The sequence below is a fragment of the Miscanthus floridulus genome, chromosome 2 (assembly GCF_019320115.1).
Source record: "Miscanthus floridulus cultivar M001 chromosome 2, ASM1932011v1, whole genome shotgun sequence".
In the NCBI taxonomy this organism is placed as follows: domain Eukaryota; kingdom Viridiplantae; phylum Streptophyta; class Magnoliopsida; order Poales; family Poaceae; genus Miscanthus; species Miscanthus floridulus.
Genome location: NC_089581.1, coordinates 1,887,164 through 1,957,990, shown reverse-complemented (window position 1 = coordinate 1,957,990; position 70,827 = coordinate 1,887,164). Strand labels below are relative to the sequence as shown.

Here is a 70,827-nt window from a genome sequence, read left to right as displayed (position 1 = left end):
CTGTACTCATGTGCTGGAGCTCTACTTTTCATTGTCTCCATTCTTTTGTGTAAAATCTCTCACCCTCCCTCTCCAACTGTATTTTCATTCACGACAAACATTATGCTTCAGTAGACACTTTCAATATCACATTTTAATCATTAGGCATATTTGAGTAACGAGCTACAATTTTTTGCCTGTGTAGTGTCTGTGCAGACTTCCAGTGTCACACCCTAGTCATATGCATCTTTGATTAATGAATATTGTTTACCGTCCAATAAACAAACAAACAAAGATTCATAATTCAATTAAAAACTGCACAGCATGCTAGGTGGATAGGTACTATTTCCCTCCAGCCTCCACCAAACTTTCTGAGTTTGGTTGTTGTTGAAGTGATGTTTGCACAGCACTTTTAGTGTGGAACTCACACTTCAGTGCATCAATGTGAATGTTTAAAGAAAAAGAAAAACTGGGGGGAAGGATTCAGACTCAAGACTTTTGGTGTGTGGGAACCATGGGCTCAACACTAGAGTAGCATTCACTTGTTTCATTACAATAAATTATCTGTTTTTTAACCCTTCCAATTGAAGCACATCCTAACTTTTCTTTTTTTTGACCGTATGATTTTTTTTACAACCAGAGCTGCCAGTGGTAACTAGCTGCAATGTAGATTCCCTGCTTGCGTTTGTTAATTTGTTTTCACAACACAATTGGTAGCTGTGGTGTATCACAGAAGAATTGCTTAGAACTTGTGCAATTGATATTTCATATTTGGTTTGGATCACTATTCTGAAGCCAGGGGAAGAAATCATAAGTTTGTGAGCTTACTGTGGTATGCATTGTTGATAGGAAATATTGCCCATGATAGTAATAATATTGTTCTTGCAATAAACTAGTTACCAAGACATGGGGTGTTGAGGATTTATCATATTTTCTCCTGGTTTATAGTCCTAGTTACCAAGACATAGGGTGTTGAGGATTTACCAAATTTTCTCGTGGTTTAGTTCCATTTGCCATGAAACATAGGGTGTTGAGGATTTACCAAATTTTCTTGAATTTAAGCTGACCTGAAATCAGGTATCAATTTTTTTGGTAAACACTGATTCAGTATTCTTCTTTAGAATTTCTTAGTTTTGTATGTATATCATAAACAAGTTTGAAATTCTTCATATTTGGTGTATGTTGGTGCTACATGTTGATTTTATATATCCTTGTAGAGAGCACTACAGATTACCAGTGATATTATTTTGCATTTGTTATGATGCCACAGTTTTACCATTTGAATTTTTGTTGTTCTTTCTTTCTGTTTGTTTATGCTGTAGTGGTTAATGGTTCTCTTTTGTCCATTTTTTTACTTGATAATAATGATATATTCCATCATTTAGTTTTTTAGCTTTGCTGTTTTATGTATCCAGGGTTCATCTCTCTTCTTGCTGGGCTTAGCATTTATTTTTTAAATCTCTATAGTAATCCCTGTTTGTCTAATATTTCCAATGTAATTGCAGTAAGAGCTGCTATCTTTGGAATCTTATGGGTTCTCCTTGGAAAACGCGTGTGGTTCTTCCCCAATATAAATGCAGAGGAGACAACATTTGGAGAACTCGTTCGTTTTTGGCCTGAAAAGGATGAAGGAGAGCGGCCAAAGTGGACATCAAGACTTTTCTATGCTCTTGTTGCTCTATTGGTGATATTACTGCTTAGGCACCATGCTCCTGACGAAGCAGCTAGAGCCAGGTAATTTGTTTTCTGCGATCAGTATCTCGACCCTTGCTTTTATTTTTTGGAAGAACAGTGGCAGGAGCTCTGCTTTGCATTAAAGTAGGGAAAGAAAGAACACAATTTTTGTCCAATGGACTAGCGATGTCTCCAGAAAGTTAATGGGACAAACAAAGAAAGCACACACAGGATACAGTCAAAGGTCTAGGCCCTCGTACATGTTTCGGGAAATACGCTGCTGCTGCTCGTCTAGGCCCACATTACATGTTTCGGGAAACACGCTGCAACTGCGAAATACGCTGCTACAGCTGTCTTCATTTGCGTGTAGTGTTACCATGAGTCGTGGAGCTTTCATTTTGGAACATTCACTGGTTACTTTCTTTCCAGAAATTCCACACAAAACAATATGATAGTCATCAAAATACTTGTTGCCGATTGCTCTATCTGCCTGGAAAAGTTCAATCCATTAGGTTTAATAACTACCAAAAATTAAAACTATGCCATTTACTTAAAAAATTGCTATAGGCCTTGTCCAATTTTTCAGCAAATCATATAGCTATCGACAAGATGGTGTTTCTCTTGCTACAATCTAATTTATAGATCTGTCACATGATTTTAGATGGTAACTCATGCCGCGTGAGTATCCTTAACATGGTTAATGATGTTAGTGACCTCTGTAAATTGTCACCAGCAATGAAGTTCGATTGAATGTTCTGAATCGCTTTATTAACCTTTTTCTCTCTCTCTTGTTAGGTACCAAAAGAAGGTTTCTAACATAATTGATGATGTTCTTGAATGGTCTCCGAAGTTAGCTATTTCTGGGATGATTGAAAAACACACTGGGGCTAACATTACAGAAGAAAGCAATTACACCAGCAGGGCTGCGAGTAGTCATGTGCCGCCTCCTTCCACCAAAGGCAAAGCTTCAGAAGCCGGCCCAGATATGGATGTTGATGGGGATACTGAGGCTAACTTAGATGAAACCCAAGATAATGAATATGCTGATGATACAAGATCAAGCGAAGCTTAAAATCAGCTTGTAGCATTTTTTGAGTAATCTTTGTTATTGTTAATCTGCAGAATTATATAGATAGCTTACTGCTAACAAAAAAAAAAAATTAGGGTGTCATGTTTTGATGTTACATACATATATTGCTTGCGATGGTAAGCTCCCAAAGAATATTTTCATAGACGGCGGCAAATCTTCACTGTTTCTCTTTGTTCGTGTCCTATTGCCCTTATTTCTTTTCCTTTGACCGGTCACCCCTTCACCTATATCAAGGCGTACCGAGGCCGAGGGGGCGGCGAGTTTACCCCCCACCTTTGATTCTCCTCTGTGGATGTCAGCGGCACCTGCACTGACAAATGCCCAACCCCAGATTCATGTTCAGCTTGGAGCCCTTGATTGAGGACTGGGGACTGGGGAGGGAATGCTAGGGAGTGGCCAGCGGCCGTCTCCTCCAGCCCTCCTGCCGCAGGCGACCGGTCCCGGCCATCCCGGTGCGGCCGTGATGGCTCCGGCCACCCCGGAGCCATCCCGGCGCGGGTGGGGGCCCCAGCGGCCGCGACGACCCTGGCGTAGACAAGGTGCGGGCGCGGCGGCCTCTCTGCTCCCTTCCTTACCCTCCTCGCCGACACTTGCGGGCGGCGCGCTGGGAGGCGAGGGCGGCAGCATCTCTGTTCGCCGTGGCGGGAACCAGGCCTTGAGCGCTGGGTGTTCGACCGACGGAATCCCGCGCAGGAGGGCTGTCCCCTGCAACTCATTCGTCAGGCTGGGCCAAGGTATTTGAGTTGCTCAGAGAAATGGCGAGGCACAACGATGGGGCTTATTAATGGTACATTCTTCAGAATGTAATTGAGGATGCGTTTGTTTTCTTCTCTGTTTAATCGTCATGCTTGAGCCTTGAGGTGCACGAGTGTGAAACGCTCGGGTCATGCATTGAGGTGCACTGCAGTAACCTGGATCTACACATCCCATAGAAAAATCCTCCTCACCCTGATCCATTCCTTAACAAGCTACAACTAGTAGAGATATATATTCTTTTCTTCATGATGATGAATCTGTAGGATCAGTAGTTTGTTGTCAGGTTGTATAATTCATTGTAAACTGGTGGTCGAACAAAACGTTAACTAATGTGGATCCTAAAATGACTTTTAGTTTCGGGTTCGAAGAAAACAAGAGCACAGTTATGAACCTTTTTTAATCAAATAATTTAGGATCAATATTAATTTAAAATTTTTATAAAAGATGAAAATGAAAATAGAAAATATATTATTTTTTCAGAATTTCCAGCAAGTTTTTAGTCGTTTGTGAATTTCCTTCTTGCTTACACTATGATGTATTACCAGTATGATTATATTATTTCCCTAATGCTCCTACTCGATTTGTTGATATTATATGCAGCAATTGATTGTTCAAAGTGTGATTAAACTATTGAACAAGCATGGTGATGGTATTTTCTTCTTTTTTTGTTCGTTCATGTGTTTGAAACGATTTTACATGATTAAATCATATTAGCTGCCTTATTTGCATTTGGGTGGCATTGTTCTGTATTGTACTATAGAGAACATTACTGCAACTTGTGTGAATTTCTTCATTAGTTAAAATCATCCATTTTGGGCTCAGCAAAATATATATAAGTAAGTTAAAATCATGTTCTAACAAAAATGTTTCCATAGAAACCTTATGTGATCTAATTATGTAAACCGATCTCTGAATTGTAGGAAGTTTTGCTGCCTGTACTCATTAGGTTGGCTTGGCATACCCTGTAAATCATTGTCAAGGTCAGAGGCCACGACCTTAGTAAGGGCCTGTTTAGATTCCAAAAAATTTTGCGCAGTACCCGTCACATTGAATCTTGCGGCACATGCATGGAGTACTAAATGTAGACGAAAAAAAAACTAATTGCACAGTTGGGTGAGAAATCGCAAGACGAAACTTTTGAACCTAATTAGTCCATAATTAGACACTAATTGCCAAATACAAACGAAAGTGCTACAGTAACCAAAATCTAAAAATTTTTGGATCTAAACGGTGCCTAAGCCAAATGGCATCATCCATTGTGGTTTGACCCAAGGAGTTCAAGGACAGATCATTGACACCCATTCTAGGGTGTGCTCCTCAGTGCAATACGAGGTTTATTATGGTTGAAATGCAGCCTCCATCAGTGCTATTTGCCAACACACCTTCCTGACTGGGCTATATATCACTTGACCAGTTGAGCTGTTATCCATGATATAGGAGACAAGTGTATAGTGCACACTGTTGTAGATCTTCAAACTTACTTAGCACCACAATATGTGGAACACTTTTGGCTGGGAAATAATTGTGTCAATAGTTGTGGGATTGCAGCTTTCAGAAATGTAGAGCTTGCAGCAGATAAATTTGGAGCGCTTCATGCTTGGCTTTGTTGTTTCCTGTGGAGCAAGTGAACAGGATAGCAATCAGGTTAGCATATTTAAGGCTTTGTAAGTAGCTATGAGACTGGTTAATAGGAAAGTGATACAATCAGGGAAAACATTTTGTGGCATAAACTATTCACAAATGGCTTTGTTGTTGTTGTTGTTGTTGAAACTATTCACAAATGGCAGCCTCTGAAAAACAAATTAGAAATAAAGAAAAGGAAAGGAAAATTTGACGAAATTGTGCTATCAAAGTCAGTTTAATACGACAAAACATATTCATAAGTAATAAGTTACAGTGAAGTGGTAAAAGGTATTACTGAGTTACTGCCCCTAATCTATTGATTACCTGGCCAGACAAGAGTGAAAGCTTCAGGTTAATTCTTCAGTTTTGACTCAATGTTTCTACAGAGCTAATGTATGTGGGCTAAAGATAAATTACTCTGTTTTTGTGATCTACAGCCTGAATAATTTGGATTGCATTTGAAGATGATAATGCAGGCAGCACAGAAACAGGAAATTTACGACCAGGTGAGCATATATCAGCAGATTTTCTTCAGGTGGGTCTAGGATCAGGAAGTCGAGGTGGGCTTCGAATGCTGTATCATTTTTTCTGTTGACCAGCAGCATCCATCCATCAATCTCTTGCATCATATTCAGCAACCTTTGCCTCTTACACAATGAGGCATAAAAGACGAAGCCATTGTCATATAACAATAAAATAAATTTTATCTTCATATCCACAAACTCATGCCAACTAATACGATTTTCCATTTTACAAAGTTCTCATCCCAGTACTGTTTGTTGAGCCTCATCAATTCCAAGAATCGATATACATTTGTCCTTATTGTGCTAGTAACTATCATAGTACAATCTATATCCAGTTTGTCCTTATCAGTTAACTGCAGGCCATCAATAGATTGAGATTATTTGGATTTGCTTGTTTCGCTTATAATATTAGAAAATAACAGCTTCCTATAGTTTGATTTGGTAATCTGTATATGACACCTCACTTACATTTAAGAGAAAACTTAACGTGTTTCCCTACTGGAGTCAAACACCACGGTTAATCTTTTTGCCTTTACTAAAATTGCAATACTTTTAACATGCCTTTTGCAATTGGCACATCGATCTCATAGAATAAAGCGCAGTAGTTAATGTTTTCTTAAGGTACTAGCAGTACTTTTAACATCCCTTCAGTTACAAATCTTTGATGGACATCGAGCAGGACTATGTTGATCTCTTCGCACCAAGCTCTACCAACCGTCCACGCTGACAATTCATAGGTTCCACCTTGATACAAGATCTCCACTGGGTTACCTCAAACAATCAAATTGGTGCCGCGTTAACATAATATGGGCTCGCCTCTCCACTGGGCAAGCTCAAGGTGGCGCGGCAACGCCGCGCTAGTTTTCTAGTCCATCTCTATCTGTCCCTAGGACCTGTCCACATGCCTCAGAACGTCAGCAGCTAACAATAACAAGCTGCATCAATATCATGCGTGGTTTTATTTTCCACAGGCCTCTGATGGAGTCTACACAAAACTGACTGCACCCCAAAGAAAACCAGGTTCATTTACATGATGTTAGCATACTCCTGATGCACTTCTCCATCTTCTCGTAATGGTCTTAACTTAGCTCTTCACTCCGCTGTCAGTGGATCCACTCTCCAGTGTTAGTTGATGTCCGCGCACACATGCACTTATGTACAGCTGCTCTCTTCCTCTTCACTTGTCAACCATGGTCCAGTAGTTAGTGGCCACTTCTTTCTCCGCTCTTGTTCTTCGAGCTTATTCCTAAGACCTTTTAGTGCGTGTACTACTTTTGGGTTCAGCTTGTGCTGCAGGAGTTTTCCTTGCAACGACGTCGACCTGTCAATTTTTTAGTAATATAGAATGGATCAGAACGAAATTCAGTGCAGGCATTTTTTGCAGCTCCATAGGTGGATAGGTAAAGTTGTCTCTCTTTGATGCACAAAGCAAATCTTCTAAATAAAATGATGCACCATCGTTGCAAAGATGTAACTGCAGACCTGGTTTCTTTCAGCTCTAGATCGAGTTCCTTTTCCGATAAGAGCACCCTACAGAATATACAATACGAACTACCTTTTAGATCATCATCACGAATGCAACATGTGAATATGTGGTGAAAAAGAAAGTAGCAACACAAACACCATCTTGTATGCTGCAAGTATAAAGTTTCAAGTGCTCTCCACCATTCATCTTGTTCTGGATGATAATTTCCTCACAAATGTAAACATAGTTACTGTATTTTCATATATTCAGATCATCTTCCCTTGACCCCTGTCATTTCCTATTCCTTTCCATGTCTATCAATGGTTTTGAAATATGACAACCAGATTCATGTTTCCAAGAAAAGAACCAACGAGCATTTCTCGCAAAACTTGTTCCATGACACTACCGTAAGATTTGTGGCAGAACTTAATAACCAAAGTACAAGACTACACACAGAAACTAATGAATAAATGTCTATTGGCTGGTAGAGATAAATAAAACAGCTTATCCTAGAAATGAAGAAAACATACTTCTCCATGTGCTAATTGTTGCTCCAGCACATCGGATGTTACTACCCACACTTTCGGGCAACCATCAGCCACCAAAACTTCAACCTGCATATAGGTGAAAGAACCAGCATAGCGCTCAGTAACTACATATTATGCATTTCATTTGTGTCCAGATGTGAATTCATTTCAAGAATATTTGCTTAAAAAATCATGTGGCAGCGTCCAAATAAAAATTGTAGTGCCAAAATTAATATATAGCAAAAATGCCTCTTGATGTAATGGGAACAAAATGCATTACTTTGGACTAGCAAAATGCTCCTATTGATTGTACTACTTTTCCAAACCCCTTTCCATAGAATCTCTAAAGACTCAAACAGTTGGTTATGGCAGCTAGGATTAAGATGTACCACTATGGCCTCCCTGGTCCCTGCATGCTGGAACTGGCTTAATTATTTTCTAATATTTCTATTTTTGGTCATGTATGATTCATACAATAGGGCTTTTTTTGCCATACACTGATGAGTAGTATCATAATTCTATACAAGGAACTCTAACCAATGCTTCTGATGTGCAATTCCGAAATGTACCTCCTCAATCCAAGAATCAGCAGATAAATCAGCAGAATATACAACATCGACCCTGTTCGATGAGGCAAAATCTGTTTGTTAGGTTTTCAATAATGACAACCAATAAAAACCTGACTGGAATATTGAACCTTCATTTATTTTATCAAGTCAGATTTCTTTGCAGGATCAGTATTGTAGTGAAGGGTAAAAAAAGCTAGCACCAAAAGTCATTTTTTTTATAGTTTCTTACCCTTTATATGTTTCCTTATGTCTGGAAAGCCCTGAGTTAGCAGCATCAAACACCACTACAACTTTTACCTCTGCAATATAATTGTGACAAATGGTACGTATAAAATAGCCAGTGTAAGATTTGACACAGGCACACGGCAATTAAGGAAATTAAAAATTGCTGAGAAAATCAAGGGGAAATGGTATTGTAATCAGATAAAGAAAACCTGATTGAGTTATGTTCCACGCTTGGTTAGTTACATTCATTTGTAACCTTTGGCCCTGTTCGCTTTGTTGAAAAGACAAGCTGAAAAATATTGTTGGTTGATTTATTGTTAGAGAAAAACATGGTTCCTTTATTGAAAAAGTACGGCTCATAAGACAAGTGAATAGAGCCTTTGACTAAATTTACTATAAATCGTAGTACACTAAGTAGTTCAACTTCGTATCAGCTATAAGTTATTGCGTAAGTAGGAAGCATAATTAGGAGCCTTTTTCTTTTGAGAAACCACAACTGAGACATTTTCGTTATTATAATTGGTTTAATCCTTTGGTCTAGACCTCTTACTGCACTGAAAGATACCAGCTCATCAATGAGCGTTTGTCTAGCAATTTCTTGTCTCCCATTCATGAAATCCTTCTTAAGCTTTCCCCAGTAGCCACATACATTGTAGCCATCCACGAGAGTAAATAACTGGTAAAGCAATTTCCAAACCCTCATTTGTCCTATATTAAATGAAAAGGCAAAGTCAGCAACTATATGGGGCGTCCTTCTGGGATTCCGTCACATCTTTAGGGATGATAAGCTTGTTCGGACAATCTGGATCCTGACTTTCGACCCATGTGGCACACCTAGGAAATTCAGCTTCGAATGAGGCGTGCTACAAAGTTAAAAAAAATACTAAATGTCAAATGTTTTATGTAAGAGCAAACTGACATTTACAATCACTCTATATAAGAACACGAGTAAATTACATCAAAAGAAACGTGCCTGTGCGGCTGACTGAGCAACTGGCTTCACCCTCCCCCCAATGCTCCCTGCGTGAGCTCCACCGGAGACTGGTGCCCTGTTTCCGGAAAGCACAGGTTAAACAGCTGATGACGTATTAGTATAATATCGTGGAGCTGCTAGACATGGGGTTATGTGGTCTGTTATAAGATGATGAAGGGCTGTGGCACCGATACAAGTTACGCAGCTGCGTGGTAAGCACACAGCGGACTATTCTTTGGCCTTGGGTGTTCTTAAAATAGAAGAGCCCCAAGAATATGACGTCAATTCAATTTGTTTTCAAAATTTATTGCCAGAATCTAAATAAGAGTTAAACTGTTATTTGAAATTTAGTTTTTGGAGGGTGTTCTAATTTTTAAATAGAAGGGCCCAAACAATATGAATTCAATTTGTTTTTTTTTAAATTTGATGCCAAAATCTTAATAAGAGTTAAGTGTTATTTCAAATTATGTTCAGTATCTGTCGTTTCATTTATACCTGTCTTGTATCAATGGCCCATAACAGTGGCATCAGTACATAATTGAGAGCAAATATGTCTCTGAATTGATAGATTGATTATCAAGAGTACACATATAGGCAAGGATCCGGAGGGTTTATAGAAACACCCAATCAACGGTGATCCTTGCCTTATCAATCTAACTTAACCCCTAAGGCACTAGCCGCATGGGCCTTAACACCAGGCCCATAACAGCCCCATCAGGCGCCTATGCTAACACGCCCTCACAGTCGAATCGTCAGTCACTCTGCACGTTTAGACTGGACCTAAACTCCGTGAACACTGAGGTAGGCAGCCCCTTGGTGAAGATGTCTACATATTGTGAAGAGGTGGGAACATGCAGAACACGAAGGTCACCAATGGCGACTCGCTCCCGGACGAAGTGAAGATCAATCTCGATGTGCTTGGTGCGCTGATGTTGCACCGGGTTGGAGGTCATGTAGACGACACTGATGTTGTCGCAGTACACCAGTGTGGCGTGCCGAAGAGGGGCATGCAACTCTAGGAGAAGCTGGCGTAGCCAAGTTGCCTCTGCAACTCCGTTAGCCACCGCGCGATATTCAGCTTCAGCACTTGATCTTGATACTGTGTTCTGGCGCTTGGAGGACCAAGAAACAAGATTGTCACCAAGGAACACTGCATAGCCTGAGGTGGACTTGCGAGTGTCCGGACAGCCAGCCCAATCAGTGTCGGTGTAGACGACAAGATCAGTCGAAGTGGAAGGTCGCAGCAGGAGACCGAGGTGGAGTGTGCCCCGAACATAGCGAAGAATCCGCTTCAGAGCAGCGAGGTGAGGCTCTCGAGGGTCGTGCATGTGAAGACAGACCTGCTGAACGGCATATGCAATGTCTAGGCGGGTGAATGTCAAGTACTGAAGGGCTCCAGCAAGACTGCGGAAGTTGGTAGCATCAGACACAGGGGCCCCCTCAGCGGCAGCAACCTTAGGATTGGTGTCCACTGGAGTAGAGCATGGCTTGCACTCAGCCATTCCGGCGCGATCGAGGATATCCAGCATGTACTGTCGCTGTGAGAGCAGGAGTCCATTACCACTTCGTTGAACATGCATGCCGAGGAAGTGATGTAGTTCACCAAGATCTTTCATGGCGAATTCTCGCTGGAGTGCTGAGATGATCCGCCGAAGAAGGTCTGATGATGAAGCTGTGAGGACAATGTCGTCAACATATAGCAACAAGTAGGCTGTGTCGGAACCACGCTGGTAGACGAAGAGTGAGGTGTCTGACTTGGCTTCAACAAACCCAATAGACAGCAAGAAAGTAGCCATTCAACTGTACCAAGCACGAGGAGCCTGCTTCAGGCCATAGAGTGATTTCTTCAGAAGGCAGACAAAATCCGAATGAACTGGATCTTCAAACCCGGATGGCTGCTGGCAATACACCGTCTCAGTCAAATTGCCATGAAGAAAGGCGTTCTTCACGTCCAGCTGGTGGATGGGCCAGCGACGGGAGAGCGCCAAGGACAGCACCGTGCGAACGGTAGCCGACTTCACCACAGGGCTGAAGGTTTCATCAAAGTCCACACCGGGCCGCTGGGTGAAACCACGGAGGACCCAACGTGCCTTGTACCGCTCGAGGGAGCCATTAGACTGAAGCTTGTGCTTGAAGATCCACTTCCCAGTGACAACATTGGCCCAGGGCAGACGGGGCACAAGATCCTAGGTGTGGTTCTGCAGGAGAGCACCGTGTTCTTCCTCCATAGCCGCTCGCCAATTGGGATCAGCAAGAGCGCTACGGAAGGTCTTCGGCACCGGAGAGAGTGGCACAGCATGGTAGGCAGCAGGCATCCGGAAGCCGCTCTTCGAATGGGTGCCCATAGAGTGCTGGTTGGCCACCGGAGGGACAGCAACCGTGCCCTTGGGCAGCGGGGCGGCTGCTGCAAGGACCGATGAAGAGGCCGCTGGCAGCGGGGCTGCTGCTGCAGGAACCGGTGCAGGAGCCGCTAGGACGACCGGTGGAGGTTGCGGGCGACGCGAGTAATGGTACGTGAAGTCGCGGGCCGAGCGAAGCGGTGGAAATCCCGGTGGAGGCCCGTGGGGTGCCTGAGGAGGCGTGGGAAACCCTGCGGACTACGTAGGGGACGTCGAGCCAGCGTGCAGCACGGGCGGGACGTACATCAGTCGCGGGGATGTGCTACCAGACGCGCTGGCCGGTGGGGAGCCGCTGGGGACCACGCGTGGCCCGGGAGGGCTTCCTGGTGCCTGCACCATGGCCGCGCGTGGCGCGGGGGGGGGGGGTCGCCGGTGACCGGAGCGCAAGCGGGATGTAGAGCGCCGGCACCGAGACGTGATCAGTAGCCTCGGGCGCCCCAGGCACAGTCACAGAAGGACTGGCAGGGGTACTGGTGTCACCAGGGAGGGCCCCAAGCTCAGCCACACGAGGACCGGCAGGGGCAGCAGGAACATCGAAGGTGCTGGGAGACATGCCTGCAGGAAACAACGTGTGCAAGGGTCCAATAGGAGCTGGCACAACATCATCAGTAAAGTCAAGAAACTCGAGTTCCACTGGATTGCTGGGACCATGACGCTCAGCAAAGGGAAAGGCCGTTTCATCGAAGATGACGTACCTGGAGATGATAACTCTATTGCTGGAGAGGTCAAGGCAGCGGTATCCTTTATGGTGGGTGGAGTAGCCTAAAAAGACACATAGAGCAGACCTAGGAGCGAGTTTATGAGGAGCGGTGGCAGACAGGTTGGGGTAACACTTACAACCAAAGACCCAGAGATGATCATATGTAGGCAGCTTTGCGAATAGTGCAAAGTGAGGCATAGAGAACTGGAGAGTCTTGGTAGGCAATATGTTGAGGAGGACAGTGGCAGTGGAGAGGGCCTCCACCCAATAGGAGGGAGGCATGGATGTCTGAAAGAGCAGTGAGTGAACAACATTATTAATGGTACGAATAATGCGTTCAGCTTTACCGTTCTGAGGTGAGGTGTAGGGGCAGGACATGCGAAGATGAATGCCCTGAGCGAGGAAGAAGTGGCGAGTGCTCGAATTGTCGAACTCTTTCCCATTGTTGCACTGGACAGATTTGACACGTGTGTCAAATTGAGTGGAGACATGGGCGAGGAACTAGGCCAGTGTGCTGAAAGTGTCAGATTTGAGTCGCAGAGGAAACGTCCACAAGTAATGAGTGCAGTCATCAAGTATAACCAAGTAATATTTATAACCAGAAATACTGACAACCGGGGAGGTCCACAGATCACAGTGAATAAGATCAAACTTGCTAGACACACGAGAGGTGGACGAATGAAAGGGCAATCAAACATGACGCCCTAACTGACAAGCATGACACAAATCTGAACAATCACTAATATGACGCGAGGTGCTGGATGCAAGTTTTGACAACGCCTCATGGCCGGGGTGGCCAAGTCGCCGGTGCCACAGCGGGGAGGAGTCCTGGGCGACAAGGGAATGAGCTGGAGGTAGGCGCAGGGGGTATAGCGGCCCGGAGCTATTGCACCTGACGATCTCGGTCCGGGAGGGAAGAACCTTCACAGAACAACCAGCGGGGTCAAACTCCACAGAACAATTATTGTCGATAGTAAATTGGCGAACAGAGATGAGATTCTTAATAAGTTGCGGTGACACAAGAACATTATTAAGACGTAAAGAGGAGGACAACTCTATGGAGCCAGTGGCGGTGATAGGCATGATAGACCCATTACCCACGACAATAGATGAAGGAGTAGGATACCGCAAAGGAAGAATATGTGAAAGAGAGGAGGACTGAGAGGTCATGTAGGAGGTAGCACCTGAGTCGAAGTACCAGTCACTGGACGGAGGTGGAGTCAGGGACGTGGTACTGAAAGCGGAGGCAAGCGCCGTCGGATCCCAGGAGGGAAGGCCGGCCACGGGGTTGTAGTACCCGGGGGCAGCCCAGTGTGCGGCGCCGTCGGGTGCAGCGGCAGCAGCCGGGCTGTGGGTGACGAGCGCCTGCTGCTGCTGCTGCGCGAGGAGCGCCTGCTGCTGCTTAGATGAGGGGGCACCGGGATCGGCGCCAGCGGAGGGCGGGGGCCTCCGGGCCACATCTGGATGGTGCCCGTCTAGGGATTGTAGTAGCTGGGCCAGCGTCCACCGGGAGTAGGCTGCTGCTGCTGGCCGGTGGGCTGCTGCTGGTTGTGACCAGCATAGGGGCGCGGCCCCTAGCCACCGCCACCACCTCCAGTGCTGCTACCGCCTTTGCCGCCGCTGCGCTTGTTGCGGCGATTGTTGGAGGACTTGGAGCCACCCCCAGTGCTACCGGAGCCGGAGCCAGAAGACGTAGGGGCGGTGCTGTTCGTCGTAGAGGTAGCAGCGAGAGCGGTGGCGGAAGCATCCTTCCTATTCTCCAAGGTGAGTTCCTCAAGGATGAGGTCGTCGCGTGCCTCTAGGAAGGAGGGGAAGGGACATGTGCGACGGAGGAGGGTGCTGACGTGGCTGAAACGCTCGTTAAGACCACGAATGACGTTGAGGACAAGGGTTCGGTCAGTCACGGCCTCGCCGAGGGCGGTGAGATCGTCCGCCATCTTCTTCAACCGGCGACAGTAATCGGTGACGGAGAGGTCGCCCTGGACGAAGTTCCAAAAGAGCGTCTCCAGGTGGATGGAGCGAGCCTTCCGATTGCCGAGGAACTGAGACTCGACGGCAAACCAAGCATGGCGTGCGGTGGAGCCTTGGGCAGAGATGATCTCCGCCAAGTCGTCGGTGAGGGTGGCGATGATCCAGGCCTTGACGACGCAGTCCATCCGATCCCAGGTAGGAGAGATAGGGACTGGAGGCTCCGCGTGGACATGATCCCGAAGGGAGAACTTGCCAAGGATGAGCAAGAACTGATCACGCCAGCGGTTGAAGTTGCCGGAGTCGACGTCAAGGACCGTGGTGACGTGATTGCGGATGTTGTTCACGGCGACGGCCTGGGAGTGGAGCTGCAGCAGAGCCACGACCTCATGATAGAGGAGGGCGGCGCGCAGATCGGTAGGAGGTGGAGGAGGGCCGCCAGGGTTTGCGCCAGAAGATTCTGGTGGCGCCATGGCGGCAGCAGCGGCCGCGTGCGCCTGGGCCGCGCGAGCCAGGGCGGAGCTGGCGCGCTGAGCGGCCTCGTCGCGGGCCTTCGGGGCGGCGGCGGCTTCCTCGTCGGCCTCCTGAGCGCGGGCAAGGGCTGCGTCCCGGGCGGCCACGCGTTTGCGCTCGATGCGCTAGGCAGCGGCGGCGGCAGCGTTGGCGCGCTCCTCTGCGGTGCGCTGGGCGATGGCGTCGTCCTGGATGGTGGCAGAGGAGGCGTCGGTGACCCTGGGAGAGGAGGGAGGGGTAGGCGACATGGTGCAGGGGAGGGTGCAGAACGGCAAAGAGAAGCCGGTGCGGGGGAGAGTGGACGCGCGCGACGGAGTGTCGGCGGCACGGAGGCAACGGAAGAGAGGTCCCCTGACCTAGGCGTCTGATACCATGAGAGCAAATATATCTCTGGATTGATAGATTGATTATCAAGAGTACATGGTACATATAGGCAAGGATCCGAAGGGTTTATAGAAACACCCAATCAACGGTGATCCTTGCCTTATCGATCTAACTTAACCCCTAAGGCACTAGCCGCATGGGCCTTAACACCAGGCCCATAACAGCCCTATCAGACGCCTATGCTAACAATAATAACATTTACTGAAACAACAAAAGCTCCTTCCATTGTGCAAAATTAGAAGATATACCGGCATAACATTGCCATGACAAATCTGTAGTGGAATTGGCCACCAAATCTTTCTCATTCTGTCGATATGAAGCAAGTAGTGGAATTGCCCACAGTAGAAAAGGTGGACATCCTCTGGTTAGAGGTCTGAGAGATGGGAGTATACATAAATCTGGTAGAAGGCCATCTTCATCTTACAACAAACTGATTGCCTCAGCCTGGGTGGAATGAATCTTGTACAGCAACCACTGTGGCCTCTAACTCTTCCCTGTCAGAAAAGACAACCTTCAGGTGCCTCTCTCGTCCCTTCACAAAATCTGAGGACGCTATCACTGTCACAGCCCCGTCCTTAATCATCACACAACCACTACAGTAGGCATCTTCATCCTTCTTGTCAGCAATGATAACCACTGACTTTCTTGCTATCTTAGAAAAATTGTTGACGTCATGTCTGATATCCTTTCCTGCACAAAATTAGAATGGTTTAGTCAAAAAAAAAGAAGACATTGTCAACCAAGTTACAGACCAGGTAACATGCTCCTAAAATTTGTGAGTTCGACATGGGTGAACCAGTGGTCAGGTTTATGGGATTTGTGCTCATCCGAAATGTGCGTCAAAATCAAACCAGACCAGGTACTACTTGATGGTTAAAACTGGAAGTAAGCGCAACTGCGCAGAGATCTTAAACAAAATTGCACGGGCGCTAATCCAATGACCAATGCTATGCTATCAACCTTTATAAACTTTATAAGAAATGATCATACTACCAAGTCCACTATTTCACTTTCTGCACTCACGCATACGGTGCTTTTACATTCCTTGACTTTCGTCCGGTTTTTCCATCAGGAATTGTTCATTTTCAACTGGATTTAGATAAAAGACAGGAAACTTCCACTTGAAAGAAGACGTAAACTAGTCGATCTTAAAATAAGCAGGGGCTCTGCTTCTTTGTTAGACGGGTCAGTGAAGCTATGTTTTGCATAAACAAGGCTTACGGAAGACGTAAGTTGGCAACAAGTGATGGTTAGGTTGAGATCCAAAGTAAATATGACAAGACAGTGCCAGAAAACTAGAGTTTCTGAGCATACAGAGAAATATGGGAGGCAATACAAAACCAAACGGACAAATTTGAATCTAAACACTACATTCAAAGAACAGCCACTGTAGCAACCATTGGACGATCTAAACTTCAAGAAAGGCACCAGATTCTGTCAAGGGGAAAATCTACTCAAAACACATTATCATACTAAATTAAAATCCAATGCTGCATTATCAAACTTTCACCAAAAATATCCCTGAAAGCATTCATGCTTCAGAACGACACAAAAAGAAAACGGGCGTGCAAAAATTGTACACAAGGAAACAGATTATGGGGCTTTGCCTAAACAGTTCGACAGTATCTAGTTTCTTCTAACAAAACTAGCTGCAAAACCAAGAAATCAACAGCAAGGCAAATATTAGCAGCAAGTAGCTCTATGTCTCAATAAACTAGTCAGATAGCAGCTCCCTTCGCCATTAAAAGGAAAAAAAAAACAGATAGCTCCAAACTATGCTATGTCTCTGATTCTCAAAAACAGAGTGTACTATTTTCAGTAGAACCTGCTAGCAGGACACAATACTTATAATATGTGAAACAAGCAACCAAACTCGAACCAGTACTAAGTAAATTCACAACCACAACCAAGCTGGACTGCTAGACTTAAGATAACCACAACATCAACGAGGCATTGTAGAATTTATTGCAGCACTAAACCACATATAGATCAGACAACAGGCACATTCAACAAGAGATCATCACAATCACAATAACGATAGAATATTCTGGCAATAAAATGAAGCAATTGTTGGATAAATTCTCCATCTGCCGAACTTTATGAGCAGTGCATATCACCATCTTTACCCAGCATCGAATCGTACCACAAAACCTAATTAGTCCGGCATTAGTACCGCATTGTCAAAACATGGCCTACTTAGGCTTAAAAAATTCGTCTCGCAAAGTAGTCGCAATCTGTGCAATTAGTTATTTTCTTAATCTTTTTAATACTCGATAGGGACTAAACTTTAGAGGAAGGGACCTCGTGAATTGGACCTGCCACTGCTAGTTGTGGTGCTGTGAACCAGTCAGTACATCATATATACACACAAAAAAAAGTAATATACAAGGATTCATTGATTGGGATTTGCAATCCATCTCTATCTGTCCCCAAGAGCTGTCCACATGCCTCAAAACGTCAGCAGCTAACAACAAGAAGCTGCATCAATATCATGCGTGGTTTTATTTTCCACAGGCCTCCGATGGTGTCTACACAAAACTGACTGCACCCCAAAGGAAACCAGGTTCATTTACATGATGTTAGCATGCTCCTCTTCTCCGTCTTCTCGTAATGGTCTTTGTGCTCGCATCGAACTTAGCTCCTCTCTCCGCTGTCAATGGATCCAGTCTCTAGTGTTAGTTGATGTCTGCGCACAAACACACTTATGTACACCTCTTCACTTGTCAACCATGGTCACCAGTAGTTAGTGGTCACTTCTTTCTCCGCTCTTGTTCTTCAAGCTTATTCCTAAGACCTTTTAGTGCGTGTACTACTTTTGGGTTCAGCTTGTGCTGCAGGAGTTTTCCTTGCAACGACGTGGACCTGTCAATTTTAGATTCATATAGAATGGATCAGAACGAAATTGTGCAGGCATTTTTGCAACTCCACAGGTGGATAGGTGAAGTTGTCTCTTTGATGCACAGAGCAAATCTTTGCAAAGATGTAACTTAAGACCTGGTTTCCTTCAGCTCTAGATCGAGTTCCTTTTCCGATTCTTTTATCTGCAGAGCCACAAGAAAATATTCTGTTATTATAATGTTTGACAAATTTGAATCCATGAAATGCAAACAAATTCAGGACTAACCTCTTTGACCAATCTTTTAGAGCTCCAGATAAGAGCACCCTACAAAATATACAATACAAACTACTTTAAATCATCACGAATGCAACATGTGAATATGTGGTGAAAAAGAAAGTAGCAACAAACACCATTATGTATGCTATAAGTATAAACTTTCAACTGCTCTCCATCATTCATCTTGTTCTGGATGATAATTTCCTCACAAATGTAAGCATAGTTACCATATTTCATATATTCAGATGAATAGATCATCATCCGTTGATCCCTATCATTTCCTATTCCTTTCTATGTTCTGAAATATAACAATCAGATTCATGTTTCCAAGAAAAGAACCAGCGAACATTTCTGGCAAAATTTATTCCATGACACTGATAAAATTTGTGGCAGAACTTAATAACAAAAGTACAATATTTTTTTTTTGCGAGAAAAATACTGAAAAAATGTCTATTGCCTGGTAGAGATAAATAAAGCAGCTTATCCTAGAAAGGAAGAAAACATACTTCTCCATGCGCTAATTGTTGCTCCAGTGCATCGGATGTCACTACCCACACTTTCGGGCAGCCATCTGCCACCAAAGCTTCGACCTGCATAGGTGAAAGAACCAGCAAAACACTCAGTACCTACATACTATGTATTTCATCTGTGTTCAGATATGAACTCATTTCAAGAGCATTTGCTCCAAAAATCATGTGCCCAAGTCCAGAGAAATATTGTAGTGCCAAAATTAACATTATAGTAAATGCCTCTTGATGAAATGGGAACAAACTGCATTACATTGGAGCAGCAAAATGCTCCTATATATTGTACTTCTATTGCAAATCCCTTTCTGTAGAATCTCTAAAGATTCAAACAGCTGGTTATGACACAGCTAGGATTAAGATGTACTGGCCTCCCTGCATGCTGTAACTGGCTCAATTACTTTTCTTTTCTTTTTAGGGTGGGGGGGGGGGGGGGGGGGGGGGGGGCGGGGTCATGTATCTTCATACAATAGGGCACTTTTGCCATAGACTGGTGAGTTTTTTAGAGTTCCAGGGAGAACCCCTGGCCCATTAGCATTGCTACCAGGACCAAATTCAGGTTCAAATGTTTACGGCATCAACCATCTGTCCCAAGAACAGAGCACAAACATGGCTCATGAGCCTTCAGTTCAGATATGAGGAAAAGGAAACTACCACCTCCAATGATCACTCAAGGACTACAGAAACAGCACTGGACTGCACCAAAAACATAGCCCAGATAACAAATTCGATCATCAACCATACACTGGTGAGTAGCGTCATAATTCTACACAAGGAACTCTAGCCAATGCTTCTGATGTGCAATTCCAACATGTACCTCCTTCTCAATCCAAGAATCAGCAGATAAGTCGGCAGAATATACAACATCGACCCTGTTCGATGAGGCAAAATCTGTATGTTAGGTTTTCTCTAATAAGTGCCTGTAAAGACCAAACAGAAATATTGAACTTCCACTTGGGGGGGGGGGTGGGGGGGGGGGGGGGGGGGGGGGGGGGGGGGGGGGAGACCTAGCACCGAAAGTCAATTTATAGCTTCTTACCCTTTATATGTTTCCTTATGTGTGGAAAGCCCTGAATTGGCAGCATCAAATACCACTACAACTTTTACCTCTGCAATATAATTGGGTAAAAAGATATAAAAGCCGCCATAAGATTGTACATGGCTATCAAGGAAATTAAAAATTGCTGAGAAAATGAAGGGGAAATGGTATTGTCATCAGGTAAAGAAAACCTGATTGAGTTATGTTCCACACTTGATTAGTCACATTCATCTGTAAGCTGTGACTAAATTTACTATAAATCGTAGTACACTAAGTAGTTCAACTTCGTATCAGCTCTAAGTTATTGCTGAAGTAGACAGCATGATTGGGACCCTTTTTCTTTTGAGAAACCACAGCTGAGACATTTTCACTATTATAACTGGTTTAATCCTTTAGAGCAGACCTCTTACTGCACTGAAAGATACCAGTTCATCAATGAGCGTTTGTCTAGCAATTTCTTGTCTCCCATTCATGAAATCCTTCTTAAGCTTTCCCCAGTAGCCACATACATTGTAGCCATCCACAAGAATAACTGGTGAAGCAATTTCCAAACCCTCATTTGTCCTATATTAAATGAAAAGGCAAAGTCAGCAACTCAGAATGACCAATTTGAATCGCCACTAATTTTAAGAGAATTGGATTTGAAAGGAAGGGCAAGCCTGACAAGTGAAGAGTGGAAGAAGGGTCCTCGTAGAAGTCTGTGTCATCAGGAAGCACTTCTTTTATTACTTTCTTTTTGCGGTACCTAGTAGCAGGCTGAGGTCCACTTGTTTGCCTCCTTTCCAATTCCTGAGAACAAAGGTTTAGGTAATTGTAACAACTAATGTGTTTTACTCTGAAAATGACGCACCGCATAACAAAGTAGAACTACTGTGAGTCCCAATGTTGGAGCTCGGGTTATGGCGTAGGTTGTAGGGAAAGGAGGTGGCTGGCTGAGGTCTGAATCCCCGGCGGCGAGGCTGCGACGCCATGCTGGCACCCGGCGTCGAGAGCGAGAGAGACACGGGAGCAGGAGAGATTGATCTCAATATCCAGCTAACCTTATTATTTCCCAACTAATGAGTACATATAGTTCAAACGATTAACACTCAACCACTCACACTGAACTGACAAAAGCTAAACATAGAAAGGCTATTCCTGCGGGCGATCCATGGTGACCGAGCATGGCGAGTAGTGGTGACCGCACCTGCTGGCTTGGTCTCAGCTGATCGCGAGAGCTGGCATGCGCATTGGCTGGCATGCAGCGCGCCTAGCCACGAGTGTGCTTCCTCCTTTCGTACACTTGACCCACCATAACACCCAACCATTTCTAACTACAAAAGCATTACATGCATCTGATAATCTGACCCCATGCCGGTCTTTTTTCTTTCTCGAAAACGCAGGAGAGCTGCGCATCATTATATTAAGAAGATAATAAAATGGGATAAGAACCCATACAACACACGCACACAAAACCACACACAACTCTACACACACACTCCGCTGCTGCTGCTGCTGTAAAGTTAACCTTGCATGCACTCAATGCATTTTTTGAAACAAGAATAAATGAATGCATCAAAGAAACACTTGATGCAGTTACAAACTTACAATATGCGATTGCAGAAATTTTATAAGGTGTTTAGCATGACATGAATTTAAGCACCGGAGGCAGATAGGCAATGGCAATGTTGGAATGGAAGTTTTAAAACTGAATGCAGGAAAAGTTACCTTCCAAAATTTTAGAATGCTCAAGTTCTGCTTAACATTAGATGTAATCCTAGGAGGCCGCGTCACCTACAAATAAGAGACATCTTTGTTAGGATGCTCCAACCGTACTGCTGATCTGTCTCAAATTGCAGAAATCCCACCTCCTAGGTTCAAGATAAGTGATCCCAGTGGAAAATAGTCAGCTTTAGCATAAACATGAATCTTTTTAATTTGATCTTAGGTGTGATGACATTGACAAGCTAGTTCTCTAGTACTATGATGCAATAGACGAACTTGCTAGGCCTTGAATTTCCAAAAATCCTGGATTCTGATGGAAGATAGACACTAGAGTAGTTAAAAATAATCCATTTTGAAGATTTGCAGTTTCTCCATGGATCACATATACTGAAAAGCTTAGTCAACTTTGGCCTCATTATTTGTAACTACTTGTCTGAAGTTGTTATGCTAGAAGTTCTAAAATATGTAATACAGTCATACAGATATTGAATGCATGCTGACATATATATACCATGTTTTTGGACTGCTCAAAATGTTCAGACCCGACAGTTTGACTGAAGTAAGAGATCTACTTTTGATGGGCTTAGATTGTGTCGTCATTCTATTTCAGATATATTGAACAAAACATACAAGAAAAGTATATGGTGCAGGCAGTACATATGGCAACTTTGGGTTTGCAATCTGCAAGAAGTAGGATTTTTTTATAAGGTGCAAGAACTAGGTTGGGGTAGCTTTGCAAAATCATTCATAATAGTATCCTGAAAACTTGCTGAAATCTGTTTATTGCTGCAGGACCGAAGTGCTGCCGCTACCTTTCACAAAAACACAGTTAAGCAGAGAAGGATGCTCCAACAGTCCAACTGTACTCCTGATCTGTCATAAATTGCAGAATTCCTATCTCCTAGGTTAAAGATAAGTGATCCCAATGTGTTCATAATCCTAAAATGCAATGCCTTAATAACTGTTGTGATGGTATCCCATTAGCATTCATTTTTCCTGGAAGATCTATTCTTAATAGAAGGAAGCCAGGAACCAATATACTTGGCCCTGTTCGCTTGTCTTATAATCCATACTTTTCAACTTGTTTTTTCGGCCAGAACAGTGTTTTCCTATGGCAACGAATCAGTGGAAACAGTGTTTCGGCTCAGTTTTTTCAGCTAAGCGAACGAGGTCATCTTTTTTTCCCCTGGCTATTCAATTGATTGAACCTTATACACCCATCAAATTTCCTTTCTTTCTTTTTCATCTCGTTTTCCATGTTCCCACTTCCAGTAAGAAGCAACAAAAATCCTGCCTGCGAACACCGTCTTCCCTGCATTACTCCATCCCGGGCGACTATCCCGCCCAAATCCGAGGCCACGGAATCGGAATTCAGTAGGAAGGGGACTGGGCCGAGCGGAGCCTGACCTTGTTGGTGCCCGCGGAGCCGCCGCCTCTGACGCCCTTGCTGTTGCCGTTGCCCTTGGCCATCGCCACCACGGTGGTAGCGGACGCGGAGTACGTGGCCGAGCTCGCCATCCGTGTTCGCCGGCCACGCTTGCCGCTGCCCTGGCCTCCCTCTACGCTACGAGAGCACTTGTGGTGGAGACTGAACTGCAGCTTCGCGGGCAGGAAGCGAGACAGCGAGAGTGTCGGCCGTGCGGGCAGGTCCGCCGCCGCCACTAGAACGGTGGTCCGTCACTCCTGCGCCGAGGGCGTATTCCCAGAAAACCGCCTCCGTGCCAAGACCTGCTAAAAAATGGAAACAACGCCAAAACCTTTGCTGTTATTTTTGTTTGAAAAATATAAGTGAAAATTACAAATACAAGTATTGGCCGAGTTAGAGTAGAAAAATATTTCAAAATTTTTGGTGGTGCCAATTTAGGGTGCGTTTGAATTTCAGCCACACCTCAACACATCACCGTTGTGACCCGCCATAGTTTCCTACACTGGTGTTTGGTTGACACGAAAGCTTAGGCTGCCATAAAAGCTTCGGACTCATTTTGTGCCATAGATTGTGGCATTCGATTTCTCCACTACGGCTGCGGCAGTGCCACAACTTGCCCGAACTTAATTATGGCAGAGTGTGACGTATAACCAAGCAGGCCCTACTCCATGAAGACACACACTATTATGCTTGCATATCTAGACATCTGAACTTATTATCTACTCCATATTCAGAACTGTAAGTCATTTTTTATATATATATATTTTACTACACGTCTAGATATAACGTACATGTAGGTGTGTAATAACAATTTAGAAATATTAGAATAACTTATAATTTAGAACGAAGGAAGCATTTGACGTCTGTTAATTCATGCCACTGAATTGTTTCATTTTTGGGTTGCACGCGGTAACCAATGAAAAAATGTAACACATCCATATAGCCACGAGAATCATATGCTAGTTATTTGGACCTCCAGTACGTGATATAGTAATTAACAAGTTAGGACCTATATGTTGCAAATTGATAATTTGAGGACTTAGATAGCACCATCAAACTCAAGTTCAGTGACCACTCATCATGAACGTCGTTATAAGTCGTCCTACGATGATCCAACCGTGAGGGAAATTCCGTTGACTTTTCTCAGTGCATGAGTGATAGATAGCTCTGCCGATTTTTTGTGCGCGTTTCAGTGGACACGTAGAGCCGGCCAACTCGCGTTGGGTGGCTCTGGTCGAAACCGTGTCCGTTGAACTCTTCTCTTCTCTTCTCAGCTTCCATTGGTGCGTCCTTCCTAAACAAGTAAACATCATTTGTTCTTGTTCATGAGATGATGACAGGGAGTTTCCGAGCTGCAACAACCTGCAATCATACAACGGCCGGGGCAAGAGAGGTTTGTTTGGGGTCAGATCATAATTGAGCCGAGGATTAAGTTATAGATGATGATGACTATCACCCTGTTCGCTTGATCGTTTCTTTGCCTTATAAGCCGTCTGATGCTATTTTGTTATCAGAGAAAAACATTGTATCATGACTGATAAGCATGGCAAACAGAGCCTAAATAAAGCTTGTTTGGATCTCATGAATAAACCAATATTTTCACATTTCATTGTTAGATTACTTTCCAATTCCTCTAAATTCCTAATAACCAAACAGAGCCTAAGGTAGTGTTTGGATGTAGATATTGGGACCCTGGATTTGGCTTTGGCATTGGCTACCCCTGTAATCCCATTGTTTGGATGGTTCTGGAATTGGCCGGAGGAATTGGCACCCAATATCGCGCACCTCTCCCGCACGAAGGAAAGACCCGACTCGAAAAAAAGAAGCGCAAGCGAGCGACTCCAGAGAGAGACGGCGGCGATGGCGGAGGCGACGGGAGGTTGATCCCACTGCGGATGCGCTATCTGCCGGCGAGCTCTCCCTCGCGCCCTCATTCTCGTACATCTTCGACCAACCTCCATCGTTATCCCTCCCTGTAGGTCCGTCTTCTTGCTAGTATCATCTACTTCCCCTTCCTGCTCAAATCCTCCTCCTTCGATCTGCGCCTACCCTCGCCGATTCATCCTTGCTCCTTTTCCCAATTCCCTTTCGGCATCTAGATCGATAGAGGCCTTCTTTCCTTCTCCCTCCATCGATTCACTCTTTCGAAACCCTAACCCTTTTTCTCTGTTTTTTGCAAGTTACTTCTGTCAAGTGTTCGTTGTTCTTCAGTTCGATTGAAGGTATGTGAAAGGACCTAGGATGCCGCCTAGAGGGGGGGGGGGGTGAATAGGCGTTTCTGAAAATTAACACCTTTAAATGCGGAAACGATAAGTAAAGAGAGTTTCCAAAATGGAAACTCCAAATAACGAGTAGTACCACCCCTCACAAGTTAGCCACAGAGTATATAAAAGATACTAAAAGAATCTAGGAGCCAAACACCTGCAACCAAAAAGTTAGAATACAATACAATTCAGTTTGGCGCAGGGGCTAATACCGGACGTGTCCGGTATGTATACCGGACGTGTCCGGTATTCACGACTTCAGTGGAACAGCCCCGATTTTGCTCCTTTTGATTTCTATCTTCAATCCAAACTGTAGGAAACTATTAGAGATAGTAATACACACAGAGTATCTGCAGAATAGCTAAAGCAACACAAATATCAAATGAAATGCGAATTGAGACACGATATTTGTTTTACCGAAGTTCGGACTCGTTTGAGTCCTACTCTCCGTTGAGGGGGCTGCGGGCGACCCAGCGAAGGTCAGCCCTAGAGGATACCACGAAGGTCACTCTAGCCGGAGTCTTTTCCAACTCCTTTTCCTCCTTCCACTAAATGATTCCGAGGCGGCGGAATCGACCGTTACAAACTTTCCAAAGCAACCACAATCTCTCGGTTGCTCTCTGGCGACGCCTAGCCGTCTAGGACCGAAGAGTCCAAGAGTAACAAATGCGAATCACGAGATTGACAATATGCACAAGTGCTCAAGTGGTGGCTTGCTCTCTTTTTCAAATTCTCTCTTAACCCATAAATTGATTTTGCAATTTGGATCACACACTCACTAAGAGAGGGTTTAGGAGAGTTGGCAAGGCTCAAAAACGTGTGTCTATCTCAGCAGAATCAGCAGCCTCCAAAGGTGGAGGCTTGGGGGTATTTATAGCCCCCTTGAAAAACTAGCCATTTTATAGCCGTTGCAATACCGGACACGTTCGGTATGCATACCGGACACGTCCGGTATGCATACCGGACATGTCCGGTATGACTCACACTGCGCCAACGGTAACTAAGTTACAGTGAAGTTGTGAGCGTCGGAACTCCCGAAGAACGCCGGGACTTCCGACCGTCGGAACTCCCGACTCAAGTCGAAACCCCCGACCCTCAGTAATTTTTGAAAAACATGTAACTGAGTTAAAGTTAGTGAGGTGTCGGAACTCCCGACATATGTCGGAACTCCCGACCGTCGGAACTCCCGACTTACGTCGGAACTCCCGACCCTCACGGCTTTTGAAAACTAGCCGTTGGCTTCTGGTCATCCATACCGGACACGTCCGGTATGAATACCGGACACGTCCGATATGAATACCGGACACGTTCGGTATGACCAGGACAGTGAACCCTCCAAGTCGGTCGAAGTGCGACACGTCGGAACTCCCGACCCATGCCGGGACTCCCGACCGTCGGAACTCCCGACCTATGTCGGAACTCCCGATGAACCAACCTGAGAACAAGAGTTTTACAGCTGCTGGACAAATACCGGACACGTCCGGTATTGCCAGACTAGCAACGAATCAGTTAGCTCTTTTGTCGCTCAAATTCTCAAAACTCACATGGGTTGGCTTGAGCACTTATGAAACATTATCTATCAACATGATGCATCCCTCTTAATAGTACGGCATACCTATTAAACTCAAGATAAATAGGAATATGAATTTGTACCACTTGAGTTGTTCTTTTTGAATTGATGCCGTCCCTTCCAATCTTCATCAAGTAAGGGTGCTAACATGCTGATGTTGATCTTTTCACTTGAGCATAGCCATCTTGAGCATGTGACTTGATTCCATTCATCAAGTTTGAATAATCCCAAATGTATCAAGTCACTTCCATCAAATACTTCATTATAGATTTGATTCTTCACATCAATATGACCATCTTAGCTTGATTAGTACCTCAACTAAATGCAAGTACTTTCTTCTTCACCCTAGCTAGGTTCTTCGGCCGCCAAGCCGTCGCTTGCCCTTCACCCTTGCTTAGTACCTCGAAGCCTTTCCTTGCTATCTTCACCATCTCAAGCCATCAAGTCACATCTTGTTGTTGAATCATCCATTCATATGTATTGTTATCTTTTTCATTTTTATTTAGCAAGCTTCAAATATGAGACCATTCCATATGCAATCCCTCATGTCTCATTAACTAATAATCACGAGCTTGCTTTCACATAGTACATGGAAATCCCACAAGAAATAAGCCTTCAATGAATTCCATTTGCATTGTTGTCTTGTGCTTGAACTAGATTGTTTATACAACAACACATCATTTTGGCTTTCATTAAGTGCCTGTGAGATAACCTATTACCTGTTCACACTTAGCAAACGGGTTAGTCCTTTAATCACGTTGTCATTCAATCATCCAAAACCCACTAAAGGGCTAGATGCACTTTCAATCTCCCCCTTTTTGGTGATTGATGACAACTTGATTAAAGCTTACAAAATGATATAAACATTTAAACTTTTGGGTTCAATGATTTATGAGAGGCTCCCCCTTAATATGTGCTTATGATTAGAATCCACAAAATGACCTCAAATGTCAATTGCACATACTAAAACAAATAGGAGACTCCCCCTAAATCATTGCATCCGTGGGGTGCATGTGTGTGTGACAAAGAGAAACTGCGATGCATATGATAAGATATATCATACAAGAATAAATATAAAGGCATCACATCAAATATTTTCATTCTAGCATGCATAGTCCTTATGAAAATAAATATGACACATGTAATTCACACATAGCACTCATTACAAATTTTCTCAAGTCCAGAAACCACTGATATATAGATAAAGATCATGTCTCAAGAGATACATAGATAAAGCATAAGTAAGTCTCATCTCTCACATGATACAATCTATCTCAAATCCAAGATACATCAATGAAGCTCAGAAACAAACTACAGCCGGCAGTACATATCTTCAGGTACAAAGATAAGCAAATGAAACTATCCTGAAGCTTTAATCAGTCTCTCTCCCCCTTTGTCATCTATCACCACAAAGGTCCAACAATGACATACTAAGGACAAAGGGGCTACAAGCTGTCACTAATCTCTGGCATCACTCATCATCATCATCATCTCTCCCTGCATCTTCGTCATCAGAGCGGATAACACCAGCCGGACGAGAACCACCGGCACCAGATGGGTCGTAGCCACCAGAGCCGTAGTAGCCGCCACCACCTGTCAAGTCACTCCACCAATCTGTAGCATAGTCGTCGGCAGTGCTGGGACGTGACTGAGAGTGAGTAGGCACACGAGCCTGAAGTGGTAGAGTGTCAGGGTGCTCAGGTGCCTGCTGCTGCTGCTGTCGCTGTATGAACTCAACATACTCTCTATCATATCTAGCCTGCTGCTGCTCCTCAGTCTCAGGCTCACTAGCTACCTCATCTGATAGAGGAGACCTAGGAGGATCAAGCTCAAGATTAGAAGCAATTTGCTTCAAAGTCCGAGTGTCCTTCCTCCTAGCCTCCCTCTCCTTCTGCTGCCTAGTCTGGATGTCACGGCACATCCCAAATATGGAGCTGAAAAGCCTGCGGATAGGCGAAGGAGGACTGCCACGGCGTGAAGTAGAACGTGAAGGTGCATGTGGTGAAGGTGAAGCTCCTACTGGTGCACCACTCCCAGGTGCATCTGCCTCTGGTGCTGCTGCTGCTCCTCCTGGTCCTGCTGGAGGTAACCCTGTCTCAGGCAAATCTGCAATAATCTTCAGGGCCTTGTGAATCTTATCATACTCAAATGTGTGCCCTATCACCTGCTCAATCATATGCATGATATAAGGAGCAAAACCACAGCCCTTGAGGGGCCTCTCTCCAACACTCCTAATCTCGGACCAAATAAAGTCAAACACGCTGAAGGGCCGAGCATCAGGTGCCATCCTGTGGAGTAGGTTCCTGGAGTAATCAGCAATGGTGCCCTTGTCTCCACCCTTGCAGTCAATAGTCTTCCTGAACATCCTGTCCAGGTACCTGTAGGTAGGGTGAAGACCTAGAACCTTCCCCATAGTTCCTCTCTCACCACCAGGAGGATACATATATGCGAGCTGCTCAGGGGGTAACACCTGCTCGGTGTGGATCCTGTCCCTCTGGAGATCATCCTCAGAGAAGCCAAGGTGGGCGGCAAATACATCATAGTCAACACTGTACCACTGGCCCTCAAGCATCCAGTGCATCCGCCTCTCATCCTCCTCAACGAACAGAGTAGCATAGAACTGAGCTACTACCTCTGTGTTCTAGTCATGCTGGAACTCCATGATCTCATAAACTCCTATGCTCTGGCAGATGGCAATAGCATGATCAACTGAGGCCTTCTGCAACTCTCTAATATATTGCCAGTCAATCCACTGAGACCTGGCAATTACTGGGTTCCTGGTAAGAATCACACTGGAGTAGAAGTCCAAGTGAAAGGCTGTCTAGAAGCGGTGATCGTACTGAACCTTAGGTAAGCTCCTCGGATCAACCCTTCGCTCATCTCTAGCCTTCCTGGTCATACCCTTTCCCCTGTAGTCAACTCTGGGAACATAGGAGGGCACATTGGGCAGACATGTCTCAAGAAGACTATAATGCATCCCCTGACCAGGCTGGTGCTGAACTGGAGGAACTGACTCCTCCTCAATCTCCTGCTCCTCATCTGAGCTGTCACCATCTGATCCTCTGTCAGTGCTCTTCCTCTTTCTTTCATCTCTAGACTCCACTCTGAACTCATCAGTGTCTGTGTTAGAAGAAGAGCTCCCGGACCCCTCTGCATACTGAGCTGCTGCACTAGAGGCAGCCCTGGTGGACCTCCTGCTGGTCGGCTGAAATCCAGGATGCATATCCTGTCTCGCCTTCTTGTACTTCTCAAGTGCTGGATCATGCCTGTGCTTGGACCTCGGCTCCTGTCATCCACTCATGGCTGCTGTCCTATATCCAAAGATTTCCAAAGAATTTTAGATACATGCCCATAGCTTATTCTTGAATTGTAATTAGACATAGATTCTTTTATCTAAGGTTTTACAATCACCTCGACACACCATTGTCACAAGGTTGCAAAACATAGATACAGAAGAAACTGTGCCTAATCAACAATTCTAGGATAGCATTGAATCAAAGGAAGCAGAGAGCCTGCTCTGCTGTGTCATACCGAACACGTCCGGTAGCATACCGGACACGTCCAGTATGGGTGACCAGCAACCCTAACCAGGGTTCCTTGATTCAAACCAACACGGATTAATACCAAACTTTGGGCATTGCTTCTCCATCACCAATGCAGCATAATCACCAAAGGAATTTTAAAATCATGCATTGACCATGTAGATCGGACGAGGTACGTGATCAGGGTACCTTGAGAGGAGAGAAGAGAGAGCGATGTGAAATCCAAATCCACGGGCCTTCAATCCTTGATCCAAGCCTTCTCCAATGCAATCTCCCTCTCGCTCTTTTCCTTGGTGAAATCCTTGGTCGCCCTAGGTGAGAAGAAGGGCGTCGTCTGGTTGGTTTGGAGGAGGCAAGTCTGTTTGGGCCGAAGGGGTATGCTCTGTTTTTATAGTCCCGCTCATACCAGACACGTCCAGTATGAATACCGGACACGTCCGGTATACACGGGCTGGCCTAGTTTATTTCAAAATGTGTTTTCTCTCTTCCAATCCCCTTTTCTGTTATTTCTTAGTCCAAAAAGGTATATAATGTTGATCCAATCCGAGTATCATCACTTTCCTTATCTAATGCCGTAAAGTGATTTTCTCTTTTCCAAATATATGGCATAATCAATAATTTGCTTGCTTGAGAGAGATAAAGTGAGACAAAGTAGATTGTGGACTTAAGAAAACCATGTCATGTGTGATTAGCCGATCAAACAATCAAGGAGAGCTATAATCACCACATGACAGGGCTAGGTCGCAAAGACCAAGATTCAAATAGTTTTTCAAATTCACACCACCTACACATGCTAGTTATGGGTTTTGAAAAACATCTCTCCTATGTCACACAAATGCACATTCTAACATGTAAAGGGCCTTAGATGCACTTACAATACATGTATGTAAAAACATACCTTTGCCTTGAGCCCACAAGAATACCACTAAGAAGATACATGGCATGACAATCTTTATGTTGACCTTGATTGCCAAGTAATCATGCTTGATATAAATTCAATTTTTCATCCAAAGGACTACAAAGAGTGCTAGATAAATTTGTTAGTCCACAATGGTGCAAAATAGAAATTTAGCTCCCCCTAAATAAGTGCTTCAAGTATTTTGAATGACTTTCAACAAGCACTTTTATTCTTTTAAGAATTTGGGAGTCAATTTTCTATTTTGACCATAAACTAAATAAAAATTGCCATATTTAAAATTGAGTTTAAGAGATGCTTACAATCCACTTAGATTTGATAAAACACAAGCTTCTGAGTATGTTAGGGATATATGAAAAATGTATGGATCAAATACTCAGTTGCAACACAATTAGTGTTCTAGTTCTTGTAATACCGGACACGTCCGGTAGGCATACCAGACACGTCCGGTAAGAGCAGGACAGACACAATTAATTTGCTGCTTGTGATTTTTTGTTTAGCTTTAATATTTATTGTATACGAGCATCTCAACAAATAAATTACTCTACTAGAGAACGATCAAAAGCATCATATGGCAAACATGATAAATCTCAAGTGAAATTAATTAGCCACTTCCATTATTTCACAAATGTACCTATTTGTGAACTATAGAACACGAAACGAATCAAAGTGACTATCCTAAAAGGTTTAGGTACTTGTTACCAATGGTGAGGATGAAATATATGAGATGTTCATTGAATTATCTTCGGGTCAACCATATAAGAGATTATGATGAGAATTGGTTGATAGATTAAGTGAATATTGTCAATTTGCTTGCTCAACCACCCCGAAGTCTTCATCTCATCACCAAGTACCTACATCATTAACCTAAGCACACTTTGGTACCCAACTCTTGTTGGGTCCTTTTGAGTTAGTCAATAAGTGCTTAGGCACCCAAATGGCTTTAGCATTAGTTTGTGGTGAACACATCACCTTACTAGTGCTCACTCCATTTGTGGTCTTCCTAAGCATATCATTATAAACAAATGTGTTTGGCTTAGGAGTTTTACCATTTGGGCATTCATGGCTTAGATGCCACTTTCTTCTACAAGCATAGCATATGCGGCCTTTGTGTGCTCTATGCTTGCTTTGCTTGTATGGACATCTATCAACCTTGTGGCCCATCTCATTGCACCCATAGCATCTTATAGTTGCAACTTGGGCTTCCTTTCTTGCTTCTTTGTACATTGGGCATTTCTTGGTAGGATGCCCCAATTTCTTGCTTATGAGACAAGCACTTTGTCCATGACTCTTCACTTGCTTGGCCTCCTTGGTAGAAGCCTTTTGATTGGCGGCTTCAACCTTGTCGGCCCAACTCTTGTGTGGACACATAGCCCACTCATGTCCATACAATCTACAACCATAGCACATCCTTTTTCCATGTTTCTTGCTCTTGGTTGTGTTGGCCTTGCTTGAGATGTGATACTTTTGTTGGGCTTTGGAGGAAGTAAGGTTTGAACCCTTCTCAAGCTTCTTCACCATGTTATCACGGTTATCTTGAGAAGGTTGTCCTTTCTCCTTACCCTTCAACCGAATCACATCTTTCTTTAATCTTTGCACTTCTTCTTTGAGCTCTATGTTTTCTATAAGATTTAGCTTAATCGAAGATTGGCTTGCTTGAGTAGCACATTCATTAGTACAAGAAATATTTAATTGAGATGGTGTACTAGTGAGCGGATGTATGAGAGGTTGAGAGAATTTTACCGATGTAATCACAACCTCATGAGCCACCTCAAGCATGATGCTTGATTCTACTACTTCCTCATGAGAGCACTTTAGATGAACATAATTTGCTTGTAGCTCATTATACTTGCTTGATAGTTCATCTAGCCTTGCCTTGAGCTCAAAGTTTTCCTTCTCTAGTTGTGAAACACTAGAAGAGGAGTTAGTAACTAAAGCATGCTCAATTGACAATTTTTCATACCTCTCATTTATTGCCTTTAGCTCTTGCAATTTGGAGATGAGAAACTTTTCTTGATTTTGAAGCGATTGCTCTTGCTTCTCAATCTCATCTTTAAGCTCATCATTCTTTTCAACTATCTTCATGATGATGAACTTGTCTTTATGGTTGAGATGATCAAGGTTGTAGTTGTCTTCAACTTGAACATCACTCTTATCTTGATCATCTACTTGTGCTTTCTCCTTTTCTTGATCTTTCTTGTTATTCTTCTTCTTGCTTTTCTTGGCCATCAGACACAAGTGATGAGTATCATGAGATACTGAGGTTGACTCATCACTTGTTCGCCATCGGGCTTGAGCATCGCTGCAAACAGCTGCTTGCTGGTCTGCTGCCTCGGCCATACCGGACACGTCCGGTAGGCATACCGGACACGTCCGGTATGTGCAGGCAGACAGCACATCATGTGCTGCTTGCACTTCTTGCTCCAGCTCGGTGCTCATGAGGTCTTGTGAGGCTTCTTTGCTGCATGAAGACACAATGGACATACTTTCCTATTGACTCGACCTCAAGTGCATCATCGCATTTGGATTCTCCATATAACTCAACGAGTTTGGTCCAAATGAGATGAGCACTCTCCAGAGGTGGTTGTCCATTGAATATTGCCTCATCTTGAACCTCTACACTCAATGTACTCAAAATGATATTAATAGCTTGAGCATTGAGTTGCACACATATCTCTTCCTCTTTTGATAAATCCTTATAGTTACTCCAATCAACTATAGGAAGAGGTATGCTTGCAAACACAATATGCTCAACAATAGGACTAATATGTCTAAAAGCATTGAGTACATGAATTGACCAAGGTAGAAAGTTTAAACCATCATTTTGGAGAAGCACCGGCTCCAACTCGATAGGCGTCGACATCCTTTTCTCACGGCGGTGAAGCTTTAGGTGAGAACCTTGCTCTGATACCAATTGAAAGGACCTAGGATGCCGCCTAGAGGGGGGGTGAATAGGCGTTTCTGAAAATTAACACCTTTAAATGCGGAAATGATAAGTAAAGAGAGTTTCCAAAATGGAAACTCCAAATAACGAGTAGTACCACCCCTCACAAGTTAGCCACAGAGTATATAAAAGATACTAAAAGAATCTAGGAGCCAAACACCTGCAACCAAAAAGTTAGAACACAATACAATTCAGTTTGGCGCAGGGGCTAATACCGGACGTGTCCGGTATATATACCGGACGTGTCCGGTATTCACGACTTCAGTGGAACAGCCCCGATTTTGCTCCTTTTGATTTCTATCTTCAATCCAAACTGCAGGAAACTATTAGAGATAGTAATACACACAGAGTATCTGCAGAATAGCTAAAGCAACACAAATATCAAATGAAATGCGAATTGAGACATGATATTTGTTTTACCGAAGTTCGGACTCGTTTGAGTCCTACTCTCCATTGAGGGGGCTGTGGGCGACCCAGCGAAGGTCAGCCCTAGAGGATACCACGAAGGTCACTCTAGCCGGAGTCTTTTCCAACTCCTTTTCCTCCTTCCACTAAATGATTCCGAGGCGGCGGAATCGACCGTTACAAACTTTCCAAAGCAACCACAATCTCTCGGTTGCTCTCCGGCAACGCCTAGCTGTCTAGGACCGAAGAGTCCAAGAGTAACAAATGCGAATCACGAGATTGACAATATGCACAAGTGCTCAAGTGGTGGCTTGCTCTCTTTTTCAAATTCTCTCTTAACCCACAAATTGATTTTGCAATTTGGATCACACACTCACTAAGAGAGGGTTTAGGAGAGTTGGCAAGGCTCAAAAACGTGTGTCTATCTCAGCAGAATCAGCAGCCTCCAAAGGTGGAGGCTTGGGGGTATTTATAGCCCCCTTGAAAAACTAGCCGTTTTATAGCCGTTGCAATACCGGACACGTCCGGTATGCATACCGGACATGTCCGGTATGACTCACACTGCGCCAACGGTAACTAAGTTACAGTGAAGTTGTGAGCGTCGGAACTCCTGAAGAACGCCGGGACTTCCGACCGTCGGAACTCCCGACTCAAGTCGAAACCCCCGACCCTCAGTAATTTTTGAAAAACATGTAACTGAGTTAAAGTTAGTGAGGTGTCGGAACTCCCGACATATGTCGGAACTCCCGACATATGTCGGAACTCCCGACCCTCACGGCTTTTAAAAACTAGCCGTTGGCTTCTGGTCATCCATACCGGACACGTCCGGTATGACCAGGACAGTGAACCCTCCAAGTCGGTCGAAGTGCGACACGTCGGAACTCCCGACCCATGCCGGGACTCCCGACCGTCGGAACTCCCAACCTATGTCGGAACTCCCGATGAACCAACCCGAGAACAAGAGTTTTACAGCTACTGGACAAATACCGGACACGTCCGGTATGAATACCGGACACGTCCGGTATTGCCAGACCAGCAACGAATCAGTTAGCTCTTTTGTCGCTCAAATTCTCAAAACTCACATGGGTTGGCTTGAGCACTTATGAAACATTATCTATCAACATGATGCATCCCTCTTAATAGTACGGCATACCTATTAAACTCAAGATAAACAGGAATATGAATTTGTACCACTTGAGTTGTTCTTTTTGAATTGATGCCGTCCCTTCCAATCTTCATCAAGTAAGGATGCTAACATGTTGATGTTGATCTTTTCACTTGAGCATAGCCATCTTGAGCATGTGACTTGATTCCATTCATCAAGTTTGAATAATCCCAAATGTATCAAGTCACTTCCATCAAATACTTCATTATAGATTTGATTCTTCACATCAATATGACCATCTTAGCTTGATTAGTACCTCAACTAAATGCAAGTACTTTCTTCTTCACCCTAGCTAGGTTCTTCGGCCGCCAAGCCGTCGCTTGCCCTTTACCCTTGCTTAGTACCTCGAAGCCTTTCCTTGCTATCTTCACCATCTCAAGCCATCAAGTCACATCTTGTTGTTGAATCATCCATTCATATGTATTGTTATCTTTTTCATTTTTATTTAGCAAGCTTCAAATATGAGACCATTCCATATGCAATCCCTCATGTCTCATTAACTAATAATCACGAGCTTGCTTTCACATAGTACATGGAAATCCCACAAGAAATAAGCCTTCAATGAATTCCATTTGCATTGTTGTCTTGTGCTTGAACTAGATTGTTTATACAACAACACATCATTTTGGCTTTCATTAAGTGCCTGTGAGATAACCTATTACCTGTTCACACTTAGCAAACGGGTTAGTCCTTTAATCACGTTGTCATTCAATCATCCAAAACCCACTAAAGGGCTAGATGCACTTTCAGTATGTACCGCCTAGATTGATGTGCTGTTGGTGTTTCTGAATGATTTTTTTTAATTTCATGTCTTGCTCTTTAAAAATCATGTGTGTGCCTGTGTGCATTGTAGCTGTACTATGTCGGATCTTGAGTTGGTTTCCTTCATTAATGAAGAAAATAAAAGGAGCAAAAGGAGGAGGATTATTTTCACAGAACTATACTTTGAGGTAGTTGTTCTTGGGCTGGCATATCTTAGTTCGCAGCGGGGGCCAAGGGATTTAGGGTGCTTTAATGGTGATGAGACATACTCTTAGGAAGTATTTGTTGAAGGAAATGTATAATGGTTATGAAGTTACATGCTATGATGAGCTACGTTTAACTAAAAGAAACTTTCATGACTTGTGCATCATGTTGCGTGAAAGGTGTGGTCATCGTGAGAGTGTTTATGTCGCTATGGAAGAAAAGGTTGTTATGTTCTTGCAGGTAGTTAGGCATGGTCTAAAAAATGAGGTTGTTACGTGGCACTTTATAAGCGCTGTTACGTAATATCGAACTGCCTATGTATGCATGCTGTTATGGCCCCTTTTAAATTAGGTGTTGTGAAATGTCGTGGTACTTGTAAGAGAGTTGGAATATTGATCAAGTATTGACTCTATAATAGATGCTTGTGATCAACATTTATGTGCTGCTGTCATCGATTATTTTCAACGTTTTTAATGATATTATTTCAGTTTGTACTATTTTTTTAATATTTTCATGTTTTTTGTGTACAGTGATAATATAATCATCCAATAAATGTGCAAGTTGTGAAATAAATATTACATCATTGTAGACAACCCAGACTACAATTCAATGTTTGTACATCAAAAAGGAATTGGAATTGGTTGATTCCAGCAATCAACTACTTGCACATCCAAACAATGGCATTGGTATTTGAGGTCATTTTCAATTCCCCTCAGCTTTGGTATTCTAGGCCAATTCAATTCCTCAGCCTCAATATCTACATCCAAACATAGCGAGATTTGTAAGCACTCAAATTGTTTCGTTCGTCGTTTTTTAAGAGCGGTCCTAATATTCAGCCATTGATTGCTAACAAAAAAAAAACTACTCTACATGATAACAGCAGGCAAAAGAATCACAGTTAAAAAAATTCAAATCACCACAATATACTCCACTTGGGAATACAATTATTCATGGCTTTTCTATTAGGAACGCTATGGTAGGCTTTTTTTTTTTTGACACAAGACAAGAAAAAGAGAAGTGAGGTGGCCCAAGGTGCACGCGTGGTGTGGCCGTACCATTTGCTCGTACGCACTTGGTCTCCTCCACTCCGGCTTGGATCTTCCGTTCTAAGGCGAAATCCACAGCCGGCGGACAGCCCACAGGCCAGGCAGCAAGCAAGCCGCCAAAGCAACAAGAGCAGGCGGGATCGGAGGCGCCAGCAGAGAAAACAACACCGAGTGGCGGCGAAGCCTACGAGGAAGAAGCTAGGAGCAGCAGCAGCAGCAGGCAGCGAGACAACGAGGCGCGCGACGAGGCAGCCAGCAGCGGCAGAGTCACGTAAGCCGATCGATCGACTACACCCACGTCGGAGGGAACACGGGGGGCGGAGGTCCCGAGGGGAGAGGCGATGTCGGGGCGTCGGCCGGCGACGTGGGAGCAGGCCGCCGACGACTACGACTACCTGTTCAAGGTGGTGCTGGTGGGCGACTCCGGCGTGGGCAAGTCCAACCTCCTCTCCCGCTTCACCCGCAACACCTTCTCCCTCGACTCCAAGTCCACCATCGGCGTCGAGTTCGCCACCCGCACCATCCAGGTACGCCCGTACCGTGCTGCTGCATGCATCCTCTGTCCACCACCACCACCGCTTCTCGCTTGACCGGCCGGCCGGCCATGACTGCCTCTGCCTGCTCTGCTCAACTCTACTCTCATCGATCGATCACGATCACAGGTGGACGGGAAGACGGTCAAGGCGCAGATCTGGGACACGGCGGGGCAGGAGCGGTACCGCGCCATCACCAGCGCCTACTACCGCGGCGCGGTGGGGGCGCTGCTGGTGTACGACGTGACCAAGGCGGCCACGTTCGAGAACGCGGTGCGGTGGCTCCGTGAGCTCCGGGACCACGCGGACGGCCGCGGCGCCGCCGTCATGCTCGTCGGCAACAAGACCGACCTGGCGAAGCAGCGCGGCCTCCGCGCCGTGCCGCGCGGGGACGCCGCCGCGCTCGCGGAGAGGGAGGGCCTCTCGTTCGTCGAGACCTCCGCGCTCGACGCCACCAACGTCGACGCCGCGTTCGAGACCCTGCTCACGGAGATCTACCGCGCCGTCAGCAGGAAGGCGCTGGCCGCCGCCGTGGCGGCGGCGGATGACGAGGCGAGAGCCGTCGGGGAGGGGCAGGCGATTCAGGTGTCGTCGGCCGGCGACTCCGGCGGCCTCACGGCGCGGTGCTGCGCGTTCTAGACTTCTAGCCATGCCAGCTTGTGTAGCTTGGTATGGTAGTGATCGTCAACAACATCGGCTATTCTTCGTACGTATAGAAGGGGGGAAAATCAAAATGAATGTTCCAGGGGAAGAGTAAAGAATTGGTTTCGGAAGGGAAATTCCTCGTTGTGCACATATATGGGTTTGCATATTTGCATTGCATGTTATTAGGGCTGCTGCAGGTGTTGTTATAACTTATTATACTCTGCTTCTTCTTCTTCCCCACTGTTGTTACTTCTCTAGTTATCTGAACCACTGACCGTCAACTGCTGCAGTATTCACTTTTACACTGTCCTAATTCAACGACGAGTAAAATTCATAAGCGGTTCCTAAACTTGCAGAACAGTGTCATTAAAATTTTGATATTTGAATCTCTAAATCTGTACGGTGACTATCGGATCTCTCCCTTTTTTTTTGTGACTGACTCCAAACTATCGGACCTTGATGTTTTAAGTCACTAGATTTGTACGGTCCGCATGTTTGGTACAACTTATAATCTGATTATAGCCAAAATAAGTTGAGATTATATATTAAGAGCCAAACTGTATATTTTTTACTGTTTTTTTCCGGCCACTTCTCCCTACAACATCTAATTGTACTAAACACAGAAGCTGAATGAGATCAGTTTTACTTTGACCGTGATTTTACCTCATTTGTACAGTTTCTTAGAGAATAACCTTTTTTATCGCTCTACACCAAAAAGACTTGAGACATACAGAGACAACTGCTCAATTTACTGAAGGAAAACCAGCTGAGAACAGCGGTGAATTCAGAGGTATATGCAGATGCAGAGCAGGCAGGAGACGTCTCGAGTGACACAAGTACCTAAGCTAGAGCGGCGGCTAGCACGTACTATACGCATACGCAGAGGGAGCCGTGCAGGAGGAAGTGACCAAAGCGTGCCTCCTCCTGGTCCTGGACCGACGTGCGCATGGCGGCAGCCGGCAGGCCCTCGCACGCAGCTGCCCGCCATGCACCGCACCCGTCCGTCTGCCACCACCCTCGCCTGTCCTTATCCCCGGCCGGTCCGTTCCTCAGACTACAGAAGCACAACTCGGCTTCGTCAAGTGACTACTCCATCTCCTCCATTCGATCTCTTCTCCCTCACCTCATCCACGCAGCATTCTCATTCAGAGTAAGATCATTGCAGGCTGCAGGGATCAGGTGTGGATCGAGTTGACAGGGAGTGATCGATCGAGGGAAGGGCTAAAGCTAGGATGGATCGGTTGGTGAACGCGGTGATGGACCTGGTGGTGCCGCCGGCGAGCATGGTGATGCTGGCGTTCGCGTGGCCGACGCTGTCGTTCCTGCGCGGCGTCGAGTGGGCGCTCAAGACCCTCACCAAGGAGGACATGCTTGGCAAGGTCGTCGTCATAACCGGCGCATCCTCCGCAATCGGCGAGGTACGTATCGTACGGCAGATTCGTTAATTCGTTCAGATCAATTAGTTAGTAGCATGACACACGACGACGACGGCCACCGCATGCGACGCAGCAAATCGCGTACGAGTACGCGCGGCGGAACGCGAGCCTGGTGCTGGTGGCGCGGCGGGAGCAGCGGCTGTTCGGGATCCGCGACAACGCCCGGCAGCTGGGCGCCGGCCAGGTCCTCGTCATCGCCGCCGACGTCGTCAAGGAAGAGGACTGCCGGAGGCTCGTCGCCGACACCGTCAGCTACTTCGGGCAGCGTGAGTCGTCAAATGATCCTCTTTAATTTGTCTGCAACTGCAACCCTTGCCTTCTTCTGACACACACCTGGGCATGCATGCGTGGGCAGTGAACCATCTGGTGAACACCGTGAGCTTGAGCCACGACTTCAGCTTCGAGGAGGCCGGCGACACCACGGCCTTCCCTCACCTCATGGTATGGTGGTAGGATCGTCTGATCAGCATGCATGTCGTCATGTCAGAAAGACAGAATCTAAGCGCAACTCATGAATGCAGGACATCAACTTCTGGGGCAACGTGTACCCGACCTACGCCGCGCTGCCCTACCTCCGGCGGAGCCACGGCCGCGTCGTCGTCAACGCGTCCGTCGAGAGCTGGCTCCCCATGCCCAGGATGAGCCTCTACTCTGTATGATGACAAGCCTGCTTTTTTCCCCCCTTCTTCTTGTCTGAACTCTGAAGAAGAAAGCTGTTTGCCGCAACTACTGATGATGTGGCACGGCACGGCAGGCGGCGAAGGCGGCGGTGGTGGACTTCTACGAGACGCTCCGGTACGAGGTGAAGGATGAGGTGGGCGTGACCGTGGCGACGCACGGCTGGGCCGGCGGCGGCAAGTTCACGCTGGACCACCAGGAAGGCGCGGCGGAGGTGCAGTGGAAGCAGGAAGAGCGGGAGGCGGCGGCGCTGCCGGGGGGTGGGCACGTGGAGGCGTACGCGCGGGCACTGGTGGCCGGCGCCTGTCGCGGCGACGCCTACGTCAAGCGCCCCAGCTGGTACGACGTCTTCCTCGTCTTCCGCGTCTTCGCGCCCGACGTCCTCGCCTGGACCTTCCGCCTCCTGCTGTCGTCCACGCCCGCCGCCGCCGGCCCGACCACGAGCGCGATCACCGCACGTCGCCCGCCTCCCGCCGCTCTTCCGGCCCCGCCGGTTCGCCCGCTGCTGGAGTACACGCCGGTGGCGGCGTCCCGGAGGCCCGCGCACCAGGTGCAGAAGCTGGAATGACGACTGCGCGCGGTGGACGCGATCGATCGAGAGATTCGAGACAGAGCTTCCATCTCTGGTGTTGTGATGATCGATGCGACGATGTGACCTCTGCTAGTGCTATTGGCAGTGCCATTGCATTTGTGTGTCGAGTTGTCGACGACGTCTTTGTACCTATCAAACTATGAACTGATTTTGGCGGGTGTGTTTTTGAATAAAACGAAGGAGGTTACGTCATGCTTATAGAAATCAAATTACGAACTCACAGGAATCAAACAGTGGTCGTGCCGGAGTGGTTATCGGGCATGACTAGAAATCATGTGGGCTTTGCCCGCGCATGTTCGAATCCTGCCGACCACGTTTTATTCTCTTTTTCCGGTCCTTTTAATTAAAATCGGTTCCAAGTTTTCTTTTTAAAATTTATTTCCCCTTGTTTTTCGCTTCTTTTCTTTAGTCGTTTCCAAGCTTTCTTTTTAAATTTCTCTTGCAGTCAAAACAGACAAAATATTTTGTACCGTGGATACAGTTTGCACCCAATTTTTTTTCCCTAAATTTTGCCAACCACCTTTCTAAAGGTGTGGCCGTCATGTACATCCGTCAAGATTTCTTTAAAAAGACTGGAAAAAGCATCACGTAGGGCCATTCTAGTTCAAAATTGAACAAAGGAGAATTGTTTGGCATAGATGGTTCCCTTGTTTTTTTAAGAATAAATGAGTAGGATCAGTTGTTGCTTTAGTATACTCCGTGAACGGTGACTTATTTGACTGTAGTGGGTAATTTTGTTTTTTTTTCTCTAATTAGTGTGGTAATATCTAGGCCTTGAGATTGAACACAATTATTTTTCGTCCAGAACTCCAGATACAAAGCTAATAGATAGATCGAAGGTAAATTCAAAAAGTTACCTTCTGCGTATAAATTGTATTTAAAAAAAAGAAAAACAATTTCTTGGGGTTGCCTCAAAAAGCTGCACAAGTACCCTTGTGTCGGTGACCTTCACTAAATAAACAAACCAAGTAAAGTTCAATATGCTCGTATTTGAGAGGCTCCAGCAAGCAAGGGTGCGGCGGAGGAATTGCTTTGCTTGGTGGCCGCGCGAAAGCGCTACAGCACGCATGTATGTCACACGGTCTCGCGTTGTCGTATATATATAAATAAATCCAACACCTGAATGAAATCCGGCCAGGATCGGAACCACCACCGGCGCCGCCGCCAGCGCGCATCACAAAATTCATTCACAATGACGAGTGCACGTCGGCCGTCTGATGGCGAAATCATCCAGTAAACAACAATAACAACAATGGCCGGAGCCGGAGCTGCTAGGGGTACAGCTGATAGACCCAACCTTACCGACGACAACGAAGAACAAGCTGCTGCTGCTCATCGGAATCGGAGCAAGGAGGAGGAAGAAGATGCTCGCAAGAAGAAGGAAGAAGCAGAGGCGGCGCTAGCGGTATTCTTAGGTATTAATTCCTTGGAATTCCCTTGTTTTCTGTAACACGTACAATTAATGATTTTGTATTATTGTGCATGTGTATTACAGTATATATTAAGATGTCTAGTACGTTCAATCAGTGCTGTGTTTTTTTGGAATTCTTACCCCCCGCGTAATATATAGAATGCTGGCTCCGTCACTGGAAAGAAGGAAGAGGAAGAAGATGCTCGGAAGAAGAAGGAAGAGGAAGAAGATGCTCGGAAGAAAGAAGCAGCAGCTCGCGCTTCGGGGAAGAACTGCTTCGAGAGGCACCTCGACAAGCTGTTGGAGTCAATCAAGAAAGACTGGCAGAAGTGGGAGGTGAAGAAGGATGCTCTGGACAAGATGCGCGAGTGGCTGATGGTGCTGGCCACCCTCGCCGTGTCCATCACCTACGCCGCCGGCCTCAACCCGCCAGGCGGCATGTGGCAGGACGACAGCCCCGGCCACCACACCGCCGGCACGCCGGTGCTGCAAACCAACGCCCCCTCGCGGTACCTGACGTTCTACTACACCAACGCCATGTCGTTCGTGACGTCGCTCGTCATAGTCGCGCTGCTCCTCAACCGGAAGCCGAAAGTCCAGTTGCTCCTCTTTGTCACCTTGCTCGACCTCATGTGCCTCGTGGTGGCCTACCTCGCAGGAACCACCAGTGGAGTGGTGTTGTCCATCCCGCTCATCTTGGTCGCCGTCGGCGCCTCCATCTACGTCGCCAATAGGTGGGTACCGGATGCGTTTCCTGTTTCAAATTACAAGATGCATGATTTGATTTTTCTGGTTATATATATATATATATATAGCTTTTACTTTATATATAACACAAACACACACACACAATGTCCAACAACATTCTACTACGACTAGAGTAGGACTAATAATATATATAGTGGCTACCTCTTGTTGTTTGCAGGTTACTGTTTTGGGTGCTCGCCAGTGCACTTTTCGCCCTGGTCCACTGTTTGGCCTGCATCGCCGGCATCATAATGGCATGTTTTTTCGACAAAGGCAGAGGCAAGCGGGATCGTAGTGTCGCCGTGACTGTGACGACTGGATCCGAGCAAAATGACAGGGTCAGTCGTGTTTATAACCATTTGATTTGATTTGATTTAAATGTTTCTGCATGTCCTCCGTCCACAATATATATAATCTCTCATCTCATGCAGCATGAGCGGGTCTAACCACATATGGTGAAGCATGCTGCACATCACGCGCGTCTAATACCATCAGCAGCTCAAGCTCCACGATCGTACTGCGCATGCATGCACTGATGCACCCCGTCTTAAATCAATCAGCGGCGCCATCCTCTCCTCCGCCCTCGCCGATTCTCGACACCTCCGGCCGATTCACTTTCACAATCACAAATGTAAATAAATAAATAAATTAATTAATGCAATTGACGCCTCCTATCTAGTCGTCATGCTCGTATGTCAGTATGTGTAATAATACAATAATAATAATGTTTTATTAATTGATTACTCCCTCCATTCCTAATTATAAAATGTTTTTGTTTTTCTACATACATTGCTTTCTCCCTTTTAGTGTTCCTATCTGAACCCTTTTATTTTTAATTTAATTCCAGTGGGGGCGTAAGCCCCTCCTGTTCTCTCAAAAAAAAATTATAAGACGTTTTTTGTGGAGTCACTCCTAACCTCTCGCCCTCACTTAAGGACACGAGGGGAGAGGCTGAGGGTTTCCCACAGGTGAATGACTAGACTAACGTGAAGGGATGAGCGGGGGTACAGGAAACCGAGGAGATGGAAAATTGCGGATTAAATATCTATTAATTTATCTAAAAAAGTTTAACCTGTTTCTTACACGAGCGCTCCGGGCATTTATAGGCCATACCCGAAGACGCAGTGGAATTACATTAGGGTTAGACCCTAGCCGGTAAACGCTATACAAGAGCCAGGGGTACGGTGGTAATCTTCTTTCCTCAGCCAACCACTCCCGGGTCCAATTGCTGACGGGACGGATCCTTCCCGCGGCAGGTAACGACCTTCACGTGCCCCCAGCGAGGGTTTGTTCGCCATCACCGTCTTGCGACCTTCTCGCCACGCTCCTCCAGCACAGCTGACCTTCAATCGTGCCCCCTGAACACAGATGGAAAAAGCCGATCAAGGGTACCCTCGTCGCGGGGGTGGTGCCTAGGACGAGGGCGGGTTAGTTGAGCCAACGCTAGGTCGAGGGTTAGGGGAGGAGCGGTGCCGAGGGTACCTGCCCCCAACATTTTTGTTTTTCTGCATATATTGCTTTTACTATATATATATATGGATCTAGCATAATGTGTATCTAAGTGTATTGTAAAAGCTATGTATTTATCTAGAAAAACACAAAACGCCTTATAATTTGGAATTAAGGTGGTAATAATAAAAATACGGCCAATGCAATCTGTCTGATATATAGTTCCAATAATTAACGGTATGGGATGATGATGGTTATTAGACTGCTAGGAATGAATTTATAATAATTATTTGGTCTAAATACCCTCGCTACTATACACAAACATCCATCTGTATGCATACGCTTTATTCTTGTCCACTTCAAGATATATGATGACTAATCAAACAATCTCAACCGTAGGGTAAAGAGTTTACATTGCTTATGTTTACTTGAACTTTTTTTTCTTATACGTAGGAAGTAAGATTTTTATTTTTGCTACAAATCAATAAGTTGTTATCAAGTTTAGCATATCCATGCAAATACAGAATAAGCAAATGAAGATAATCACTCAATGTATTTTTTTAAACTGTCACTCAAATGTATTTTAGAGGAAAAAAAGATCCTATTTTATTGAAAACCTCAAAAATAATAAGGAGGGACAACTAGCGGGCGCTCATTGTGCATCACTAATTACTTTTAAGTGGCAGGCACCAAAGACCACTAAGGGCCCGTTTGTTTCGTCTGATTCCCGGCCAGATCGCTTCCTGGTGGTGGGTGGCCCATATAAAATACGTCAACGTTCCTGGCCGGATCCGTTCCGGCGCTCCATTCCGTGTGAAACGAACGTGCCCTAAGACAAAAATGAATTTTAGAGACCCCCCCCCCTCTTTTTTAGAAATCATTATTGCTTGAGCCATCCTTGTAAAATATATATACAGGACCAACTAACGGACACCCTAAAAATCTATTTTCAGAGCGTATGCTAATAACACCGCAAGCCCCCTAGAAATAAAAATTTCTAGAGGCGAGCGATAGGTACATGACATGGTACATCTTTACTGTAACGGACCAATCATAATTATAATAGGTCTTCTAAAAAAAGTTCCCCGTTAAAGACTACAACCATTGTGCACCAACGAAATTGTACCCAGGATTACTGTATCATTACAATCTATGTCTTCTAATCCTTTTCTCACAGGCTTCAACTTGATCCGATAGCCAACGTTATTTGGATCTCCCCCACCCAGGCTTCAACGGACGCCTCACACATCCCGCAGGCTACGGTAAAATGGAAACCGATGGAAGTCAATCAAGGCAAATATGAAAGTCAATCAAGGCAAATAGGAAGGAGAGATTCGTGACTCCGATCAAGGCAATTTCCAGAATTGTCATTATAATGGAAAAACTCACGCCGAGCCCGGCCCCATCTGACGCGCCCCTTCCAAACTCTCCGTGCCGTTCTGGTATTGCGTCAATAAGGAATGGCGACAGACCTGCCAACATACCCACTCGCATGTTTCCGTCAAGAACACGTGGGACCTGGTTTGATGACCCCACGCGTCAGTAGGAGCAGTGGAGCGTCTGCAGCGTGGCTAAACCTGGAAAGGTCTACCCCTTTCTTCTCATAAAATACCAACGATGGCACCCTGGACAAGGAAGCAAAACAGGTCACTTACAGTCCAGGCCCACGAAGAGGAGATCGATGAAAATGTTTAGCTCATTTGGTTTTGCCTATTTTTCAAAAAAAGAAGAAGAAATATCCGGTTTCATCCTCCAAAGAGAGGAGTTAGACCACTGTGTTACAAAAGTTACACACTACACGCCCCGACCGAGTTTACAAAATAAACGAACCGACTTGACACATGATTATGAAAATAAAAGCCATTATGAAATAGAATACGCAAGCTAGAGACAATTAGTTTTGTTCTAATTTTTAGATATATAGCTTTTGCTATGCACCTAAATATACATTATGTCTATATACATAGTAAAAACTACTTCATCCATTCCAAATTATAAGTCGCTTTGATTTTTTTGGTATATCCATTTTGTTATGCATCTAGATATAATAATATGTCTAGATACATAGCAAAATGGATGAACCAAAAAAGTCAAAACGACTTATAATTTGGAATGGAGGGAGCATGTATCTAGAAAAGCTAAAACGATTTAAAACAGATGGAGTACTTAAAACTTACTTGATAAATCAATTGATTATGCCAAGAAGGAATGTTTTTTTTCTTTTGTCCAATAATTTTTATTAGTTAGCTTTCTAATACCCGAAAAGCATCTGAAGAAAGGAAAACAGGATGGGAGAGAGGGAGAAATCGAGGAACAACCAGATAAATATCCATCGCGGTTGCGCACATATATTTACGACTATATCTACTATTTAATTTTAAAAAAGATCAAACACAATCTTTTCTTTCATTTATCAAAAGTGAATTATAGAGTTACTTTAAGAAGCTATATCTACTTTAAGCTTGGTACGGCATCTTTGATTATTTTGGATGAAGTTTGCATGAAGTGGCCATGAAGATCTCCAAGACATGTTTAAGGATTTAGGTAGATTGTAAATTATATGGTTAATGCGAGAAATAACTTTATTATGCCTGGTTACATGTAAGTGTTTCCTGGATTGTATATACATGGTCATATACAATCGTGTGAAAGTTGAACTCTGGAAAAAAAATCGTCGTTTGATTGCTTTCATATACATCCCTGAAATGAAGCCATAACGTTAGCACGGGCACTATACTTGTCAGGGAAGACATATCGGATTGCGGAGTCTACCTGAGGTCTAGTTTTGTAGCATTATGGTATTGGAATGACGTGTGAAAATGCTCGGCCATTTGTCCCCCATCTCATGCTAACATGTATTTTGGTACGTATAACCCACAAGATGCATGTCTACAATGTAATCTATCAGTAGTTAGTTGCAGTAGAGGAATAATTTGGATTGGAAAAAAAATACCTTTCTATAACCCATAAGAATGCATGGCTACAATGTAATGTATCAGTAATTAGTTGCAGTAGAAGAATAATTTGGATTGGAAAAAAAGTACCTTTCTATTTGGATTTGTCTCTAGTGTTGTATTATCGTATATAATGCCATTGGCCATTGCATTTTGCATGTCTTTGTGCCAAACTGTGAACTGATTTTGGCGGCTGTGTTTGAATAGAGCGCTGGAGGTACGTGGTGTCCATATATGTCTTGTGAATTAGAAATATACGTACAGACATAAAACAGTGGTCATGCCCGGAGTGGTGATCGGGTATGGCTAGAAATCATATGGGCTTTGCCCGACTACTCCCTTTTATTTTCTTTTTTGGAGTTAGACTTTCTTTTCTTGTTTTGTGTCAAAACAGACAGAAAGAGATAAAGAGTATAGATGTGTGTGACTAAGGCTGGACGAAAAACTCGAAGCTCGTTAGCTCGCTCGGCTCGTGGCTGGCTCGACTCGGCTCGGCTCGGCTCGTTATGATAACGAGCCGAGCCGAGCCAAGATTTTAGCTCGTTAGCTATAACGAGCCAACTCGAGCCAGCTCGCGAGCCGCTCGCGAACTAAATGAGCCAAGCTTCCAGGAAAAAAAGTATCATTTAAGGTTGTTAGATGCATGAATACTATAGTATTTTATTATACTTGTATATATATTAGCGCATATTAATTTTTTTATTCGATTTAAGGTTGTTAGATGCATTTCTTTTGTATTATTATTATTCTCAAACTTTAGATAAATGCAAATATTATATTTTGTGTATTTTTTATACCTGGCTCGTGAGCTTAACGAGCCAGCTCAATCTTTTAACGAGCCGAGCCGAGCTAGCTCGTTATCTTAACGAGCCATAACGAGCCGAGCCGAAACGAGCCGAGCCAGCTCGTTATCCAGCCCTATGTGTGACAGAGATGAGTGGTAAATGGCTTGAATAACCAAGGATATTTTACTGCTTCCTCCATTCTGAAATATAAGATATTGAAGCATTTAAATTTTGTCCCAAGACATTTGAGGTGAATTAATTCCACCAATGACATTCAATTTGATGGCAATCCAACCATGCTTCTCTTAGGTCGAGAGCATGAGCTATGGGTCTAACACTCAGGAAGCGTTTGGTTGGTGCTTTTGTAACCTAAATGGATAGCGAAGCAATTGCATTCGATTTTGTTTTGTTTCAGCTTAGCCTGCAATCCTATACCCCGTAATCATTATATTTTGTTTTGTTTCAGCTTAGCCTGCAATCCGATACCCCGTAATCGGATACCAACCCATATAAAGTGTGGTAGAACCACTCGAAATAACTCACTTACGGAGGCATTCGTCTTCCACCAGACACTAAGCACCCCGAAAGCAAGCTACAACGGGCGGCTTTCGTCGGGCACACCCCAAGGGAGAGCCTGAAAAGTCCATATTTTTCCTCAAGGATCCAATAATGAGAACGAGTTACAATACTTAATACATTTCATACATCCAGAGTTCTTAGAAATTCATTATTACATTGCCAAATTCAGAGTGCGGAATATTAAACAGCGGAATGATAATAAACATCTATCGATAATGAACAAGGATCCGTCTGTGCCCACCAGAAGAATCCTTCACACAATGGGTACTCCTCAAGTTGAACTTGCAACAGAGGGTAAATAAACTCTGAGTAAATAATGTACTCGCAAGACTTATCCGACTAGTGGGAATAATTTTCCGACTCAAAGGGATATGATAAACTTTTATGGTTTGCTGGGTTTCTTTTTGCAGAAAGCAATACTAATAGTGAGTCCTTATTTAGGTTATTATTAGCAGTCATGATTAATTCTTTATCTAGCCATTCTAAGTAAGCACATGTTCTACCTTCAAGCAAGAGTTGAGCAATCAGTTCCATTTCATCACCATTCATCTTTTCAGTTCTTGACTACAGGTGCTAGACCGTAGACAAGCCGTACCGGATTGCCCGGTGAATCACGAATCAATGCCTCTAGCTGGGTACCCTGAAAACACACGCCCCGCTTGTACCCCAGGCACAAGTAGGACCAACCCATCACCCTCCTTTCACGGGGTCTAGGTCCCCGTCCAAACTTGGACTCTAAGCCCCCGCTCCTAAGTCTAGGACTTAGTGCGGTGCAAGGACCTCCACCATCCCCACCTCCAATCAATCGGTCTAGAAAGAGCCGGAACCCGCGACAAGAGAGCAACAAGTCTTTCCTGCGCCCATACCCAAGTATGTGCTCGGGATAATAAATCTGTGACTTGCCTAGAGACCTATGCAACGGCTGGTCCTTAACCGATATAGACAGGGAAAAAGTGTAACCAAACTATGCCCTATTGGTCACAGGACACAACCTCTTACACCCACCAATACCCAAACCATATCCCTGCCCGGTCTCCATTTTCCTTTCCATCCTTTTATCATAAGTGATCATAATTTTCACCTATTGTGAGTAACGATAGGTTACTCATGCTACTGATACCTTGAGCATAGCAGCTACTCGACCTATACTAGTAGGACTCATAGGTAAGTATATCTATGCATGTAGTTTTCATAAAATACCTGTAACATAAATGCACATCATATATATATTCAGTAATCATTCAAAAATAGGGGTTATGCACCGGGGCTTGCCTTGGGTAAGCGGTGGGTCAACAAAGTCAGCAACGAATGGCTCCAGGGCTCCCTCCTATACGAGAACCTCCTCCTCGTACTCCTCAATAATCTTCTCGTAGTCCTATTCGTCCTGTAGGTACGAACTCTACCAACTCGTGATCTACATGTATGAAATAATGATGCAACACTTAGTAATACGGCAACAGCAACTCTTAAAATAAAAACAACAACTCTTAAATAAAATACATCTATCAAGCTACTAAGCTAGTTCTACCGACCAAGGATGCTAAGTTACCTACTATTACCCCTAACAAATATGAAGCATGACATATGTTATCTTAGCAACTAAAGGCATTCTTACTCTTAATACTGATTTACTCTACATATGATAAAATAAGGAATACTAGCTATTCTATTTATCAACCTACTCTAGGGCTATCAAAAATTATAGTAAGCACATAATAATCTAATGAGCCTACTGTAAAAAATTCATGGCTAAAGCTATCACCAATTTGCCACAAAAATTCCTACAAATATTAAGCTAGATAATACTAAGCTTTCTAAAGTGAATTTATGAGTCTATCATTACCATAGCTAACTGTAAACTAACTACACCAACAGATAGATAACATTTTTGTGAACCTAACAAATTTTGTTTCACTATTTTTGGACATCTACAACATTTACTATCTTTTTCCAAAGATCAGCTAAAAACTAAATTGAATAAATCCTTTACTAATTCACTGGAAAAATGAAAAACCTAAATCTACTGCGTGGCCCAAAGCGCGAGTGGCTCAGCCCACTCTGACGCAATGCGTGCGCGCACATGACGCACGGCGTGGCCACGCGGGCGCTGCCCAGTCCGCGTGATGACATCCCGCGACGGGGAGGACCCGCGCACGTCAGGTCATCTTGCGAAAATGCCCTCGGCCTACCCGGTAATCACGCGAGCACTTCCGCTAGTCTACTATCTTACAACTACGCCCCTCCCCCTTTCCATCTTTACCACGGTGAAAGGTCCTAATATGGCTAGAGAGGGGGGGGTGAATAGCCTATTAAAAAATCTATAAATCAACTAGAGCAATTTGATTAGTATGACAAATAGCGTAATGCAAACTTGCTCTAGCTCTACAAGAGTTGCAAGCCACCTATCCAATAATTCTAGTTGCAATGATTACTTAGGCATACAAGCTTGCTAAGTAACTACTCACTAAGAGCTCTCAATCTTGCTACTCTAAAGAGCTCAACTAGATGAATGTAAATAAGTGAGTAGGGTGTATTATACCGCCGTGTAGGGGATGAACCAATCACAAGATGAATATATAGCCAATCACCGGGAGAATGCCAAAGATAAGAGACAATCGATTTTCTCCCGAGGTTTATGTGCTTGCTAACATGCTACGTCCCCGTTGTGTCGACCAACACTTGGTGGTTCGGCTGGCTAAGAGGTGTTTCACAAACCTCATCCACACAATAGGACACAACTGACCCACAAGTGAGGTAACTCAATGATACGAGCAATTTACTAGAGTTACCTTTCGGCACTCCGTCGGGGAAGGTACAACTCCCCTTACAATCATCAGAGATGGCCACGAATAATCACCAACTCGTGCCAATCCTCCACCGCTGCTCCAATCGTCTAGATGGTGGCAACCACTAAGAGAAATAAGCAAAATCCGCAGCGCAACACGAATGCCAAGTGCCTCTAGATGCAATCACTCAAGCAATGCACTTGGATTCTCTCCCAATCTCACAAAGATGATGAATCAATGATGGAGATGAGTGGGAGAGCTTTGGCTAAGCTTACAAGGTTGCTATGTCAATGAAAATGTGCAAGAGAATGAGCTTGAGTCAGCCATGGGGCTTAAATAGAAGTCCCCACAAAATAGAGCCGTTATACCCCTTCACTGGGCATAACGTGGGCTGACTGGACGCTCTGGTCAGACTGACCGGACGCTAGCCCTCAGCGTCTGGTCGCCCGATGGACTGCCACGCGTCACTAGCTTCAAACGTTGTTCGTCAGATTTCAACGGCTACAAAGCTGACTGGATGTTCCAGCAAAACTGACCGAACGCTGAAGCCCCAGCGTCCGGTCGTTTCCAGTAAGCTCCCCGAGGCATATTTCTTCGACCAGACGCGTCCGGTCCACCTTGACTAGACACAGACCAGTGTCCGGTGTAATACTCTAGGTACTGTGCCGACCCGTCAGTTCGACCGAACGCTGCCTTTCAGCGTCCGGTCAGTCCGAGCCTTAGCATCCGGTCGCTAGACCGACGCCAGGGCTTCACTGCTACGTCTGATCGGACATGCTGGTCCAGCAGTGACCAGCGTTCGGTCACTCTATAGATAGTGAGACTGACTCTTCTTCAACTCTATCTCTTTCACCCTTGCTCAAATGTGCCAACCACCAAGTGTATCACCTTGTGCATATGTATTAGCATATTTTTCACAAATATTTTCAAGGGTGTTAGAACTCCACTAGATCCTAAATGCATATGTAGGAATTAAAGCATCTAGTGGCACTTTGATAACCGCATTTCGATACGAGTTTCACTCATCTTAATAGTACGGATATCAATCCTAAATGTGATCACACTCACTAAGTGTCTTGATCACTAAACCAAAATAGCTCCTACATTTTATACCTTTGCCTTGAGCCTTTTGTTTTTCTCTTTCTTCTTTTCCTAAGTTTAAGCATTTGATCATCACCATGCCAGCACCATTGTCATGATCTTCGCCATTGCTTCATCACTTAGAGTAGTGCTACCTATCTCATAATCATCTTGATAAACTAGGTTAGCACTTAGTGTTTCATCAATTAACCAAAACCAAACTAGAGCTTTCAATCTCCCCCTTTTGGTAATTGATGACAACCCTTACACAAAGATATGAAATAAGATTCAGTTGAATTCATGTTGCTTGGCCCAAGCATATTTACCATGTGTAAAGGAATATGGACTAAGTTTCATGAACTCCAAATGGTAGTAATTGCTCCCCCTACATATGTGCTAAGAGTTTGGATTGTAGCTTGCGCATATGCTTAGATAGGAAATATATGAGTCAATTTCTACCAAATGATGCTAAGGTATAAGAGATGGACCTTTGAAGCGTGATACCAATCGGAGTGCACCAATATACCATCCTTAGCACCATTAGTAACTAGATATCCTCAAAAACTAGAATACCCCATGAGATCAATATTAAAAGCAAATGTCTAGTTTTAATAGAATGAACATAGGTCTAGTTACTTTGGCTACAAACCACTTGATAGCTAGATACCACTTGTAAATGTATGGGAATGAAATCATTAGATGACCTATGCATGCTAGATTTTCATTTCATCATTCAAATCTACAATTAGCATACACCACACAAGCATGGATCTCGAAATTTTTTTAAAACTTGTGCCATGCACGCAAACATATGAAATGCACATTCAAATTTACCATACAAGTTCATGAGCTTGCTCCCCCTATTTGTATGCTCAAAATTTTAATTGATCCTCTTCTTTTGTCATATGTTATCTCTCCCCTTTTGTTTCTGTGTTGTCTTTTCACTATCTTTGTACACTATTTCTCTCCATTTGTCATCAATGACCACAAAGGACTTAACGTATAGATAGGGTAGGATTATCAAAGTCAATAATTAGCACAAAAGGTGACCTCAAATTATAGATATGTTGGGGTGAAACCATGTGAAATGAGATCATTTTCTCAATTTGGTTCAATCTAGATTAATTGCAAAAGATATTTAACTCGGTTTGATCCAAGGACAAGCTTCTTCACACCTCTAAATAAGGGTTATCTTGTACCATGTTGAGTTAAACACTTATAGCTCATTTTCTAAATCAAACACTAGGTTTACAAGCCCACAAACATGTCATATGCTACCACTAGATCATTTCAAACATACAAGCAATAGTGGTACCATACAAGCATCAAATTCATTTGATTTTCATGAATGAGCCTATTCAAATGTGAAATATGTCTAGATGCACTAATCATGTCCTTAGCAAGGATGTATGCCATGCCAATTCAACTTTTACCTTGGATTGCTCGAAGGAGAGGTATGTCATATAAATTGGGGGTGCATCAACACATATTAGAGAAGTCAAGTATGTTCAATTCATTTCTTAGCTTGCAAAACCTCTTCTCATCAAGTGGCTTGGTGAAGATATCGGCAAGTTGATCTTCGGTGCCCACACTCTTAATGCAAATGTCCCCTTTTTATTGGTGATCTCTTATGAAATGATAGGCGGACATCAATATGCTTTGTTCTTGAGTGTTGAACCGGGTTGTTGGTGAGCTTTACGGCACTTTCATTGTCACATAGCAATGGCACTTGCTTGAATTTGATCCTAAAGTCACTCAAGGTAGCCTTCATCCAAAGTAATTGAGCACAACAACTACCAGCCGAAATGTACTCCGCTTCAGGTGGTTGAAAGTGCTACACTATTTTGCTTCTTTGATGACCAAGACATAAGTGATCTTCCAATAGTTGACATGTGTCCGATGTGCTCTTTCTCTCAACTTTGCATCCCGCATAATCGGAGTCCTAAATATCCAATCAACTCAAATCTTGCTCCTTTGGGATACCATAATCTAACATGTTGTGTATGCTTCAAGTATCTCAATATTCTCTTAGTTGCCTTCAAATGACTTTCTCTTGGTGAGGCTTGAAATCTAGCACACATGCACACACTAAACATCACATCCGGTCTTGATGCGGTCACATAGAGTAGGCTTCCAATCATAGACCGATACATCTTTTGATCCACCATGTTACCACTAGCATCACTATTCAAGCTTCCACTTGTCCCCATTGGTGTACTAATAGCTTTAGCATCATCCATTCAAAACTTTTTGAGCATGTCCTTGATATACTTGCCTTGACTCACAAATGTGCCATTTTTCATTTGCTTGATTTGAAGACCAAGGAAGTAACTAAGCTCTCCAATCATAGGACATCTCAAACTCACTTGCCATCATCTTGCCAAACTCCTCACAAAATTCTTGATTTGTTGATCCAAAGATGATATCATCAACATAGATTTGCATTACAAACAAGTCATTTCCAAGCTTCTTGGTGAAGAGAGTGGTGTCAACCTTTCCCATCTTGAATCCCTTAGAGAGTAGGAAATTCCCTCAATCTCTCATACCATGCTCTAGGTGCTTGCTTTAATCCATACAAAGCCTTTCTCAACTTATAAACATGGTTGGGTTTCTTTTCATCTTCAAAACCAGGAGGTTGCTCAATATACACAAGCTCATTGATGTACCCATTGAGAAATGCACTCTTCACATCCATTTGGTACAACTTGATATTGTGGGCACAAGCATAGGCTAACAAGATCTTAATTGCTTCCAATCTTGCAACCGGAGCATATGTTTCTCCAAAGTCAAGACCTTCAACTTGTGTGTAACCTTGAGCCACTAATCTTGCTTTGTTCCTTATTACTATCCCATCTTGATCTTGCTTGTTCCAAAAGACCCACTTGGTTCCTAATCACATTATGATCCTTAGGCCTTTCTACTAACTCCCATACTTGATTTCTTGTGAAGTTGTTTAGCTCTTCATGCATGGCATAGACCCAATCAACATCATTCAAAGCTTCATCTATCTTTTTAGGTTCAATGGATGACACAAATGAGAAGTGCTCACAAAATGAAGCCAATCTTGATCTAGTTTGCACTCCTCTTGAAATATCAACAATGATAGTGTCCAATGGATGATCTCTTACAATATTGGTTGGTTGAAGCACTTGCACTTGATTGCTAGCATTTGATTGATCACTTGGTTGAGATGATGAACTAGCCATTTGTTGATCTTGCACATTGTCATCACTAGTACTTCGCTTGGATTTGATCATAAGAACCACTAGCTTGCACATTTGAGTTGAAGAGTACTTGATTCTTGTCATCTTCAATATCAATTACCTCTCTAGGCCTTAACTCACCAATATCCATGTTTCTCATTGCCTTGATCAATTGAGTGCCTTTTACATCATCTAGGTTCTCATCTTCCTCTTGGGAACCATTTGTTTCATCAAACTCCACATCATGAACCTCCTCAAGAGTACCACTAGCCAAATTCCAAACTCTATAAGCCTTGCTAGTAGTGGAGTAACCAAGCAAGAAACCTTCATCACATTTTTTTCAAACTTGCTCAATCTAGTGCCTTTCTTTAATATGTAGCATTTGCATCCAAAGACCCGAAAGTATGCAATGTTGGGCTTTCTTCCATTCAATAGCTCATAAGGTGTCCTTCTCCATCATGGGGTGACTAATAGAGTCGGTTGCTATAATAGCAAGCCGTGTTGATTGCTTCGGACCCAAAACGAATGACTTACGTTGTACTCACTCAACATTGATCTTGCCATATTAATTAAGGTTCTATTCTTCCTTTCAACTAGCCCATTTGATTGAGGAGTATACTTGGCCGAGAATTGATGTCTAATTCCAAATTCATCACATAACTCATCAATTCTAGTATTCTTGAACTCACTTCTATTGTCACTTCTAACTTTCTTGATGGTTGTTTCAAACTCATTGTGAATGCCCTTGACAAAAGATTTGAATGTTGCAAACACATCACTCTTGTCAACAAGAAAGAACACCCATGTATATCTAGTGAAATCATCCACAATCACAAATCCATATTTGTTTCCACCGATGCTAGTGTATGTGGTTGGTCCAAACAAGTCCATGTGCATCAACTCAAATGCCTTAGATGTGCTCATCATGCTCTTCTTAGGATGTGTGTTACCAACTTGCTTTCTGGCTTGACATGCACTACATAGCTTATCTTTCTCAAAGGTGACATCTTTCAAGCCTCTAACTAAGTCATGCTTAATCAACTTAGTTCAATTGTTTCATTCCAACATGACCAAGCCTTCTATGCCATAACCAACCCATGCTAGACTTAGTGATCAAACATGTTGACAATTGAGCTTCTCTAGCATTAAAATCAACTAAGTATAGATTCTCATATCTAAATCCTTTGAATATCAAGTTAGAGCCATCTACACTTATGATCTCTACATCATCCACACCAAATATGCACTTGAAACCAAGATCACACAATTGAGCTACCGACAATAGGTTGAAGTTCAAGCTCTCTACTAGTAGCACATTGGAAATGCTCAAATCATTGGATATTGCAATCTTACCAAGCCCTTTGACCTTGCCTTTGCCATTGTCACCGAATGTGATACTATCAATCCCATTGCTCTTGTTTTCATTGATTGAATTGAACATTCTTGAATCACCGGTCATGTGTTGTGTGCATCCACTATCAAGCACCCAATGTCTTCCTCTGGCTTTATAATTTACCTACAAAAGAAGATCAATTCTTTTTAGGTACCCAAACTTGCTTGGGTCCTTGTAGGTTAGTCACCAAGGTCTTTGGTACCCAAATGGCCTTCTTCTTTGGGCCCACAATTGGTGTACCAATGAACTTAGCCTTCACACCATTGGCACCCTTATAAAGCATGTAACAAGAATCAAATTTGATTGATGATACATTAGGTAGCTTGTTCTTGTTAGTCTTGCAATTTTGCTCTATATGCCCAACTTGCTTGCATCTATTGCAAAACCGACCATTGCCCTTCACAAAGCTAGCTTTGGGAGTGACAAAGGACGCCTTGCCTTTCTTGGAGGTATAGCCTAATCCCTCTTTGTTGAGAGAAAACCTTTGGCTACCCAAGCACTTTAGCAAGTGGGCTTCTCCACCATAGGCATTGCCTAAGGCACGAGTAAGCTCATTCACCTCCTTCTTGAGGTTCTTCATTTTCCACCCTTAGTGATGCATCATTTATAGGTGGAGTGGAAATGGTAGTGCTACAAGAAGTGTTAGTAGGAGCAACAATAATGGGTTCATGAAGAGATTCATTAATAAGATCACATGTTAGTCCCACATCACATGTTACTATCACTTGCTCCTTCTTGGCTTCCTCCTTCTTGACTTGCTCAATGAGAGAGGAGTGAGCCTTTTCAAGCTTAGAGTGAGTTTTGCCAAGCTTCTCATGGGCTTCCATTAGCCTCTCATGAGTGGCATTGAGCTCATCAAAGGATTGCTCAAGAGATTTTAGTTTCTTGCGCAATTCTTTGCACTCCTTTCTCTTCATCTCATTGCAAGCATGCACTTGCTCACACATGTACAAGAGCTCCTCCTTGGTGTACTCCTCCTCCTCATCATCATCATCCCTACAAGAATTACTTTCACATTCATCATCACTCTCATCATATTTTACCTTGGTAGGCTTTGCCATGAGGCATGTCGATGGAGTGTCGAAGATGGATAGCTTCTTGTTGATGGCGATGCTTGCTAATGCTCTCTTGAGATGTTTCTTGTCATCATCACTAGAGCTATCATCATTCGAAGAGCCATCACTATCCCATGTGACCATATAGCCTCCACCTTTCTTCTTCTTTTAGGAAGGTCATCTTCTTTTCCTTCTTCTCCTTCTTTTCTTTCTTATCCTTGTTGTGCTTCTTCTTCTCATCTTCATCATTATCACTATTGTAGGGATAATTTGCTACAACATGATCGGGGCTCTTGCAATTAGTAGCATCTTCTCACATATTCTTTGCTCTTGGTGTGATCTCTTCTCTTTCTTGCACCGTATCCCTTCTTCTTCATGAACTTGCCCATCTTGCGCACAAAGAGAGCCATAGCTTCATCATCAATATCACTAAGATCCTCATCATCACTTGATTCTTTCTTAGACTTTGCCCTTGTTCTTGTATGATGATGAGCTAGCCTTGAATGCTACACTCTTCTTCTTCTTGTCTTCATCTTCCTTCTTGTCCTCCTTGTCATCCCCCTCCCTTTCCACATGGTATGTTTCTTGTGTCATGACTTCACCTAGTACTTGGTTGGGGGTGATCTCCTTCAATCCTCCTCTTATAATTAGCAATCTCAACATTTCAAACCTTGGAGGTAGGCTCATCAAGAATCGATAAGAGACATCATCATTCTTGATCTTTTCTCCCAAGGCCTTCAAGTCATTGATAATGACTTGCAAGCGATAGAATATCTCCGGAATGCTCTCATCATCTTTCATCTTGAAGCTTATCAACTTGTCCTTGAGAATATATAACTTGGCACACTTCACCTCCAGTGTGCCCTCATAGGTTTCCTCCTAATCTTGTCCACACCTCATTTGCTCTTTCACAATCTTTGATTTGCTCAAACACCTTGGAATCAATGGCATTGTATATGGTGTTGAGAGCCATTGTGTTGCATTGCTTGTTGGTCCTATCTTGGTTGGTAGCATTGTCTGGATCAAGTGATAGCATAATCATTTTCCATCACTTCCCACACTTGATCATTGATTGAACCAAGATACATCTTCACTTTTCTCTTCTAATAATCATAGCTTGTGCCATCAAAGAATGATGGTTTGCCCCCCACATGGTTGAACACAACGAGCCATAATTTGACACCGAGGTTGTTAAGCCTTTACACAAATGGTGACCACAGGCTCCGATACCACTTGAAAGGTCCTAATATGGCTAGAGGGGGGGGTGAATAGCCTATTAAAAAATCTACAAATCAACTAGAGCAATTTGATTAGTATGACAAATAGCGTAATGCAAACTTGCTCTAGCTCTACAAGGGTTGCAAGCCACCTATCCAACAATTCTAGTTGCAGTGATTACTTAGGCACACAAGCTTGCTAAGTAACTACTCACTAAGAGCTCTAATCTTGCTACTCTAAAGAGCTCAACTAGATGAATGTAAATAAGTGAGTAGGGTGATTATACCGCCGTGTAGGGGATGAACCAATCACAAGATGAATATATAGCCAATCACCAGGAGAATGCCAAAGACAAGAGACAATCGATTTTCTCCCGAGGTTCACGTGCTTGCCAACACGCTATGTCCCCATTGTGTCGACCAACACTTAGTTGGTTCGGATGGCTAAGAGGTGTTTCACAAACCTCGTCCACACGATAGGACACCGTAAGAACTGACCCACAAGTGAGGTAACTCAATGACACGAGCAATTTACTAGAGTTACCTTTGGCACTCAGCCTGGGGAAGGTACAACTCCCCTTACAATCACCAGAGATGGCCACGAACAATCACCGACTCATGCCAATCCTCCACCGCTGCTCCAACTGTCTAGGTGGTGGCAACCACCAAGAGAAACAAGTGAAATCCGCAGCGCAACACGAATGCCAAGTGCCTCTAGATGCAATCACTCAAGCAATGCACTTGGATTCTCTCCCAATCTCACAAAGATGATAAATCAATGATAGAGATGAGTGGGGGGGCTTTGGCTAAGCTCACAAGGTTGCTATGTCAATAAAAATGTGCAAGAGAATGAGCTTGAGCCGGCCATGGGGCTTAAATAGAAGTTCTCACGAAATAGAGCCATTATACCCCTTCAGTGGGCATAACGCAGGCTGACTAGACGCTCCGGTCAGACTAACCGGACGTTGGCCCTTAGCGTCCGGTTGCCCGATGGACGCCATGCGTCACTAGCTTCAAACGCTAATCGTTAGATTTCAACGGCTACGAAGCTGACCGGACGCTCCGGCAAAACTGACCGGACGCTGAAGCCCTAGTGTCCGATCGTTTCCAGTAAGCTCCCCGAGGCATATTTCTTTGACCGAACGCGTCCGGTCCACCTTGATCGGACACATACCAGCGTCATGGTGTAATACTCTAGGTACTGTGCCGACCCATCAGTTCGATCAGGACGCTGCCTTTTAGCGTCTAGGTCAGTCCTGAGCCTTAGCGTTCAGGTCGCCTAGACCGACGCTAGGGCTTCACTGCTATGTCTGACCGAACACGCTGGTCCAACAGTGACCAGCGTCCGGTCACTCTATAGACAGTGAGACTGACTCTTCTTCAACTCTATCTCTTTCACCCTTGCTCAAATGTGCCAACCACCAAGTGTATCACCTTGTGCACATGTGTTAGCATATTTTTCATAAATATTTTCAAGGGTGTTAGAACTCCACTAGATCCTAAATGCATATGCAGGAATTAAAGCATCTAGTGGCACTTTGATAACCGCATTTCGATACGAGTTTCACTCCTCTTAATAGTACGGCTATCAATCCTAAATGTGATCACACTCACTAAGTGTCTTGATCACTAAAATAAAATGGCTCCTACATTTTATACCTTTGTGTTGAGCCTTTTGTTTTTCTCTTTCTTCTTTTCCAAGTTTAAGTATTTGATCATCACCATGCCAGCACCCTTGTCATGATCTTCGCCATTGCTTCATCACTTGGAGTAGTGCTACCTATCTCATAATCATCTTGATAAACTAGGTTAGCACTTAGGGTTTCATTAATTAACCAAAACCAAACTAGAGCTTTCACATGGCCATACCCTCGCCCCCTCCCGTGCTCACGCACTGGCACGGCGGCGCTGGCACCGAGCAATTATGCCGGCTAGACCAGTCCCTCCCCGCCCCCAAATGCGAGTCGATATCTACCTAGGCGCAAGCGCGAGATGCTGGGCAAAGAAAGCGCGAGCTAGGATGCCGCAGTATGGCTGGACCACAGTGGCAGAGTTCCTACAACAAGGCGGTGGTGTTTCGGTGAGTTAGAATAGCGTCGGAGTAAATAGGGTAGCGAGTGAGCTCTAGGCACTCGCCACGGACCCAGTGAAAGGTCCTTGTGTGGTTTTGGTAATTGAGTAACAACCTAGGTGGACTAATTGTGTTTATGTGAGATACACAGGTGATTAGTCCTCAGGTACATGTGTGTGAGCAAGACATGCCATAAAGGTGAAAATGGCTTGGAGATGTTGCAAAGCTCATACATGTGATGATGAAGGAGCTCATTGCAAATGAGACATACATTGAGTCATGTGATCAAGGTAGAGAAGATCAAGACAAGACTTGGCTTGATGGACTGGTTGCAAGCGTGAAGGGCAAGTTGGAGGCTTTGGAGCGATGGACCATGTGGCGGTGAAGCTTAAGCAAGTGTAGTCAAGATCGATGAACCAATATGATCATGTGATGATATGAAGTGGATCATATCATTGTTGATCATGTTGGTGCATGTGTTGCATCAACATTGGACGAGATGGAATGGAATGCGCAAGGCAAAGGTATAACCTAGGGCATTTCATTTCATCGGCCATAGGTGTGTAGAGAAGTTTATGACCGGTTTTAGGATAGATGGCCATACTATCAAGAGGGGCAAACTTGTTTGCATATTGGTCATCTAGTGCCACTCGAGTGATCGAACTTTGCATCGTTGCTAGGATTGAGTGGCGTGGCAAGTTGAGTGGCTAACTCTTTGGAAAATGATTGTGAAAATGCTAACACACATATATATGGTGGTGTGCACTTGGTGGTGTTGGCACATTTACAAAGGAGATGAAGTTGGAGTTGATGTGGATCAACTCGGCGATGGAACGGAGGCGAGAAAGGTTCAAAACTCCACCAGCAGAGTGTCCACCCGTAGAGTGCGGATAGTCCGATGGTGCCATCGGTGCCCTATACAGAGAAGACAGGGTCTCACTAAGTGGACCAGACGCTGGTCATGTGGTGACCAGACGCTGGGGTCCTATGTTCGGTCAGTGGCGGTCGAGAGCGTGCGGCGACGGTCTTCGATCGGACGCTGGTGCTGGAAGTGATCGGACGCTAGCAAGGTGCATCCGGTTAGGCTGGTGTACGGTGACATAGGTGATGCAGAAAACTTGGAAAAGGACCGAACGCTGGTGCTGCGTCCGATCATGACCGACCGGACGTGTCCGGTCGCGACTGGTACCTTACTGGAAACGACCGGACGCTGGGGTTGCTGCATCCGGTCAGTTTGAGCAACTACGTCCGATCATCACTTGACCATTGAGATCAAGTGACTGAGGTTGAATGGAGGCGACATGTGGCGAGCATCCATTGACCGGACGCTGAGGTTCTGCGTCCGATCGATACGACCGAAGCGTCCGGTCGTCTCGAAATTTGCCTAGTGAAGGGGTAACGGCTAGTTTAGCCCATGGGGCTATAAATAGAAGGGTGTCTCGGCCATGGCTGGTGCTAACCACCTTGGGGGACTTTGTGTCCATGCTTGAGAGTGCTTAGGGGCCCTCCATCTCACATATGCTTGATAGTAATCATCCAATTGTGTGACAGAGCAATTCTAGTGCGATTGCATCGTGAGGTTACATCGAGTGGCACTAGGTGATCGAGTTGCAAGTCGGTGGTGCTTGTTACTCTTGGAGGTTGCCACCTCCTAGATGGGTTGGTGGTGGTCTTCGTTGAAGCCCGCAAGAAACTTGTGTGGTGCTCCAGAGAAGAGCTTTATGAGGGGCATTGTGCTCGCCCCACGGGAGCCACAAAGAGCAACTCTAGTTGAGCATGTCATTGAGCTACCCTCACTTTTGGGGTAGGTTCTTGCGGTGCCTGACGTGCGGGCTCGGCGGGTGATGCCAATTAGCCGCCGAACCACCAAGTGAGTGGTCAACACAACGAGGACGTAGCGTGTTGGTAAGCACGTGAACCTTGGGAGAAAATCACCGTGTCAACCCTATTCTTCCCATTGGTTTGCAATCCCTTTACACAAGCTTGAGATTACTTTTATATACATTGTGCTTGTGTAGTTGCTCTTGTAATTAGTTAGCGTGTGTAGCTCACTAGTTACCTTCTTGCTTGTGTAGCATAGAAGTAGCTCCTTTGTGTGGTTAATTTGGTCTATGTAACCTTGTTAGTCACATTGCTTAGTTTGTGTAGCTAAGTATTTGCGCTCTCTAATTTGGCATTGGTTGCCTTGTTATTGAGCATTGCTAGTGAGCTTAGTTGGCTTTGTGCTTCTGCTTACTAGCATATGTAGAAGCTCCCTCATTGCTTGAAGTACTAGTGGCATAGGTTTGGTTGACCTTGCTCCTAGAATTGGTTAGGTGAGCTCTAGTTAGCCCAGCACCTTTGTTGCCTGATTAGGATCTTTGCAAGGTGCTAGAGAACATAGATAGAGGGGTGTAGTCTTGGTTAGACTGATAGTTTAATACCGCACTTGTTTTGGTTAGCCGATGTGATTAAGTTTTAGAAACAACTATTCACCCTCCTCTAGTCACCATCTCGACCCTACACCTAGTCAAGGTGGTAGTTCGATCGGAGGCGGCCCGAGCCAAGCTGGCCGCGTGCGCAGGGACGGTGCGGTGGCAAGGCTGTGTCAGAGGTGGCTAGGCGGTGGTAGCAACTTGGCAAGGGTGCGCAGGGTGATGAGTAGGTGGAGGCGAAGCTGGCGGTGCAACGAATTGAACGCGAGCAACTCTAGAGAGGGGGCTTGCCGTCGACGCATACCGACATGGTCTTATTGACTCGGCAGGAAGGAAGCTCTAAATTGGAGCATGGCATGACAAGGCTCACTACAAGCTAGGGTCGGGTGGTTGGCTGACTACACAATGGAGCCACGAGCAAAGTTAATTGGACTGAGGTGCCTCCATTGACCCAAATTGAAAGCGCGAGTCCGGCGACCATGGTGACAGAGGAACAGGGGACGGGAGGCATGGCTTGGCCCGTCGCTACCGTGGTAGGACGTGACTGTCAACTCGGTGCACAATCATGTATGGGCTATAGGGCGATGGGGAAATAGCCAAACACGCTCAGAATCGGTTGGCCGCATTGCAATAACTCGCAAGTCGACGGTGGTGGCTCGGCCCTTTGCGCCGTAGTGGCATGGCGCCGGTCCGAGAGAGGCAGCAGCGCAACGTCGCATCGAGCATGATGTGATGGCAAAGGCAGGCGGACAAGCCCACATGCGTGTAGCTGTGAAGGGTCAGTAGCAGCAGTAGCCACGCGGCAGCGGCGGTCGGAGCGCAGCGTGATCAGGGATGTAGCACGAAGCGATGGTGAGCATCAGCGGCTTCACACAACAGTAGCCTGGACTGACCAAGCAACAGGCCAGCCGAGGACAGCCACACATGCATGGTCCCACACAGGCGAGCATGAGGTGGCAGAGCGGCTAGGCAGACGCGACGGCGGTGGCAGAGCGGCCAGGCGGACACGATGGCGGTGGCAGAGCGATCAGGCTCACCGGGCATGGTGTGCGTGTGCGCGCGTGCGTGGAGTGCCAGGGTTCGGCAACGGCGGTGCGGCCTGCGTGGCAGTGCACTTGTGCACACCTAGGCATGCCAATGTAGCGGCGCTAAACCGACCAGAGGCATGTTGACCGTGTCCAAACACTGAAGCCGGCCGGGAACGTGCCTTGCACGATTTTGAAAGCGCCCCAAACATCCAACTCAGCGATCCTGTTGCTAAACCACCTATTTAACACTCGAGATGGTATGTCAAGCTACTAGAACAAGCCCTAAGATCATACCACTACTTTACCCGATCCTCCTACAAAAATTGCTGAACTTGGCTTCGTCAAACCATTTTCTAACTTAATAAATATGACTACGTCCTGATCGGTTTCACGTCGAATGCGATTTCTAAGCTATTCGATACGCTAGCTAGTGAATTCCATTCTCGACCGCAAGTATTTCATCGTTACCTACAAAGCTTAAACTTCAAACTTTATTAAAGTTTCGTATATGCGTTCTATAGCATTCCCGTTCAATAAAAATTCATTTAGAACCCTAAGTGATGTAACGCGACATGAAATATAACATTCGTTTCGTGTTTTTGATGAACGTTTCAAGTTACGTACATTGCTTTTCAACCTATATTACACACATTTACACACAAGTATGATGCTCATATAGTGTTTTAGCAAAAGATTGTACAGTGTAACACCGAGGGTGTTACATAAAGGGCATGTTCGGCTGGTATTAAAGCCGGCTAATAAGCCGACTAAAGCTGTTTTGTTGTGAGAGAAAAATACTATAGATTCTAGCTGATAAGCCGGCTGATAAGTTCAAGCGAATAGGCCCTTGATATCGGTGCTCCTTGGCCATAATCCCATCACAGAGAGAGAGTCGAGATCCCCACCGAACATTCAAAATAAATTTGATATCGGTGCTCCTTGGTTGTTATCGTTAACACTGTTTTTCATTCCCTTGCTTTTACAGTGCGCAACCAAACAACACGTCATTTGTAGAACTGCCACGGTTCGGATGAAGCTGTTAGGATTGATCTCATCCAACTTGATCCAATGATCGAGTCGGACCCCTTGACCGCGTTCTAATCAGGGGCGCTCAACTGAGTCCTGGTCGGCAGGCCCCTGTCACACAGTGCTATAAAAGAGAAAGGTGGAAAATGAGGTTGGCCGATGCCACTAACCCACTGACAAACCTTATAAGGCCACATCCGATCATGGGCGCACTGTAGTGGCGGGAAGCACCGCCGGCCGTGCCGCCGTCCTTTGGATTCCACCGCTCCACATTGCGTCGCCACTACCATTGTGACTTCTTCCTCCTCTACCCCCTCTGCCAAGCCAAAGGTATGGGCCTCTCTCTCTCTAGGTTTCACATCGATGAACTATGTGTTGTTTATGCCAAATTAGTGAAGTCAACCCCTCTAGATCTACTCCTAGTTGATCCTAAATTCTCTAACAATGGTATCAGAGCTGTACAAGGGTGTAGATTAGAGTTTGAGGTAGTAACTCGAGAAGAATTTAGAAGGAGATGAATTGAATTGAAGGAATCACCCTAACCCTAACCCTAAATAGCATGGACGGAGATGGAGAGGGACTCACCCGGGCTCCTCCACCGTCGTCCCTACCGCCGTTGCACAGGAAGAAGGACCGTCGTCGCGTGGGTAGAAGAAATATAGTCTCCGCTCGATGTTGGGTTGTTGGCGCACCGGCTCAGGGCACTGATGCGAGGCCACTCGATGGCGGCGCACTCACCCATCGGGGAGCGCGCGCTCTAGCGAGGGGGCTCACGACGGCGCCGCACTCCTCTGGCTGCTGCGAGCAGCCATCACTCCGTCATCGCCGAGAGAAGAGGTAGAAGGGGAGGAAGAGACTGAAGCTAGGGTTAAGGGGAGAACTGGCCACGGCACTGTTTTGTTCACGCGACTTGCGCGGAGAGCAGTCGGATCAAGACGAACGGCCAGGATCGGCCAGGCCGCCTTTTGGCCTAGGCGGGCGAAGACAATCCCGACCTAGGCCCAGGCCCAAGTTGCGGCCTGAGCGCGGGGAGTACCGCGCGCGCATGGGCTGTGGGCCACCTTTTTTCGCTGGGCCAAATTGCACAGTAATGTTTTTGAATAAGTTTTATTCTTTTTTAGAAGCTCTTTTTGATGTTTTTATGTCTAGTTTTGATCTCTATTCAATTTGAACCTAAGGGAAAATTTGTCTAGAGAGTAGATGAGTACGATGAGATGCTTCTGATCAAGAATTATTATTTTTTCAAGTCCTTTCATGTTTCCGCTGCTATGAATATGTTGATCCTCTAATTAAATTGGAACCAACGGGAAACTTTAAATTGGAGGAGTAGTCAATTTTTGTTTAAGTTAAATTATGGTATTGTTATTTTTCTGACCAACGTTGATGATAACAATATTATAATTTTATTTATGAGTTTAAGTTTCAAGTTTAAATCTCTGATAAATTTTGCACCAACATGATCAATTTTCTAGAGAGTAGATAAGGACCAAGAAATGCTCCTAAACTAGTAGAATGTATTTTATACTCATGTTTCCGCTGCAATGATGTTGATTATCTTCTAATTAAATTCGAACTAACGGGAGAATTTAATTTTGAAGAGTAATTATACGTTTTTCTAGTTAAGAACAATATTACAAATTTATTCATGAGTTTTTTTCCATGCCTTAATTCCATTTCTGCCCAACGGTGATGTGGAATTAATGTAGAAGAATATTGTATTTATGATATTGCTATTTTTTTGACCCAAGTTGATGATAGCAAAGTTGATGATTGCAATATTATAATCTTTTATTTATGTGTTTTATGCATTAATTCCATTTTCAGCCCAACGGTGATGTAGAATTAATGCAGAAGCACCTTGTATATTTTTATTTTAACCGACAAGATCACTAAGCTACAAGCCAATGGGTTGCTCTGCTGGGCTATGTGAAGAAAAAGTTTTTGCGCCATTCTGCCTTTTGGTCGGTACGACAAATGTGAAAAGGGAACTCAGCTGGCCCAAAATGAGTTGAGCCAATTTAGGGCTGTTTTGGGTCAAAATGAGTTTAGCAATTCTCTCACTTAAGTTTCCCCTATTGCTTAGTTTATTAATTTTCTGATTAAATTAGAACCCGAGGGAAGATTTAATTAGAAAATAAAGTATGAGTGAATATTTTAGTCGTCATGACTAAGTTTTCGTTACTGTAAATAGTATATTTTTTCCATCATTATGATAAGAGTTGCAAGATTAAACATGTGTGTTACAGAGTGTTCAGATTTATTTCTGAATTTAATGTCTTGAATGTTCAAACACTTCTTGTGTCCTCAGAGCTAATTCCGGCATTTATGTCTCATTTAGGGAATTATCCCACATGGGGAGAACTTTGGCATAGTACCTATGCTAGTCAATCCTATATGGCGGAAGAAGTTTTGTGATGACTCATGTGTTTTTGTGTATCCCACATAGTGAGAGAAGTTTGGGGTAACTCTTATGCTATCCTAGTATTGACCATGGCAAAATAGAAATGCACCGTCATGGTCAATACTAACTAAAAGATTAGAAAAACATGCGAGCGTGACTTGTAGAAGTACTGCTAATAAAAGACCTTGTTGAGTTCTTGAAGTAGAATGATGAAAGTGTACTCCTATACGAATTAAGAAATAACTTTGTTTGCATGGCATAATCATGTGAATGAAGTAAGTCATAAGTGTCTCCTCATTCACAGGAGTTCTGAATAGTTCTCGAAATTATGGCAGTAAAGTTTATGCCACATTTTGAGGGGGAGAATTATAAGATCAATTAAGAAAGATATAATTAAGAAAGATAAGATAAAGATCAATTAAGAAAATACTCTTTATTAAGAGTGAGATAAAGATCGATTAAGATAAATGTGACCATCGGAGGAGTACAACGGTTATAATAACGATACCCTAAGCAGAAAAATAGCTAAATTCCTAGACCTTTTACAGTTCAGATAGGAATATAGCGTAGTCAACCAAAATTCATACTAGAAGAGCCTTAGAGATATTAAGGCAGTGCTTAAAGCGCCATATGAGGTTTTAACAGATTAAACCCAAATAAGAAATTTGAAGATACACTATCTTTACAGAAGATGGGAAATCTAGGGAGCATGATATGTAGAGACCTAAGATTGAAGAGAAGCAGGACTGCGTGCCCACTCCAGTGATTCAAAAACAACATATTTCTCAATACTTGTTGATGTTGTATGACTTACACAACACTTGTTGTTAGCTCTTCGAAGAAGATGAATAATATAAACAATGATCTTGTAATACAGGAGCCTATAGAATCAATTGTCCCTTGATAATGAAGAGCAACAACAGCCACATATGAAAGTGCTAGTAGCTGAGGCCCTAGAAGGTCTTAAAGAGTTAGAAAACTAGCTTTTTCTGATGACTATGAAGTCAATGTTAGTGAAGAAATTCGAATAAAGGGTGATCCCACCTTATTTGAAGAAGCCATGAGAAGCGCTCACTCATCTAAATGGCAAGAAGCTAAAATAAATTCGATGAATACCAACGATGTTTGGGACTTAGAAGAAATTCCTAATGAAGCCAAAAGCGTAGGCTATAAATGGGTCTACAAGACAAAATGTGACTCCAAAGGGAATACTGAAAGATATAAAGCATGACTTATAGCAAAAGGCTTTACGCAAAGAGAATGAATAGATTACAATGAGAGTTTTCTCTCCAGTCTCATGCAAGGATTCTTTTAGAATCATAATGTCATTAGTGGTATATTACGATTTA

The 70,827-nt window shown here is 44.4% G+C and overlaps 5 protein-coding genes, 1 non-coding gene and 2 pseudogenes across 9 annotated transcripts in view; 5 read left to right on the top strand and 3 right to left on the bottom strand.

Annotated features, from left to right (window-relative positions):
* LOC136514738 (uncharacterized) overlaps positions 1-2,915 on the top strand; it is a 5,361-nt gene extending 2,446 nt beyond the window's left edge. For both annotated transcript variants that reach the window (XM_066508465.1, XM_066508461.1), the window contains exons 3-5: positions 1-49; positions 1,485-1,713; positions 2,449-2,915. The exon at positions 1-49 is cut by the window's left edge and continues 153 nt beyond it. In XM_066508465.1, coding sequence (XP_066364562.1) covers positions 1-49; positions 1,485-1,713; positions 2,449-2,725 — 555 coding nt within the window. In that variant the 3' untranslated portion in view covers positions 2,726-2,915. The remainder of the gene's footprint in view (positions 50-1,484; positions 1,714-2,448) is intronic.
* A 3,797-nt stretch (positions 2,916-6,712) lies between these two features.
* On the bottom strand, positions 6,713-9,257 carry LOC136513879 (uncharacterized; annotated as a pseudogene).
* Positions 9,258-10,354: 1,097 nt separating this feature from the next.
* Positions 10,355-11,563, bottom strand: LOC136537611 (uncharacterized mitochondrial protein AtMg00810-like; annotated as a pseudogene).
* Positions 11,564-17,667: 6,104 nt separating this feature from the next.
* LOC136514712 (uncharacterized) lies at positions 17,668-23,443 on the bottom strand. 2 transcript variants are annotated; one of them, XM_066508458.1, is made up of 10 exons: positions 23,159-23,437; positions 21,755-21,820; positions 20,712-20,836; positions 20,451-20,611; positions 20,048-20,117; positions 19,826-19,880; positions 18,991-19,074; positions 18,494-18,532; positions 18,364-18,410; positions 17,668-18,231 (listed from the first exon to the last, which is right to left on the bottom strand). In XM_066508458.1, the coding sequence occupies exons 1-10, from the start codon at positions 23,267-23,269 to the stop codon at positions 18,120-18,122; spliced, it is 870 nt and encodes a 289-aa protein (XP_066364555.1). In that variant the 5' UTR covers positions 23,270-23,437; the 3' UTR covers positions 17,668-18,119. The 2 variants fall into 2 exon arrangements, with proteins under 2 accessions (XP_066364555.1, XP_066364556.1); XM_066508459.1 differs by lacking the exon at positions 21,755-21,820 and having other exon boundaries at positions 23,159-23,443.
* Positions 23,444-37,949: 14,506 nt separating this feature from the next.
* LOC136537610 (ras-related protein Rab2BV-like) lies at positions 37,950-39,524 on the top strand. Its single transcript, XM_066529556.1, has 2 exons — positions 37,950-38,522; positions 38,658-39,524. Exons 1-2 carry the CDS (start codon positions 38,337-38,339, stop codon positions 39,165-39,167), a joined length of 696 nt encoding a protein of 231 aa, XP_066385653.1. The 5' UTR covers positions 37,950-38,336; the 3' UTR covers positions 39,168-39,524.
* A 483-nt stretch (positions 39,525-40,007) lies between these two features.
* Positions 40,008-42,027, top strand: LOC136537609 (11-beta-hydroxysteroid dehydrogenase B-like). 2 transcript variants are annotated; one of them, XM_066529555.1, is made up of 6 exons: positions 40,008-40,255; positions 40,339-40,591; positions 40,683-40,875; positions 40,965-41,050; positions 41,131-41,262; positions 41,364-42,027. In XM_066529555.1, the coding sequence occupies exons 2-6, from the start codon at positions 40,406-40,408 to the stop codon at positions 41,853-41,855; spliced, it is 1,089 nt and encodes a 362-aa protein (XP_066385652.1). In that variant the 5' UTR covers positions 40,008-40,255; positions 40,339-40,405; the 3' UTR covers positions 41,856-42,027. The 2 variants fall into 2 exon arrangements, with proteins under 2 accessions (XP_066385652.1, XP_066385651.1); XM_066529554.1 differs by having other exon boundaries at positions 40,008-40,591.
* An 85-nt stretch (positions 42,028-42,112) lies between these two features.
* TRNAS-AGA (transfer RNA serine (anticodon AGA)) lies at positions 42,113-42,194 on the top strand. Its single transcript has one exon. It is a non-coding gene; the product is annotated as a tRNA-Ser (tRNA).
* Positions 42,195-43,023: 829 nt separating this feature from the next.
* On the top strand, positions 43,024-44,169 carry LOC136513861 (uncharacterized). Its single transcript, XM_066507842.1, has 3 exons — positions 43,024-43,294; positions 43,450-44,024; positions 44,106-44,169. The coding sequence occupies exons 2-3, from the start codon at positions 43,651-43,653 to the stop codon at positions 44,167-44,169; spliced, it is 438 nt and encodes a 145-aa protein (XP_066363939.1). The 5' UTR covers positions 43,024-43,294; positions 43,450-43,650.
* The last annotated feature ends 26,658 nt before the right edge of the window (positions 44,170-70,827 follow it).

Bases quoted from the DNA above. Each gene is read 5' to 3' on its own strand.
- LOC136513861 (XM_066507842.1), top strand. From the start codon at position 43,651: ATGCGCGAGTGGCTGATGGTGCTGGCCACCCTCGCCGTGTCCATCACC. The intron at 44,025-44,105 runs GTGGGTACCGGA...ATATATATATAG, and splicing joins TCCATCTACGTCGCCAATAG to CTTTTACTTTATATATAACA.
- LOC136514712 (XM_066508458.1), bottom strand. From the start codon at position 23,269: ATGGCGAGCTCGGCCACGTACTCCGCGTCCGCTACCACCGTGGTGGCG. The intron at 20,612-20,711 runs GTCAGGCTTGCC...CATTTAATATAG, and splicing joins CCTTCTTCCACTCTTCACTT to GACAAATGAGGGTTTGGAAA. The intron at 19,075-19,825 runs GTACATGTTGGA...TCACCTATGCAG, and splicing joins ATTCTTGGATTGAGAAGGAG to GTCGAAGCTTTGGTGGCAGA.
- LOC136537609 (XM_066529555.1), top strand. From the start codon at position 40,406: ATGGATCGGTTGGTGAACGCGGTGATGGACCTGGTGGTGCCGCCGGCG. The intron at 40,592-40,682 runs GTACGTATCGTA...CATGCGACGCAG, and splicing joins CATCCTCCGCAATCGGCGAG to CAAATCGCGTACGAGTACGC. The intron at 41,051-41,130 runs GTATGGTGGTAG...TCATGAATGCAG, and splicing joins CGGCCTTCCCTCACCTCATG to GACATCAACTTCTGGGGCAA.
- LOC136537610 (XM_066529556.1), top strand. From the start codon at position 38,337: ATGTCGGGGCGTCGGCCGGCGACGTGGGAGCAGGCCGCCGACGACTAC. The intron at 38,523-38,657 runs GTACGCCCGTAC...TCACGATCACAG, and splicing joins TCGCCACCCGCACCATCCAG to GTGGACGGGAAGACGGTCAA.